General features: G+C 39.3%; 1 protein-coding gene across 2 annotated transcripts; it reads left to right on the top strand.

Moving 5' to 3' along the window:
- Positions 1–16,798: 16,798 nt before the first annotated feature.
- On the top strand, positions 16,799–59,346 carry MARCO (macrophage receptor with collagenous structure). 2 transcript variants are annotated; one of them, XM_087920350.1, is made up of 18 exons: positions 16,799–16,816; positions 33,520–33,650; positions 38,247–38,348; positions 40,238–40,453; positions 42,106–42,144; positions 43,659–43,703; positions 44,392–44,454; positions 44,574–44,606; positions 46,005–46,067; positions 46,166–46,210; positions 48,288–48,395; positions 50,547–50,654; positions 53,292–53,336; positions 55,463–55,546; positions 56,267–56,320; positions 57,072–57,116; positions 58,200–58,373; positions 58,819–59,346. In XM_087920350.1, exons 2-18 carry the CDS (start codon positions 33,548–33,550, stop codon positions 58,947–58,949), a joined length of 1,458 nt encoding a protein of 485 aa, XP_087776476.1. In that variant the 5' UTR covers positions 16,799–16,816; positions 33,520–33,547; the 3' UTR covers positions 58,950–59,346. The 2 variants fall into 2 exon arrangements, with proteins under 2 accessions (XP_087776476.1, XP_087776477.1); XM_087920351.1 differs by lacking the exons at positions 16,799–16,816; positions 44,392–44,454; positions 44,574–44,606; ... (1 more) ...; positions 46,166–46,210; positions 57,072–57,116 and having other exon boundaries at positions 33,244–33,650.
- The last annotated feature ends 12,743 nt before the right edge of the window (positions 59,347–72,089 follow it).

Raw genomic sequence — 72,089 nt, forward strand, 5'->3', positions numbered from 1 at the left:
GTATCCTTCCCCTGCCATGGCCACCAAGCCACGCCCACAGAACCAGTAGTAAAAATTTTTGAATCCCACCAGTGCCTCAGAGGTCAAAAGCCAGCACTGGATTCTTGTTTTTATTCCCTGAACCACCTACCAAGAAATGCCAGTACACCAGACCATTCCAAGACATGGCATACGGTTTCCCTATTACCCAATACAATACACCAAGATATTAAATAAGAGAGGCGATTCCCGGTCTCTGCCCAAAATGAAACAATCCAGAAAAAAAATTGCCTTCAAAAAAACCCCCACCCGTTATGGGCTGAATAAACCAGGCAATGGGCTCGCTTCAACATGAGTCTCTGATGTAATAAGCACAGAGCACTTTCACACACACAAAAAATCATAATACACACATTATACAGACAAGTTAAACAGATTTAAGGTCTTTTGATTTCAATTGCAGGAAGTTTAAGGAAGATATCAGGATTTAAAATGCTTAACTCTCTCCCCGCCCCCGCTTTCAAATTATATCTTGCCACCACATTTTAACGAATGTTCCTCGTGTCATTAAGGCGTTTCTTTAAGCCATCTTTAAATCGTGCACTTATTTTTTTAATCCACTCTATTGGGTGGGTGGGGGAAATAAATGGAAATAGTATTAGTGCTCACGGTTGTTGTTGTATTTTTCATTTTTTTTTTTTAAATGCTACATTTCTTCTTAGCCCTCCAGCCAAGTTTGAATTCCCCCATCAGGCTAAAGAGATGACATTCTTGAGCAAGACAGATGATGAAAAGTCTCCACCACCATCTAATGAAAGGACTCCTACTCTTTCCCCCTGGAGCGCTGAGATCCACGTATAATTAGCTCTTGACACTTTATGAATATGGCCTTCACTAATTCTCTACTGCTCCAGAGAATTTCCCACCCAGCATTATATCATCATCGTAAATTTGCGGAGAGGCACGGCTAAAGTGGAACTTATTATCGTTTCAGCCAGTTTCTTCTTTCTGATTTTCTGTCTTCTTTGAAGACCTTTCTTCTTTGTTCATTCAACTGCCCCTTCACTTAGTTTATGATCGAGTGAAAACTACTCAAGGATCTGGGTGGATAAGAATTACAATCAGGAGAGCACTTTACTGGATTCTCTGTGAAGCCCGAAGCGAGCAGATGCTTATTTTTGTACAAGAATATGAACTGAGCATCAACAGTGGCAGTGGCTACATTAAGAATCTGTCAGTTGATCGAGCACTTTCTTCATGATCATTGGAATTGTAACTAGACAAGAAAATGTGGAGTAGCTAAAACCATGGACCAACCGTCTCAGCTTCAATGAATCGGTTATTTGATTTGGGGAACTTTATCTCATAAGTGTTCAAAATATGTAGATCCATGTCCCAAAGATCTATACACTATGCTGAATAAAATTAGTTGAACTCACACAGAACATTGGCAGAAGACTACTGATAGTTTGTAAATGTAGAGTTGTAATTTTTGTCCTACGGAGCAGTGGTGGGATTCAAAAAATTTTATTACTGGTTCTGTGGGTGTGGCTTGGTGGGCGTGGCTTGGTGGGCATGGCAGGGGAAGGATATTGTAAAATCTCCATTCCCTCCCCACTCCAGGGGGAAGGTTACTGCAAAATCCCATTCCCTCCACACCCCATTAACCTACTTTCCAGCTCCATTCTCCTGTGCAGAGCAACAAAAGAAGTCCCAGACAATCAGCTGGGACTCGGGAGGCAGAGAATAGATGGTGGCGGGGCCAGTCAGAGGTGGTATTTGCTGGTTCTCCGAACTACTCAAAATTTCCGCTACTGGTTCTCCAGAACTGGTCAGTACCTGCTGAATACCCACCTCTGCTATGGAGAAAGATGCTCCCACCTGCATCTTCACCTAACATAAGATGGCTTCTTTATCTACATCCTATTTTTTCAGCTTCAAAGGACTTCCCTATTACCATGCCAAAGACTATTCCTGCCACAATCTATACAGAGGGCACTGTTATACTATGATATTTTTATGGCTAAAGAATTCAGGCCTGTAGGCAAGAGTGTATGGCTCTTTTGGATTATCTCACCTAGAAATAGCAGGGCCGAAAACAATTTTATTTCAAGCAGGAGAAGTATCATCTTTGGCACACAGGATGGGTACAAAACACTCTGCATGTTGTTGTTGTTGACAGGTTTTGTGTTCCTGATGTTCATCTGCAAGTTACAAGAGACATCTTGTGGTTTCCTCTCGGTATTACAATGAGTTTAATTGATTTATCTATCTATACAAATACACACATACATGCTCACACATATATTGATACATACCAAATCTGAGCTGTAAAGGTAGATTTGTGGGGGCGAATATATATATATATATATATATATATATATATATATATATATATATATATATATATATATATATATATATATACATATATATATATATATATATATGGATCTTTGGTTGTGGAGGTTTCTCTCCGCGTAAGATTCAAAGTGTCTAGGCAACGTTTCGATGAAGTCTCATTCATCATCATCAGGCCTCTGTCTTTGGCTCTGTGCTTCTCAGAGTAATGTGAGATTGCAGCTGCTTCCTCCTTTTAACTGCCAGTGGGGGTGGGACTTGATTGGGTGGGGCTTGGCTGTGTTCTGATTGGGTGGGGGTGTGTTCTCATTGTATATACACACACACACACACACATATATATACACACACATACATACATACATATACATACACACACACACACACACACACACACACACACACACACATATAGATCCACATACAAATACCCGCGAGAACCTCAGAAAACATATATATATATATATAATTCAGCTTTGTCAAGAGTCAAGAATCATAAAGTACGACACTTAATGATAGTCATGGGGTTCAATAAGCAATCAAATCATACTAGGAAACAGTCAATATAAAGCGAAAAAATTACAGTCACACAGTCACAAGTGGGAGGGGATGGGTGATAAGGAGTGATGAGAAGATTAACAGTCATAGTAGTGCAGACTTTGTAAACAGTTGGACAGTGTTGAGGGGATTATTTGTTTAGCAGAGTGATGGCTTTCGGGGAAAAAATGTTGTGTCTAGTTGTTCTGGTGTGCAGTGCTCTATAGCATCGTTTTGAGGGGAGGAGCTGAAACAGTTTATGTCCGGGATGTGAGGGGTCTGTAAATATTTTCATAGCCCTCTTTTTGACTCGTGCAGTGTACAGATCCTTGACTGAAGGCAGGTTGCAGTCCTAATTACTCTCTGAAAGACAAGAATTATGGCTGTCCAACTAATTTTTGCAGGCAATCCATAGCTATTATGTTCATTTCAGAATGTCAGGATTTAAGAATCCTGACCCAAACCAAGCACAATCAGATGTACAAAAATAATCATGTGAAAAAGGAAATGTTCACATTTGTTGGCTGGAACAAACAGATTCAACAGATGATGTCAAAATATTTCCACGCGCCCACAAAAAAATCCTTTCTTGCATTTAAATGTATGACTAACATGGAACGCACAATAGTGCAACAGCATTTAAGAATTTTTAACCATTCATTCATCATCCTGTGGAGATACAGTAAGTGAAGATGTGTAGATGTTCCTTAAAATCCTTGCAGCAGGCATAACACCTGAGTTAACTTAATGGAATGTGTAGACCATGTGCAGCTGTTAGACCAGAAGGTTTTTTTGAAATATTAATTCAGTTGCACTCCAGTTGAACTTTCTTTGTTATTTTACTTTTACTGGTTTTGAAAATAGGAGCGGAATGTAATGAGTGGTATTAAAACCAGCCACGTAAATTTTGCATTATGGACAAGAGACTCAAACAAAATTCAGTGAAAAATTTCACCCCCTTTATCCATAATAAAAACAAATTTTAGAATTTCCAGAGCCAAGAAGAAAGGAGAGGCATGCTGGATAAAAGGAACTTTCCAGATGTTCTCCTCACAAACATTGACTCCTGACCTGATGGCTTTAGACAAGAATTCAAGTGCCATTCTTGCGATATTTTTTGTATAGCTTCCAATTTCCAACTACAGTACTTGTTTTAGTAATTTGTTTACCTGTCATGTAACTTGCTTTTCATTAAGGCAATGCACACCACAAAAATGATTTGGGGAAAAAAGACTTCAAACTCTCTTGCTGCAAATCAACCTGATTTTTTTTCACGTGAGATTCCAACAAGGAAGTAGTTCTTTTCAATAGTAAAAGTTGGGGCACTCTAATAAAAATCAGACAAAGGAATTACAACGGCAGGTGCAGTTTTGAAACTTTTTCAAGGTGTACTTATAGAAAACATGAGATGATAGTGAAGTCTTGGCATTTCTTCTCCTTCTCTTGCTGCCATCTAATGGTCACCTAGAATTTTGCAGCCCTTCATAAAGCTTGAGGTGTCCAATTTTATCAGTCAAGGCCAGATTTAGTCTTTAACATTCAGTTCAAGGGCTGTTCCCTATGCAGTTATTAACTTTTCCTTTCCACTCCATAAAACAATAATATTGCAGCAATGTTTTTGGAGGGGATTCTTCAAAGATTTTGAAGTTAAACATGGCCTTGAACCCTGCTGTTCTAAATCACCGTTGCTTGGTCAGTTATGGAAAAGAACCACCTTTGTTTTGAAGTGTTGGTCCTATTCATAGATTCTACAAAGCGTTCATTTATCTCATCTATATATCCCATTTTCATTTGTACAATTCAAGGTAGCATATATAATGCTATTCATCCACAACAATAGGCGTAGGATAGAGGTGGTATTCAGCGGGTTCTGACCAGTTATGGAGAACTGGTAGCGGAAATTTTGAGTAGTTCAGAGAACTGGCAAACACTACTCCTGACTGGAGATTTTACAGAATCCTTCCCCTGCCACGCCCACCAAACCACACCCACAGAACCGGTAGTAAATAATTGAATCCCACCAGTGGCGTAAGAGGTGGGTTGGGCTGAGAAAGAAGGACTGGCCCAAAGTCTCTCAGCTGTCCCCATGCCTCAGAAGGCCTCACAAGTTCTTGACCTTAACCACTACACCAAACTGGCTACAGATTTATTGATGCCTGAACAAGCATTTACGAGATACATTGTTTATGGAGTATAGGTGTTGAATTTAGGCATGCGAAGAAATCATGTTTGCATTTTCTTCCTTTTAAAATTCTATATGCAGGTAGCCCTCAACTTACATTTAATGACCAATCAAAGTTACAAGGGCACCATGACCATTTTTCACACTGATGACCATTTCAGCGTCCTCATGGTCACATGATCAAAATTGGCAACTGACTCATATTTATGACGGTGGCAGGGTCCAGGGCTAATGTGATCACCTTTTGTGACTTTCTGACAAGCAAAGTCAGTGGGGAAAGCCAGATTCATTTAACAACCATATGACTAACTTAACAACTGCAGTGATTCACTTAACAGTGGTGGCAGGAAAGGTTGTAAAATGGGGCAAAAACTCACTTAACTGTCTTGCTTAGCCACATAAATTTTGGGCTCAATTGTAATCATAAATTGAGGATCATCTTTATAGGATTCAAAGTCACTGGATGTTTTTCTCAAAAATTTGTTTAGCATTCTTAGTACAATTTATAGATGCTTAATATCTTTATTTAAAGGGAGGGAAGGTTTCTTTTCTTCAGGCACAGAAGTTCTGGCCAAGAATGTGTAATTAACCGAGTAATCCTGCAAACGTCTGTTCTTAAGACTCACCAAGTTCAGTTGTAATTACTCTCAGCTTAATTTGTACAGGATTGCAAATTAAAAGTACTATGTCAATGTCAGTGAGTCCTTAAAATCATTAATATATTACTTTTTAATTCATTAATCACTTGATAATTTTTAAAATTGGATTTAATGATATCATCTGGGGTGAACTTATGTCAGTGTTAATAACATGTACTTAAGTTTCTAGCTAAGGCAATTTTTAAAATATTTTTACAGCAGCATATAATTATAACTTAGCTTATATGATTTAGTTGAAAGCTGTTATTATCTTACTTAAACAGTTATAAAATATGAGTTACACTAGAGTGCTCTCTTAGTATAAAGTGAAAAAAAAAAGTTGGAGTCGCAGTAACAAACTGAAGAATCTTCTTGGATGAGAAATGAAACATTTTGGAGGGGAAAATGACCCTAAGAACATCCAGTTGCCTTCTGGAAAAGCAATTTTGGGATATCTGTGATCTGGATGATCGAAAACCTGCATAGACTCTGAGCATCAAAATGCATAAGAGCTAGAACAGGGGTGCCAAACTCACATCATCCCGACAGCATCACATGATGTAGCGGGACTTTTTTATCCTTTCACTAAACCGGGTGTGGGCATGGCCAGCGCATGACGCATCCAGCCCAGGGGCTGGGAGTTTGACAGCCCTGATCTAGAATAGAATAGAATTCTTTCTTGGCCAAGTGTGATTGGACACACAAGGAATTTGTCTTGGTGCAAATGCTCTCAGTGTACCTAAAAGAAAAGATACATTTGTCAAGAGTCAAGAATCATAAGGTATGACACTTAATAATAGTCATAGGGTACAGTAAGCAATCAAATCATACTGGGAAACAGTCAATATAAAGCAAAAAAATTACAGTCATACAGTCACAAGTGGGAGGGGATGGCTGATAAGGAGTGATGAGAAGATGAATAGTAATAGTAATGCAGACTTTGTAAATAGTTGGACAGCGTTGAATAGTTGGACAGTGTGGGGTGTAGAATATTTCTACTACAAAGGTCTGCTCACCTGCTCTTCAAATGACAAAATGTTGAGATAGCACCAGTATGTATATATATATGGATCATATATGAAAGAATACAAATTTATAATGATTCGATTTGAAGGCACGTCAATCCTTTGTTCCAAACAGAGCTTTTTAAATTAAATCTTTCAGTTGATTTAATACAGTACCTTTTGGGTACCAGGGACTGGGATTTCATGGAGAAATGTTTTTCTGCAGACCAGAAGGGGGTGTGGTTTTGTGTGCTGCCTGCATCCCATGTGGGCCTGGATGGGGCTTTGTTTATTTGCGTGGCCCAGTTTCTGGTGTGTCATGGACCAGTGCCAGCCTGCACCAAGAGTTGGGGATCCCTGATTTAATAGATATAGGAGGAAAGTTGTAGTAGTCTATGCTGGCCAAAAAAACCCGGAAGGAGCCTGTCTAGTAGCACCTTTTCCAACTAACAAATTTAATGAAAAAAAGAATGAGCTTTCATGAGCTCTTGTAAGTGCCATACAGATAGCCCTCAACTTACAACTATAACGGAGTCTGCCCATCATAAATCATGGTAGTTTTATGACCTTGTTTATAGGAGTAAAATTTTATGACCTTGTTGACAGAAGTCATTAAAGAAATGTCAAAATGTTATTGTGATGAAATCTTTGAAGCAGTCTGACTGAACTGTGGCAGAATTGGTACTCTCAAGTACCAATTGGTACTCTCAAGTACCTCTCAAGGGGTGTCATGTTGTGGTTCGCTGGCAGCCTGTTCAGATGGCAGTGGAATCAGACAGTGGGGAAGAATAGGGACCAGTCTGGGAGTCTGGAGAGGACTTGGACGGGAGTCCTGTGTCCGATGCAGAGATGGAGCCAGGACCATCTGGGAGTTTGGTGTTGACTCCGGAGCTTCCGGAGTCTGGCAGCAGCGAGGCTGAGGAACCAGGGGAGCCTGTTTCTAGTGTGCATGTGTGCAGAGCTGCTAGAAGGCAAAAGCAGCTAGCAGCTGACACAAAAGGGACAAGCTGGGAGTAAGGCTTGGAGGTGATTGCCCCTCCCATAAGGTATAAAGGACAGGCAAAGGTGACAAAACCTTTGTAGGAAGCAAAGCCGTTTGTTCTGTTCGGATTAATCCTTGAAGCTCTGTGTAGATTTTGTACTTCAGTTGATTTTTTTATAGTTCATTTGCCACTCTAGTTGTTAGCAGCAATTCAAAGGAAAGAAAGGTGGGTGCTTATCTCGAAGGGACTGTTTGGGACTCATTACAGGCTGGGAATGAAAATAATTCCTAGCATTGAAATACAACAAAAGTTGTTTTAACTAAGTGTGTGCTTAATTGCAGTCTTGGCAAGCCTTGGTCGGAACATGTCAAACTCACATCATCATGGCAGCGTCACATGATGGTATCAGGAGGGCGTGGGCTTGGCCGGCGCGTGATACATCTGGCCTGTGGGTCAGGAGTTTGACAGCCCAGCTCTAAACAATGTATCAATTCTACTATTTTCCATCCAAGTCTGCAAAATATGAGCAGATCCAGATAGCTCTGGTTGACTCAACCTTCCGTCCTTCCAAGGTTGGGGAAATGAGGACCCAGATTGTTGGGGGGCAAAAAAATGACTCTGTAAACTGCTTAGAGAGGTCTGTAAAGCACTGTGAAGTGGTATATAAGTCCAAGCGCTATTGCTGTATGTTGACAATTCTCCATTACAAATAGTCTTTGACTTATTCCTGGTTGCTCAGTGACAGGTTGAAATTACTACAGATCCCTCCCCCCTATGCCTTAAAGGTACTTATGACCCATTCTGAAATTCTGAAAATTCTCCCCCCATGGTCACATGACTGCATTTTAGGTGCCTAGCAGCTAACCTACATTTATGGTTGATTAAAGTGTCCCATGGTCACATGAACGCAATGTATGATGTTTTCACCAAAACTCAGTGTTTAACTCAGTGTTTATCGGTCACATGATAACTTGCTTTAAAATTGTTGAGTATTATAACCGCAATGGGCAGGGTCTATTATGATTGTAAATCAAGAACTGTATTACCTATGGTCATTTTTTTAAAAAAACCAATTGAATCTGGAATGAGTTTGAATCTTTTGCCTTACAATGTTAAATCTCACTTCATTTGAACTGAATCTTGTTCTGTTTGAATCTCAGATTTAAATAATACAGTGATTTGCAATCACTGATAGGCAATAACCACCTGTTTTTGTTGTTGCTATTGTTAAACAGGACATTCTTCTATATGTTTACATGGAAGTAGATTCCACTAAGTCTAAATCAAATTCAGAGGTGCTATTCAGCAGGTTCTGACCAGTTCTGGAGAACCGGTAGCGGAAATTTTGAGTAGTTCAGAGAACCAGCAAATACCACCTCTGACTGGCCCCGCCCCCATCTATTCTCTGCCTCCTGAATCCCAGCTGATCGGCTGAGTCTTCTTTGTTGGCCTGCACAGGAGAACAGAGCTAGAAAGCAGGTTAGTGGGGTGGGGAGGGAATGGGGATTTTGCAGTAACCTTCCCCTGCCAGGCCCACTAAGCCACACCCATAGAACCAGTAGTAAAAAAAATTGGAACCCACCACTAATCAAATTGCTTATGGATTGCACGGAATACAATGAGGTTTTTGAACAACATGTTTAGGATTGAAGCAGGAGGTTCAATTTTATACAAAAGCTGTTTGAGTCAATCTGCAACTTCTAAACAGCTGGTAAAATACCAACAGAATACTGTATGAATGGCATATCCAGAGGGTGCTTTCTTTTACATAATGGTGAGATAAATGTTGGGAAAATGTCAAGAGGGTAGCTTTTCCTAAAAGTATAAGATTAAGGGAAAACAAGCAAAATCTGAACTATAAGAAATGCAACACTTTCTTTACTGACAGGATCACAAGCAAAAATGAGCACTTGAAACCTTAACACTGGGATCTGTTAGATCTGTTAGTTTTGTATCATTGATATTGATTATATAAACAGTTACTTTGGTGTTGCTGTGATTTTGACCCTACAACAAAAGAGGTCATTGTTTTATTAAAAGTCCTGATTTGTTTAAAATAAATAATTGATCAGCGCAGGTCTATTTTATCAGATTTAAGCTACAAGTCTATACCTCCATAAACCGGGTAATAAGCCTCTGGATTCCACAGAAAACACAATAGTTTATTAAGAGCTCACACCACAATATTCTGCCTGCGATAAGATAATTCCTGTTCTCTGTAAATTCCCCATACTGCTAGGGAAGGCCCTCAAATCCTCTATCAGAATAATGTAGCTGACCAATTTAAGAAGTCTTGTATCTTTTTTTCTGGGAAGAAAACATTTAATTTCATGGGCCTTACTTTTTGGTTAATGTGCATTGGGCTGAATTGCAAAGGTACAATCCCATACCCATTTACCTGGAAAAAATGCTCCATTTCATACCTGAGATAGGCTCAAGATCCAGATGGATCTTGACAAACTAGAACACGGGGCCATGTCTAACAAAATGAAATTCAATGTAGAGAAAAGTAAAGTCCTACACTTAGGCAAGAAAAACCAAAAGTACACATATAGACTGGGTGAAACCAGGCTCAATAGCAGTAACTGTGAGAGGGATCTTGGAGTCTTAGTAGACAACCAGCTAAATATGAGCCAGCAGTGTGCAGCAGCAGCCAAAAAAGCTAATGCAATCCTAAATTGTATTAACAGTGGGATACAATCAAGATCAAGGGAAGTACTAATACCACTCTATAAAGCCTTAGTAAGACCACACTTACATACAGTTTTGTTCACCACATTATAAAAAAGATGTTGAGACTCTAGAAAAAGTACAGGGAAGAGCAACCAGGATGATTTAGGGGACTGGAGGCTAAAACATACAATGAACGGTTGCAGGAACTGGGCTTGGCTAGTCTAGTAAAGAGAAGGACCAGGGGAGACATGATAGCGGTATTTCAATATTTGAGGGGCTGCCACAGGGAGGAAGGGATCATGCTATTTTCTAAAGCTCCTATAGGCCAGACAAGGAATAATGGATGGAAACTGAACAAGGAGAGATTTAACCTGGAAATAAGGAGAAACTTTCTGACAGTGAGAACAATCAACCAATGGAACAGCTTGTCCTCGTCATCACTTTAGATTTTCAAGAAGAGATTGGACTGCCATCTGTCAGAAATGGTGTAGGGTCTCCCGCTTGGGCGGGGGGGTTGGACTAGATGACCTACAAGGTCCCTTCCAACTCTGATTATCTGTTAAATCTGATTGGCTTCTGGATAATAAAAAACAAGAACATATTAAAGTTGTATGCTACCTGACACTCCTCATTCAATTAGGTAGCTGCTGTTCCTGAAGATGGGCCGAACAACTTGGGATTTCAGGCTGTTCTCCCCGCCTTTGCTAGTAGGCTTATTATGAGGGCAAATTGAAACACATAAGTTTCTGTTTCTGTTTCTTGAAATCCGGCCAAGAGCTGTCAACTCTTTAAAGATGCTAGTTACCTAGTGATAGAGTTTCTTCTTGTGTCTGAAAGAAGCACATATGGACTCCACATACCAGCTACAGAGTTAAAACGGCAAAAGATGTCAGCGCTCTCATTGCAAATGGCCATCTGGGATAAAATGGCGGGGGAGAACACACAAAAAACAAAGCTACCGTTCCCATCTGATTCAGGTTTTATGGATGAAGTTACTTGTCAACAATCTGAATCCATCCATGACTGTAGAAGAGTTATAAACATGAAACTAGAGACGAGGGATGCTCTCTACTCTCCAAAGGAAACTTGGATTCCATGGAGATCATTTGGGAACAAAAATCTACGTTTACATCCAAATTAGGAGAAATGGTTAGGGAATGGGGCCAAGAAGAACTATGAGCTAGCTAGATTTCCTTGTATTCTATTGATTTTACATGCAGGTAGTCCTCAAAATTTCTGTTGTTAAGGGAGACATTTGTTGCAGGAGTTTTGCTCCATTCTACAGCCTTTCGTGCCACAGTTAAGTGCATCACTTCAGTTGTTAATTTAGTAACAAGGGTTGTTAAAAGTGAACCTGGTTTCCCTAATGACTTTGTCAGAAGGTCCCAAAACATGACCCCTGCGACACAGCAATGGTCATAAATACGAACCAGTTGCCAGGCCTCTGGATTTTGATCACATGGCTATGGGAATGCTGCAACGGTCCTAACTGTGAAAAATGGTCATCAGTCATGTTTTTCAATGCCATTGTAACTTTGAACAGCCACTAAATAAACTGTTGTAAGTCGAGGACCACCTGTGTTAACAGGAACAGATATACAGTGAGGGAGAAAAAAAACCCAAGCTGATAGGATTCGTTTTCTCCATTCAATCTGCACTGATCCAAAGCTCAAGAAATCACCACTGTTGCCAATTTATTGCCACAATAATGCTGTTAAATAAGTAGTGTTATGAAGTCATTCTGAAAAAGGAGCACAACACTAAACAGGAGAAACATGTGTTAGGAATGTAAGTCACCTAACAGTTGGGTTGGAAAATATATAAACCAGGATAGACATTTTAATACTGTCTCTTTAAGGGAATGCTGAAAGTGTAATTGGGTGTGGTTCCTCAAACAGCCATAAGATGGAGCCAGAAACCTGGGTTGTTTAGTTCATGTTCTGTTCTGGAGAGTGTTGCACTGTTCCGATTGATTGTTATTCTTGGATTTGATGTAAGTCTGTTACTGAACTGTTTTTGATACTGGACTTTGATATTTGGATTATCCCTGGACTGAAAACTGACTGCTTTACCTGTGAATGACTTGGACTGCTTGTTTGGACTTTGCTTAAACGTTCATTGGAAGTAAAAACCTACATTTTACTATACAGTGTATCTGTGTGCTGTTTGTGTGTTATTCTTCACCACTTTCACTATGTCTCCCTGTGTGCGCTCATTCTCCTAACGGGGAATTACCTCAACAACATGTTTATTGCAATGATGTATTGGGTGCCTGCTTTACAAAATAGGACGGTTCCCAAACAATAAAAAGTAAATATTTTTTTACAAAAGTTGAGGGCTACGAGAGAAGGAAATCATAGCAATTTGGGGGAGTTTGAGGAGGCTAGGGGTGTTCTTGTCAGCGTACCTAAAATTATTTATTTTGTTAGACAAAATGGGCCTTTCAGAAAGGCCACAGAGCTTAGGAAGTTCACTGGTATGGAAATGAAATGTTGAGGTCATCAACTGACACAGGATGGAAGGCTAAGGTTTCTTTAGGTTGAATTCCCTTGACAGGTATCCAGTCTTTGTCTTGATGGGGTTGCAGGGAGCTTTAACTGGGCAGGGAGGATCAGAATAGACTGCAAAGTAATAGAGTTGTATCTTGGAAATCTTCTAGTCCGACCACCTGCTCAAGTTCAGACAAGTAACTCATTTCGGTCAAGTGGCTGTCCAGTCTCTTCTTTAAAACCTCCAGTGATGAAGCACCCACAACTTCTGAAGGCAGCCTGTTCCATTGATTAATTGTTCTATTAGGAAATTTCTCCTTAGTTCTAGGTTGTTTCTCTCCTTGATTATTTTCCATCTATTGTCTTGCCTTCTGGTGTTTTGGAAAATAAGTTGACCTCCTTTTCTTTGTGGTAGCCTCTCAGATATTAGAACACTGCTATCATGTCACCCCTAGTCCTTCTTTTCTCTAGACTAGCCATACAATCAATTTGGATATGATGGGGTTGGCCAAAGGGATGGATTGAGTTTGACCCAATGGTGGGATGCTAAAATGGAGCATTTAGAAGCTTAACTGCTTACCTTCCAAGTCAGCAATGGTAAGGAGAACAGTGAGTGGGGGAGAAATCTGCTGTGCCGCACGATTGAGATGAGCTACAAAACAGAAAATAAAGGACAGGATAGGGCAGGTGTGTGTGGACAGAGCCAGCTGGTTGTTAGAACTACTGGTTCGCCCGAACCAGTCCGAACCAGAAGCATCCCACCACTGGTTTGACCCTGGTTACATCCAAAAACAAAGAGGAAAAGGATGCACTGTATTTTGTTGCTAAATTTTTCTCTGCTACAGTAATGATTTTGCTCTTCTGTTGTTTACTTCACATGAATAGATATAACTTAACTTCTGCAAACAACAGCTTTTTAAAATCTTGTACTCAGATAGAGCCCCATATATCCAAGCAGGATTTTTGTCCAGGAAAGAATGCACTGGATTGTACCTTTGCTTCCCCCCCCGCCCCCCATTTTCTAGTTTGGTCTGGCACTGATTCTTCAGCAGATGGAGACAATCTATGACTTCTGATTTACCGCAGGAGATGAATTATTACACGTTTATTGAGACTGCTTATCTAAAATCATATAAAGCATTCTGGCAAATGTTCCACTGAAACCTCATTGTCTTCTAAGCCATGGTGGACACAACTGTAAGTGACGGGGGGAGGGTTTTCCCAGTATGGCCATAGAGTCTAGGGACCCAGATGGATATGTAGAACCTCTGTCAATCACTTGCCCTTATCTCTACTCCAGAGAATGTTCCATCCTTTGTAAGTTTCAAAATGATAAATTATCTCAGCCTCAATCAGAAATAGCTTTTGGACCTAAGATACATGCCTTTATCTGAAACAGTTGTCTCAAATACTTTCACACTTCACAAAAGGTAGCAGAGTTTGAGAAGGAAACGTGGTGCAAAAGTTCGTGACTCCAAACTTCAACCTGATCGTGAATCATTTTTACACATTTACTTAGCTGCTGACGGATTCTTGGGGTGGGTCCAGTTGAACAGCTGAAGGGGGTGCTTGATTATCTCCCAAAGAATCCTTTGAAATTCAAGGTTAACTGGAAAGTAGAGAGCTCACAACATTGGCCTACCGATTCTGAGTAACTGTGATGAAAACAAATAAGCTCCCATGTCACTAGGCCGGAGGGGCAGCTTTTGTTTGCACTTTGATATCCATTTATCAGCCTTTGCAAAATGTTATCTGTGCTTCTTAGGTTCCTGCGCTACAATTCTATAAAGGGATAACCAAATGCATTAAATGTGTATTTAAGGAAAACATATACACAAGCCTCTAAAATGCACCGTAGGGAATGTAGGTTTGCCATAAAGAATCCCTGTAGTAAACAGAATGCAGCTGAATTTTGGTAATGTTTTTTTTCCAAAGGAAAAGATACAAGGTGTTGCAGAGAAAAGGATCAAATGCACCATAAAGAGATTTGTTAAAGTAGATAAGTTAAATATTATTGTTATTATAATATCAATATTATTGTGACAATTATTGTAAACATTTTGATTATGGTTGTCTTAAAAACCATGGTACCCAGACCACACACTGTTTGATTGAAATTGAATTTTTATGTTATATAAATAAAACAAACCATGGAAAAAAGTGCGCCATAAAGCAAAGGAAAGATGAAAAATGCAGAGAAACCAAGATGGATCCAAACATCCATTGCTATTCCTTCCACCCACTTGAAACCTTGCAGCTGAACCTTAGGTTATCATTTCAGGGGGAATCTTTCATTTGTTTTCCTTTATAACGAGCCCAATTCACCAAGCCGCATGGTCTCTGTCTGTTGTCTGGTTTCCCACTGTGAAGAAGTTTCTGATTTCTATTAAATAAGCAGCAAGTTGAGATTAAAGGTTGATTCCCATGGGAAGCAATTTTTTTTTAAAGTGCACACCTGCAGGCTCTCCCCTCATTAGCAAACTTACCCTCCTGACTTAATAAGAAAGTGGCTCCCTTGTTTTCCTCCACCTCTTTCTCCTGAGCTCTGGGGTGGAAGTGTTATGGATGGCTTTTATTGCATGATTATCTTCACAGATATCTTTACAGAAGCAAAGGGGGGAGAACCCACAGAAGGTGCACAGCTGTAGGTCAGGTGTCTGCCATTTTAAAATCCCAACCAGCTTGTTTTGATATCTGTAATTGTGAAAAATTTATCTTGCTCATACATCTGTTGGCGTTATAAACCAAACCAAACCAGATGGAATTTGCCTTGATTGTCCGATAGCATCCCTTTGCAGAGCCCTGTAATGTGAATGTTGCTGAGTGATAGTGATAAATCAGCGAAGAGTTCAGATTTTTATGCTAGGGTTGGCCTAACCAAAATGCATATATTGCAATTCCTGATAGAAATCAGACACGGTTGTTGTTGTTCTCTCTCTCTCTCTCTCTCTCTCTCTCTCTCTCTCCTGTGCTGCTGAAATTGCCAACCACTGAGTGGCACTAATTAATTGGTGAAAATTTCAAAGTTTATTCCTGGCCTTATTGAATATGGCTTTGTAACGCACACTGCTGATTTGTGGCTGGTGTGTGTTATTCTAAATGACTTTTCTAAGCTTTATCCTCAGCCTTTTGAGTTTGTATTCTGGTTTGCCAATACAGCTTAGCTCTAATGAAGATTTCTTTGGTTTATCAAGTGTGAACTAGGCAATGCCAGGGTATTAAACCATCTTTAAATTGCCAGCTTAGTGTTAAGGGCAAATGCAGCCAATAGTTACTCTAGCCATGCTTATAAAGAGTCAGCCCTTGTGTTTTTTCTTTTAACTAAACGGGGTACAAAAAAATCAGCTAAAATAAAGAAGGGGCAGTCTAAGCTTGGCATTTCTGCATCAAGGTAAATAAACTGTTGACAAAGATGAAGGCTAACAAGCCAGATTAAACAATTAGTTCACTCAGGAACTACCTATAAAAATAGGCAGAGGGCAAAGAAGAGATTTGTCACATGGTATTAGGTAAAATCTCTTGGGTTAGTTGTCAAGACAGCAGAACTTAACTGACCTCAAACTGATAAGCAGGAATAGTATTTATATGGAGCACCAACAAGAAGCAGTTTGATCGACTGGATGTAGTCACATTCCCACAAATGACTCACATGGATGCCTTCTGAAACCTTCATGAATGATGTGAAAATCTTTTTAGAACAAAGACAAAGAACCTGTTAGTTTTGGGGAGAGGAGAGGAGAATCCCTAATCAGATAACACTAGGGTCCCCAACTTGGCAACTTTAAGCCAGCATAGCTGGCTGGAGAATTCTGGGAGTTGAAGTCCACAAGGCTTAAAGTTGCCAAGTTTGGAGACCTGTGAGATATCACAGTTGGAAGGAATCTTGGAGTCCTAACCCTGTATCATTTCAAATGATTATCTAATCTCTTCTTAAAAACCTCTACTGTTGGAGTACCCACAATCTCTGAAGGTAAGTCACTCCATTGATTAACTGTTCTGATCATCATGAGACAAAGCTGTAGTGATAAAAAATTGGCCACGTTTGAGTAAATCTGGGGAGGGGGAGGGTTCTGGGTTTTTTGTGGGTTTTTTTGCCCACCAGTGAGTTTCACACATCAGTTACATTCATTTATTCTGGCTGTCTCATACTCTCCTCCCCCACTCAAGCAGATGAGTTAAGGTTAGGGTTCTTGATCAATGGCTGATTGCATGTTTTGCATGTTTGTTTTGATTTGATTATAGGCCTTCAAGTCCTTTTCCGCTCCTAGCAGCCACAGAGATTTCCCCCCCTGACAGTCTATGTCAGGGGTGTCTCGGATGCATCTCATCCTGGCCCCACCCCCCGCCTGGTTTAGCCAAGGAGGTAAAAATCCTGATACTTTTAGCATTTAGTATTTATTTGATCTGTCAATCGCTTACAAGATACAGTATAAGAATACATATAGTTTTGAATACATGAGATAGATACTTATAAGAAAAATAAAAAAACCAATAGGACAGGGATGGTAGGCACGATTGGTGCATGCCCCCTACAGGCCTCTTAGGAAGCGGGTGAGGTCAATAGTAGACAGTCTAAGGTTAAAGTTTTGGGGGTTTGGGGAAGAAACCACAGAATCAGGTAGAGTATTCCAGACATTGACCACTCTGTTGCTGAAGTCGTATTTTCTTCAATCAAGTTTGGTGCGGTTAACCTTGAGTTTGTATTTATTGTGTGCTCTTGTATTATTATGGTTGAAGCTGAAGTATTCATTGACAGGTAGGACATTGCAATGTATGATTTTATATACTATATTTAGATCGGACCGGAGGCAGCATAGTTCTAGGTTTTCTAGGTCTAGAGTTTCAAGTCTGGTGGCATAAGGCATTCTGCAGTGAGTAGAGGAGCAGAGAACTCTTGTGAAATATTTCTGGACTTTTTCAATTGTGTTAATATCAGATACGTGATATGGTTTCCTAACCGATGAGCTGTGTTCAAGTATAGGTCTAGCAAATGTTTTGTATGCTCTAGTTAATAGTGTGATATTACCAGAGAAGAAGCTACATAGCATACATCACGTGACACTGCCGTGATTACACAAATTTGACACCCCTGGTCTATGTCTATTCTGTTCTTTCAGGTCTCCCAATTGTGTGCTCATTTCCACTGTAACTGAGTCCATCCAACCTTGAGAAATGATCCCAGGATTTCTTCTCCTTGAATGAATTGAGAGAAATCATTTCTCTCAACTTTTAATAAATTTGGTGGAGAATTTAAAAAAAAACACATTCAGCAGCCAAGTTCTTTTGTGTGTGGGGGGGGAGGTTGTTTACTTGTCTCTGATTGTTTTGCCTGAGTCTTTTGCTGATATTATAAACATTAATAGACTTTGGCTGCATGAGCAGGAGCCTGTCATGCCCCTGGTGGAGGCTGACTCTGAGGGAGAGGAGGAACAGCCAACGGAGTGGAAGTGTGACTCCAGAGGCGGTGGGGGAAGGGCAGAGGCTGGCTGAGCAGTCAGAGGAGGACCCAGACCCATCCCCTATCCATCCTAGGGCACGCAGGGAGGAGAGGATAAGGGAGAGGGGTGGTCTACTCAGGAGGAGCAGGCCTTGATCCTCTTCATGGGCTGCAGCTGTGACAACTGAATAAGAGGACTGACTTGTGTACGGGCAAACGCTGGAAACAAGGCGTGGAAATATCTTTCGCTTATGGTTCCTCTCTGAGTTTGGCATCCTTCCCAGTGTGTGTTATCTGTGGACGTCCTCCAGCCCTTATCTTGCCTGGTTTGTGTTGCTTTTTCCCTTCTTCTTGTAACTGTGAGGGAATTTTTGGGCTTCCATCAAGAATATTAGGAGCTTGGAAGCAAAGTGAAGGAATAAAAGGGGCTTCACCTGTTTTCTATGACTGTGTTTGTTTTGTATCCCACCCTGGGTCATCACAGAACCTTGACAACAGACAATAAATCACTTGGGCTGAGATCTCTTGCCTCCACCAGTGTAAATCTACCAGGAATAAGAACCTGGTTTGGTTGCTTGTTTGTTTGTTTTTCCTTATAGAAAGCATACAAAACCAGAGAAGAGCTAGCATCGGATTTTCAGAAATAAGACTGCCCGAGGTCCTTAAAATGCATCCTTTACAGCCGGTTACATGCAGTTCCCATTTGTGTCACAAGATGGGGCAGGATGCCTTTTGCTAGACACCCTGCTGTTGTATATGTTTGGGTTTCTCCTTTCCTAACACTGGCGAAACACAGAAGCACAAAGTATGGCCTAACCAGGGCAAAAAGGCAACTGTTCCAAAGACAGTAATACTTTCACGTCGGCTCTCTAAACATCTTCACGGTGTTCTCCCTTCCCTCCACGTGCCCTCCTCGACTTGCCATCACAATTGAGCCCAAAATTTAAGTTGCTAAGTAAGACGTTTGTTTAAGTGAGTTCTGGCCCATTTTACAATCTTTCTTGCCAGTTATTAAATGAATCCCTGCGGTAGTTAAGTTAGTAACACAGTTGTTAAGTGAATCTGGCTTCCCCGTTGACTTTGCTTGTCAGAAAGCCACAAAGGATGAGCACACGTCCCCGGGACATTGCAACCGTCGTAAATATGAACCAGTCACCACACATCTGAATTCTGATTATGTGACCCTGGGGTTGCTGAAAAGCGTTTGAAAAACAGCCATAAGTCCCTTTTTTTTAACGCCGTTGTAACTTTGAACGGTCACTAAATGAACTGTTGTATGTTGAGGGCTACTTGTAGTCAGTGGGTTTGTAAACTGGCCTGTTTATTGCTATCCAGGGTAAGTAAACTATCCCAGTCAGTGACTGATTAACAGAAATGATAATCACTTCCTGGAATTTTATTTGCTGGAAAAAATGAAAAATTTCTTTTGGCCATTTCCGTCAAGAGCCAAAAAAGAAAAAAAAAAGAAAGAGTGAATCATGATCACATTTCACTTCTCTTTTGACCAAAGGGCAATTGAAAAAGTAACACAACCAGAGAAAGGGAATTCCTAGAGAATCCCTTTTGCTCTAAATTGTCTATGGAAGCAGCAGAAACAGACAACCAAACTTATTCCCTTATTACCAAGTAAATTTCCTTCCTTCCTTCCTTCCTTCCTTCCTTCCTTCCTTCCTTCCTTCCTTCCTTCCTTCCTTCCTTCCTTCCTTCCTTCCTCGCTCCCTTCCTTCCTTCCTTCCTTCCTTCCTCTTCCATTATAATCTTTCTTTACAAACCTCCAAGCCTCATACCATTCTTACAAAATGGTCATTGCTTTGCCTGGGAGTAGGAAGGTTACCTGCCTGGGAAAAAGACAAAAAATAGCAATAGGACTTAGCAAAAGCATTTAGAATTCTATACCGCTTCACGATGCTTTTACAGCCCTCTCAACGTAGTTTACAGAGTCGGCATATTGCCTCCAACAACTTGGGTCCTCATTTTACCCACCTTGGAAAAATGGAAGCCTGAGTCAACCTAGAGCCTGGTGAGATTCGAACTGCCAGACTGCTTTCTGCAGTCGGCAGAAGTAGCCTGCAGTACTGCATTCTAACCACTGTGCCACCATGGCTCTAAGTAAATTAAAGTGATAAAAATATTCTCAGTGGTTGAAGGGGAAATAAAGCAACTTAATCAATTTTGGTCTGTAAATGGACCTTCTCACCACACCAATCCTTTTATGAATCTGCAGACTTCCTCTTCTGCCTCAGCCATTTAGCAGCTACATGTTCTCAAAAATTAAAGTGTGCCTCTGCTAAAAATGCTGCTCCAGCAATGTTTCCTTTCTAACACAGAGGAAGAAGGTACTTTTCTGATTTTAACTACCATGAGGGAAGCAAATGAGAAAGAGTCTTTGCAATGGTCACGCCCATCCGATGGCACAGCCTCTCCCACGAGAGTGCTTCTCTCCACTCTTGATGATTTTGCTACTTACTGGAGGGAGGTCCAGAAGAGTTAAAGAACTGCTTTCAAAGGGCTTAAAAATATGTGTCTTGCTAAGTCAAACATAACTTATTAGCCACATGCTAGACCTAATAGAAGTTTGATTGCACATAGGATTTTGATGCTTAGCAATCATGGGCAGAGAAGACAAATGTTTGTGGTTTGGGTCAGGTTGGTGAAACAACTTACTTTTAACTATTGGTCATATTTCTTTTGTTGACTTTTCTTTTAGGCTCATCCTCAAGTCCCTCTGATCATAATATGAACTTATCCCAGTAACTGGAACAATCATAATCATATCCTCATGATGTTGGTTTCATCTCATCTCCAACACACAGCCAAGATAGCTTAAAATTATTTTTAACTATTCTTGTTTGTTGTTTTTTAAAGGGAAGGGAAGGGAAGGGAAGGGAGGAGGGAGGGAGGGAGGGAGGAAGGAAGGAAGGAAGGAAGGAAGGAAGGAAGGAAGGAAGGAAAAGAAGAGAGAAAGAAGAGAGAAAGAAAGACCTATCTTCTCCCGATATAGTTTCTGCCATGGAAATTACATCGGTAGCACCTGCTAATCTTCTAGAATCAAATAGTTATAGAGCTAGAAAGGAATGCAATGATTATGCAGTCCAATTTTCTGCAATGTGCAGAAAATCCAACTCAAATATTATTAGTCAGTTTAGTTTGCTTCCCATCCCTCCAGCAGCCAGACATGGCCCTCCAGGCCTTGGACAACTGGACAACTGATTTGTACTGAGGGCATCTGCCTACCTAATGCCTCATCGGCACCTTCCAAAGTGCTTCCCAAGTCTAACCTGAATGTAAGAATAGATTCTCAGATTGATAAAAGTTCTGGAGATAATCATGAAGTGAGCTGTAAGCTTTCCTATTATCAGTAAACAAAGGAACTGCCTCTTTAGTGAATTACAGGAAGGCCTTTAGAAAGAAAACCAGAATGTCTTTGCTCTGATTACAAAGAAATATACTGGCGCTGAGGTCAATAGTTGGAGTTGTGCTCCATCTTTCGACATTTCATTGTCAAAGAGAATTTTGTAAGTTCAGAAGATGGTTAAAACTATAAATATCTCACTGACAGATCATACTCTATGTATACAGCTTGTTGCTCTGATAACTTGGCACCTGACTGATACTGTTTAAAGTCCCCATCTCCATTCCCCCAGGCCCATCCTACCTCATATTGAAGAGACTGCTGTGTTTCAGTTTCCACTGTTAATAGGTGCTCAATGGGAGTTGAAATGAAGCCCAGGGAAGCCACAAGCTGCTTTACTCAACTTGTCCTGTATTAAAATTACAGGGTAGGAGTAGCATCATTGCTGGCCTCTTAGCTGAGGAAGGATATTATTGGGAAACACTACCAGCTCCTGGACTGGTTGGTTAACAGAAACATCTAACTTTGGGCAGAGTCTTGATGCAAATGTAATTGCTTTTGCTTTAAGCTAAATGTAGTGGTAATGTGATGACCCGGGGCATGGCACAAAAATAACAAAATCATACAAGTAGATAAATTCCCTTTAATGCCTCCAACTTGGCCCCCAATGTCCAGTTATCCTCGGCTGGAGATCAAACTCTTCCAAAAACAGTCTACAAAGGGAAGAAATGCAATCCGAACCCAAAGTACAAATAAATTAGACATTAAAAAAACAACACAAGTAATTAACATGACAGGCCAGGATAATAAATTGCAGACTTCCAAAAGATAACAAAGCACACCCAGTTGGGAGGATGCCAAATAAGCCTCAAGAAAGATAATGCACACTTTGATTCCAGCAAGGCGCTGTGTGCAATCGCCCTTCTTATATCCTGTTTTCCCAACTGTAACTAATGAAAGGGATCAGGGCCCTTTTCTCTCCCATAAGCCATGTTACTCCTTTCTCCCTTCCTCCCTGCATTTCCTAGGATGAAAAGGGGGTGGTCCTGGGTCTTCCTCTGAATGCCCAGCCAGTCTGTGCCTTTCCCCCGTTTCTTCCACAGCCACCAGAGCCACATTCCCACTCCAATCTCCCCCTCAGAATCAGACTCCAACAAGGGCATGGCAGGTTATTTGTACCAGAAAGGAGGCATTTACATATAAAAATTATGATTAGGAATGATGATGATGATGATGATGATGATGATGATGATGATGATGATGATGATGATGATGGATTATCATCATCATCAACATTTGGTATCCAACTTTCAATTGGGTACTAAGTGTTTAATTTAGCATCCAATTAATCAGTGGAACAACTTGCTTTCTGATGTTGTGGTGCTCTAACACTAGAGGTTTTTGAGAAGAGATTGGATAGCTATTTGTCCCCAATGGCATTGGGGTTTCCTGCTTGGGGGATTGGACTAGAAAACCTCCAAGGTGCCTTCCAACCCTGTTATTCTGTATTCTGTATATATACTACCATAACATAATTGAAATTATTGATGTGTTTGCATCAGATTTCATAATATCATTACCTAACGATACGTGATAATACCTTGATGCTCATGTCATTATCGTGATATCATTGTGACTTTTAACTAATGTTGCTGCATGTAACTTTACTTTTGCTTCTTAATTATAGAACCCTAAAACTGTTTATGGAAAGTTGGCAATGTTCATCCTATTGAATCCCTCTGCCTATTCGGTCCTTTAAAAAGTTCCAGGTTTCTAGAGTTTCATAAGTTTCACCCAGAGGCTATGAAGACTGAGATGGTCCAGCTACAGAATGATATCATCCAGGGCAGTCTGCAAAGACTTTTCCTTACTCCATGACTAATCTTGAAAATTAATTCTTAAGCTAAGACTGGCCAACTCTATATTCCTCAGCCTATTGCTATTCTGTTTGTTGTTATCAGTTTTCTTAATGCCTTCATCTTTCTGAAGTAAGTCAAGAAAATGCACGTCTCTGTACATAGACAGGCCATAACTATTTCTGTTTTCTTTTGTTGAAGAGGAAAGACATTGCCAAGGAGTTCCCCATAGATAAGAATCCATCACATCAGAAAATACAAGTCAAATCCATAGCCTTCCTGTGATCCCTGGGACCTTCCATAATGGCTTTGAAATAATACACTTCTATGGAAACCAACAAACAACTTGACAGGGGAAGCAAAGTTGATCAACAGGAACTTGTGCAAATGAGTCTTGGGGTTACTTTCTTGTACTGACCTACCCTACCCTCTCATAGCAGATGGACAACTTGGTTTGGTTAATGACCTAGAATATGGAAGAATCCAGGGTGCTCACCACATCCTTCCCTCAATGGATAATGGAGACTCTCATGGTCATGAACTTCTTGGGAAGAGAAGTTACTAAGATGAACAAACTGACCACAGAACACTTAGAAGATAAACGTGAAGAAGGACACACAAGCCCTTTTCTGTTTGTCACTTCTGCAAAACATTCTTGCCTAGGTTTTACTTGATGCAAAATGCTGAGTCTTTGCAAGAAAGGCAATTTTGTTTGGAAAATGAAAGTTGGGGGATTTCAACATCTTGTACAACTTCTTCCTGTGAAAACCAAACCATCTAAACAGTTGGGATTGAGGGGGAGAAAAAAAATCTAAGTGCAATTTAATGAATATGCTTTCAATCTTGAGTTGTTTGCCATTTTTGTTTGGGATGAAGAGGTTATAGTTAATAAAACATACTCAAAATACTCAAAGCTCATCCAAGCACGATGGCAAAACACTCAGGTTTGTGTATTGTCACAAGGCATGAAATAAACAAGGTGACTGCCGATAGAATTGCTATGTATGAATATGTGTAGATGACTGAAATATAGTAAAGATGGAAATGAGTTGTGCCGGTTTATGGTAACAAATACATGAAATCTGGTAGCACCCTCACCGCTAACCAACTTTCTCAGGGCATAAGCTTTTATGAGTAGCAGCTCACCTCATCAATACCTGTGCCCAAACAGCTCACAAAAATGCAAGTGAAAGATGACTTGATTGATGATGTACAGAATTCAGGTGTCACTCCTTGATATCACCCCGTGCTGAATCAGTAATAAAAACTGATCACATGCCACAGAACAAATACTTTCTATTGCAAAATTACATGAGGAAGTATTATACTCATTTCCTTCCCCATGTGATTTCCCCTCGTTCCAAACTTAAAATTATAATAAAGTTGAATGAGTATAGTTACCCGAATGGTGCTCTAAGCAATAAACTCATAACTGGCAGAAGGTATTCACAAAGTTCTTTCCACCATCACCTATAGCATTAATCCAACCTTATGTAGCTTACAAAGCTTTGTTTCCAGTTACCCTCCAGCGTGCCGTGGTTTTTGTTTTTTTTAAATTGAATTCCTCATGTTGTTTTGTTCCATGGAATAGGATACAAATGGATTGTAACACTGGGAATCTGTGACCCTCCAGATTATATAACTCCTAGTAGACCCAAGCAGTGTGTCCAATGATGGAGATGTTCATTCAACATAATTGATGGTGTGTGTATGTGTGTAGGTATCCCAATTTTACCACACATGCCCTCAAATAAATACAGTATATCAATTAACATAAAGGCTCTCCCCCTCTCCCTCTTCCTCTCTCTCTCCCTCTTCCTCTCCCTCTCTATTTTGATTTCTACACAAAAACATTGAACACATATTTGATAGAAAAATAAATTTTAATAGGCCTAATTAAGATATAATGAGAAGTAAAGTGCATTTCAGATGATAAGTCTACTTCTTAGTAATTACATATTGAAGCTCAAATCAATTGTACTAGATGGTCATTGTTTAATTTCATTAATCAGCACCTCATATTTGTATTTCAGTCTCATAATCTTAGAAGAAGAAGAAAAAAGCTCATGCATAGCTGTGAATAGATTCACACCAGATGCATACAGCATTCCTGGCCAGCCCTGTATTTCAAAACCAAACTTGAGCACACATTATCAAGGAGCTTTTGAAATCAGTGTGATCTATTTCCTGAATGGCAAACAATCCCTCAAGCTATTTTCTCTAGGAATACAGCAAGTATAACACTTGTAAAAAAAATAAATCACTCTTGGAGTAACAGATTTCAGAAGTGAAAGAGCTATACATAAGCAATATATTCATTCAATGCTATTCTTTATAGGACATGTGTATAATTGGATATGTTTATTATTAAGGAACAAGAGTGAAGACTTGTGGGCCATGTTGGGTCTTACTATTTGTGTTTTGCAACTCTTATTCATATTCATTCCTCCCAATCTTATTTTTCACTCTGTTCTATTCCCCTTCTCTGAGTCCTAAAGGGAGTTTATTTTTAATCCTACCAGTAGTAATAGATAACCTTCATTCTCCATGAATCGCTTTCATTTTTTCCCAACCAAGTTGGTTCTATCATTTAATCATGCAGTGAAGAATTTCAGTATGGATGTTCTGGGTGAAGAAATTATTCATTTAACCTCCCCTCGAATTTCCCACTATTCAATTGAATGGATGACTCCAGGTCCCTTATTATGGAGGGGGAAAGTCTTCCAGAGTTTCTCTTGAGTTGAAGATGATCCGTCATCTTAGCGGATACATCCATGTAAGTTTCTTAGCAACAACAACAAGGAGATTTGTCATTGGCTTCTTCTCAGATGTTGTCTCAATTTCTCCCTTCAGTTTGCAGCCTGGATGCTGGTCTTCCATTTTTAAACATCAGTCAAGATCACCTCTATTACTATTAACCATCCCAGTTATTATGCCTGGTTGTCTCTCTTAACAGATAATCTCAGTTAAACTTTTCTTGCTATATTATACTTCTTAAAAAATGCTATGCCATAAATCAGGGGTCCCCAACCCCCAGTCCCTAGACTTGCATCTGGCTGTGGCATGCCAGAAATCAGGCCATGCAAATGAGCAAAGCCCCATCCTTGGGATGCGGGCAGCTTATGAAACCACGCCCCACTCTGGTCCATGGAAAAAACCTCTCTCCACAGAACTGGTTCCTCAAGCCCAAAAGGTTGGGAGCCACTACCATAGAGTGTACACATAACTTAATCAGTTTGATATGCAGTATAAAAATAACCTATATGGATAGTTTTCTTGTTTAATTCCTTTCATAATAATCTCCGATCCTGAATTTGCCTTTTTCACTGCAGCTATACAGGAGTCAGTAAAGGTGTGGAATTTTTCTGAGCGCTCTCTCTCTCTCTCTCTCTCTCTCTCTCTCTCCACCTGCCAATGCCAACTCAGACTCCTTCAGCATGTAGTCTTGTGACTGACCTGCATTTTTTTCAATTAACCCCAGAAGAGAGGCTGCTTACACACGCTCGCTCATCCTCTTTACTCTCTCATGTTGTAAGATAATAAACTTTCTGCTCTAACCTCAATTAGATAATGATTTCTCATTTTGGCCTTAGTGGGTGTCTGCTACCTACCAGGCCCTTAGCACTGTAACTCATTCTCATTGCTATGCAGCCCTCTAAACTAAGGAACTGAAGGTGGGTGGGAGGGAGAGAAAGGTTGAAGAACCTACAAACTTAGCAAAAGTAACACCTTTCTGAGTCATACCCATGAACTACTTACCTCATGGTAATTCAGACACATCATGGTGCAGAGAAGGATGAATCACTGTAAGCATACAGACCTTTTCTGATCTCTGACCCACATGTGCTAGCCAGTAACAACACATACACATCAGAGGTGGTATTCAGCAGGTTCTGAGCAGTTCTGGAGAACCAGTAGCGGAAATTTTGAGTAGTCCAGAAAATTGGCAAATACCACCTCTGACTGGCCCTGCCCCCATCTATTCCCTGCCTCCCGAGTCCCAGATGATTGGCTGGGTCTTCTTTTGTTGCCCTACACAGGAAAACGGAGCTGGAAAGCAGGTTAGTGGGGTAGGGAGGGAATGGAGATTTTACAATATCCTTCCCCTGCCTACCATGCCCACTAAGCCATGCCCACAGAACTGGTAGTAAAAAAAATTTGAATCCCACCACTGATACACACTTATGCAATTAAGAATTGTTTTAGATAAATATGTTTTATTGAATGGTACCATGTGCTCAGAAAAGAAGGTAAGGCCTGGTTTAAAAAAATCCAATCAGATTTAATTCAATTGGAATATAATTAGAATTAAATTAATGAACTATAATTGTTACTAATGCTACGTACTATTTATTAATATTAGCATTATTAGTATTATTAATACTAATGCTAACTATTAATGTCTTACCCTATCATGTTAAAATGGAGTTGGCAACATCCTGGGGGCAGGTTGAGTGATAGAGGGCACATCCAAGATTTTGGAGGATTGCATGAATCTTTGGAGACTTAGGTTGTATACCTCTGCTGTACACACAACAGTCTTCAACCATACAGTTATCAAATAAGAGCTGTCCAAAATGGTTAGGGGTCAAGCCTATTTAGATCATGGTTGTCCAACTCACCATGTCACGTGACTGTCACATGATATTTCATGGTGTTGAATTGGGCATGGCCTGCACGTGATTGCATCTGGCCTGTGGGCTGCCAGTTGGACATCCCTGATAGATCCTTTCAAATCTTGATTCTATCTTCTGAGGTATTAGCTAGTTCTGTGTCATCACCAAATTGGATGAGCATCCCTTCTACACCCACACCTAGAACTTTTGTGAAAATGGGAAGAGTACAGGACCAAGGACCGAATCCTGAGCTGACTGACCACATCTCTCTCTCCTCATAGACATAGACAACCCGGTAAGTTTGAGGATCAAATAGAGACATAAGCCAGGCAATTCTCAGTCCCCGAAGTCTTATCAGTACTACGTTTGGCATCAAATCAAGTGCCCAAAGACTCCTTTTTATTTCTGCATAGGGGTGAAAAACAACTCCAAAGTATTTGCCTATGTTGACTCTCGTGACTTTTGGCCCCAGTGGCTATTAGATATGACCTCAGCCAAAGTTCAGATACTCTTGTCCTGACCGATAAAACAAGAGAGGTAGCTGTTTCTGCAAAAACTAGAAAAAAAAATCCAAATTGCTAATGCTGAAAGTGATATTGTCCCAATTTACACAATACTATGACTCCTGCCAGCCACAGAAGAAAGAGAACGCTAAAAATTAGGATGACAAGTATGACAGCTAATCAACACTGTCATTCTGCCAACCTTTTCACAGAACTCAAATCGAACTCCAAATAAAAGGAAAAGTGAATGACAAAGAACTTTCCTTAGATGTTTGCTGGTTTGTCTTTCAGTAAGAAACAAGTGCTTAGTCCAGGGTATGGCCAGACAATCCCCAGTTGGTAATTCCTTTCCTTCCTGCCTTCAAGATTCTGCCTTTTACTTTTAAGGATTATTCCTTCCTTCACTACTCTCTGCAACTTCCCTCTACCTTCCCAGATTTTTGCACCCTCCAATTCTTTCCCAGAAAGAGTCCCAGCTCTTTCCTTCTACTTTCCCAGATGTTTTCATCCTCCCTTCCCAAATTTTCTCCTTTGAGTCATTGTTTCCCTTTGTTGTACCACTGTTACTCTGATGACACAATAATCAAAGCAAGAAATGGGTGATTCCTTCATTCCAAACATGAATGCAAGAAAAAAAAACATGGTTCAGAAGAAAGAAGTAGCAGTCGATGAAATTCCATAGCCTTGTGGCAACGTGCCTTTCTAAGACGGTGAAGAGAGATTTAACAAGAGGGAGGAGACATGGGAACCATTGGACAGGATTGGAAAGAAGTTTGTCTATGGAGATCCCTAATCATTTGGGTCATGATTTCCCCACAAGTGCTTTTCTAAAAAGGCAGTTGGGTTTTCTTGGTGTTTTTTTCCTTTAAAAAGTTTCGCTTCTCATCCAAGAAGCACCTTTTTGGAACAAAGGAGTATTTGCTTTAGCCAACCTTTACTCAGTGTGCCCAACTGTAAAGATGTAAGATTTGAACACAGTTGTGAGAGCAGGAGAGCTGGGGAAAATAGGACAGCCAAGAGATTTTAGCCCCATTTTCATGGGCCATTGTTAGACCAATCTGAGGGGTGGGGAGGAAACTGCCCACCAGTTAAGGAGTCTGGGAGCTCAGGATAAATTATTTGTATGGGCCAATGACCAGCTGCGGGAGAGGATGGCATTTGAGATGCTGTAGCTATTCAGAGCTGAGGATGCTACTGGACCGGAATGAAGCATGCTAGATCAATTCAACACTTTCGGAAATGAACAAACAGCAGCACTACTTGGAAGCGCACTCTTTGTATAAACCTCTCTTCTGTATGGGTGCTTTGGGGAGCCTTTTTTTTTCTGTAGAAACCATAGCATGTATAAAGAGGGTAGATAACTTTGGCAAATAATCAGCTTTTGCTGAAACATAATCATTTTTTTTTAATTTAAAGATATGTCAAATATCAGCAGACTCGTTATCCATAGATGAATTATGTACTCAAATATTTTTTTAAAAAATATTATGACTTCCACATAAACTGTTCATTGTATATAAGTACATTTCAGAGGCTGCCTCATAGACTTGCTGTGAATGAGGCAACTATAGAGGTGTTGTTGTTGTTTTAAATTGAAATACAATTATGGCTGGAGAAAAAGATCCTTTGACTCTTGACTTAACCCTCTGTATGTCAAAGAAGTATTGGTGAGTTGCAGTCCCTTATTGGAAGCATACCAGGGTGAGAAGAACTGTTTTTAGTTACTAAGTTACTGCTGTACTAGCATTTTACATAACCCCACAAAATGATGATGAGACAATTGCAAGACTTCCTTCAGAAACTGTAGGATTAAATTTACAGATTCTCCAAAAAACGGGGGGATTTTTGGAGCATCCTCTTTAGAAACAGTCAGTAAATTCTTTCCTTTAAGAATCTTGAAGTGTAAAGAATATGTATTGTGCTCTGTGCACAAACAGCTCCTTTGATAAAGTTGTGCATTGATTTTTTTGTTTTGTTTTTCTAAGCATAAATATGTATTAATATATCAGTCTGGTTCATCTTTAATATTTGAGTTATCCTACAAAACTCCCTAAAACTGTAGTTTTTCTACACAAAAAAGAGTAGAGAAGGCAGTACTTTGTGGTTTCTTTCTTTCTTTCTTTCTTTCTTTCTTTCTTTCTTTCTTTCTTTCTTTCTTTCTTTCTTTCTTTCTTTCTTTCTTCTTTTCTCTTTCTTTTTATTTTTACCTGAAAAACACATATGCATACAAAGCACACACAATTCGAGCTTATTGTAGCTAACTGCCAAGTAGGCATGGAATCAGTCAGGATGAATAAGAAGGGAGTCTGTATACCAAGATATATTTTATTAGATGTTGTGTGTATTCTGAGAAATCACTGTGGTCCAGATTTAAACCTCAAGACTGGCATGGATATACTTCATACATGCTTGATCTTGATCTTCTTGGGTAGCAGTGATGGCTCTGTTTCTGCTGTAGCATTGGCAATTGGAATCAGGATATATTACGCATGTACATTGAGAAGTGTAGCTAACAAGACACTTAGCTGTTCTTTAGTTAGCATTCCACAGAAGAATTAGCATGTTCAAGTCAGAAAATAGCAAAATAACAGAGCAATTTATCATATCAACACTAGGACCAATTGCCCTTACATGTGGTTGACAATGGTAAATAATTTGATAATTAGGATTCTGTACCCAATTCTGATTTTTAACAAGTCACAAGTTCACCTGTGAAGTAGGTTGAAATGAAACAAAAATAAATGAGGAATACAGCCAATGAAAATAACGTTGTTTCAAAGTTACAGAATCATAAGGCGGGAAGAGACTACATTATTACCTTCCTTTCCTCTTGTCCTGATACATTGGAGTACAAAATAATGTTAATCAATTACTTAAAAATCTCAAACTTCTTTACAACCACATTTCCCTCTAAATTTGAAATGGCTGTCCACTGAGGTAGACCAAGTGATTGCCTTTTGCTTGTTGGCCAAGTGCCTTGAAAAAATCATACTGGTAGGTTTTTCCCCCAAAATAGTTTAACTGACTTTCTCCTTCAAAGGTCCAGAATGCTCTCTTCATCAAGTAAGCTATTCTGTGATGATACTGCAATTGTTTATATCAAGATAATGGTCATTCCTCATAAACTTTGAGTAGTGGAACTAGATAAAAATCTAGTAGTATGCACTAATATGCAACTTGATATGTGTGGGGTTTGCATAATGTATTTAACATGCTTACTGAATTAAGGCCATTTTCTGGAGTTGTTTTTCTCTGATAAATGGGCTTGTTCCTAATACGTTAACACATACAACAGTATGTAGTGGAAGGAAATTTCATTTTATTCCTATTGTTATGATGGGAAAATGCAAAACTGCTCAGGGTACAACTGAAGAATACTTTGCAAATATACCAGGAATACTGTATAGAATATGATATGGCAGAGGATGGAGGTACCTATCAAAACTAAAATAAGAGAATACAATCACTGAAAGGAAGGCTTTTGTGACTCTATTCACAGTAGATTAAGATTAATATTATCCAGCTCAGCAATCCCCAACCTTTCCAGATTTGCGAACTGGTGGTGGCGGGCAGTGGCGATGGCAGGGAGGGGAGGGGATGGTTTTGCAATGTGTAGCGGCATGCACAGGTGGAGCTTTGCATGCTCACCCACCACTTGAGCATCCCAGTTCCTAACAGGCCACAGACCGGTACCAGACTGAACCAGGGGTTGGAGACCTCTGATCTATCTGGACTAATGAGGGCATAGCGTCTGTTTGATAAGGAACTTAGTTAATTAGTTAGTTGTGCTTAGCCAGGGGTGTCAAACTTGCAACTCCAAGGCCAAACTCGCAACTTGCATGCGCTGGCCACGCCCACCCCTGATGTAGCGAAGGGGGGGGAAAGTCCCAATATGTCACGTGATGACAACGTGATGCCATGAGTTTGACACCCCTGTGCTAAGCAGAGGAGGCCGAAAAAGTGAAATACCTCCCTGATGTTCTAATGTTGCATTTGCTACAAAACACAATTTGAACAGCCCTGCTTCTGAAGAATTTTCAGCCCCATAAAAAAATTGGGATTCCTGGCATGCTCTCATAGAAACAAAACCATCAGCCAAAGAAACTTCAATATTATTCGAGAGTGGGCGGGGGAATGTATATAGCCTCTGCGTATTCAATATTGGCTAATTCTTTTTAGCCAATAGTAAAGTATATTCTCTCCTAACCGCAGGTCTATATTAGTCATGATGCAAACTCACTGCTACATTCCTATTCTTGGTCTTTCCTTATCGCTTTCCTCAACATTTTGTTACAGTAATTTGCATCATGATATGGTTTGGAGTGTCATTGTTTCTATTGGTGGCTTAGCTATTTTTTTTTAATTTCCTCTATTTTGATTTGTCCCGCCTCTCTCTCAAGGTGCTCATGGGACCAGGGAGAAGTTCTAGACTGAGCTATTAATACCTTTTCTTCTTGTGCAAGCCCTCCACCCCAATTTCCCACCGCTTCAGCATTTCTCTTCCCGCAGTTCTCTCATTGCACAATGACAGTTACAGTCCATTCGTTGCTGCAATCACTCCTATTCATAAAACAATGCTGAGTTAAACGTATAGACATGCCTTTACGTAAGCATGAGGGGACAAAGAGATTTCAAGATTTCAAAATCATTGTGCAGATGACAAGAGTCACATTTCAGAAGAAGGATTTTAGTTTTTAAGCTCTACCTTTTAATCTTTAATACCAAAGGGTATATTCACCAGCCCATGCTCGGACATTTTTTGGAGGAAGTGCAAAAGGCACTGTGCCAGGGATTTTTTTTTTCTTTTCTTTTTTGCAAGTCTAGTAAAAAATAAAATCCAGCCAATGGCAAGAGTTCTTGTAATAAGATGTATTTCCAGGAGATAAAACTAGTAAATTAATCCTGATAGGATTGCAGTTTACAGTAAAACTTTGATCATGGAGAACTTCAATAACTTTTCTGAGGATGACAACAAAATATTCTCACTGTCAGATAAGATGACTTTTGCATCTTCTGGAATCACATCATTTCAAATTAGTGGTAAAGTATTTTTTTACTATTTGATGATCATGTATGCTTAGATCAAAATATCTAAGAATTTGTGCGAATTCTAAGTGAGAATTTGTGCGATTAGTACAAATTTGTCTTTTATAAATGGAATTCATTTGTTATTGCATTAAAGGGCATTATTTTATGGCAGTGACATAAAAATATGGAAGGGTGGGATGGAATTTCATGACCAAGATTATATTCCTAAATTTGGATTGAAGTCTTGTTCATGGCATATATGTGATGGGTTTGTGTCTATGCAAATACCTGTATACATGCATAATAGAGATTCTCAATCATCCAGGTCATGATTGTCCCCAGGTGCTTTTCCAAAAGGAAACTGGATTTTCTTATTCTATTTTCCTTGAAAACATTTTGCTTTCTAAAGAATCTAAAGTTTAGTTTACTTTACTTTACTTTGGTTTATTGTCATTGCACCTTGTACAATGAAATCAAACACCATCTTCAGTGCACATCATGACCATGAAAATAAACATAAACACACATCCTTCATCCCTCCACACATTGAACCGAAAACCCCTGAAACCGCACCAACACTGCACTATACAGCAGAATTCAAAAGAGCTACTGCCCTGGGATAGAAGCTGTTTTTCATCCTATTTGTCCTTGTTTTTATTATTCTGTACCAACTGCCAGATGGTAATAGTTCCAAAAAAAAGGTTCCCAGGATGAGATGGATCTTTGAGAATGTTTTGAACTTTCGTAAGGCAGCAGGAGCTATAAAGCTCTTCCAAAGAGGGGAGAGGGCAACCAATGATCTTCTGGACAATGACATTAACCCTCTGAAGTGCTTTCCTATCTGCCACTGTGCAATTGGCAAACCACACAGAGGTGCATTAAGTTAAAATACTCTCTATGGTGCAGCGGTAGAAGGTCAGCAGCAGTTTTTCATTTGGTTGTTGATTTCTGAGAAGTCTCAGGTAATATAATCTCTGCTGGGCCCGTTTGACCAGGTCTGCAATGTGAGCACCCCAGGTCAGGTCCTCTTTTAGGGTAACACCCGGAAACTTAAAACTGGCCACTTGCTCCACTCGGTCTCCATTGATAAGCAAGGACTGGATGTCTGATCTGTTGCTTCTATAATCCACTATAAGCTCCTTGGTCTTATTGGTGTTGAGGACCAAGTTGTTGTCTCCACACCACAAAAGCAACCGGTCCACCTTTATAGAATTTTAGAATTTGAAAGTTTTTAGAATCTAAAGTTCTAAAGAATCAGAACTGAAGAAGCTTCTTGCAGGAGAAGCAAAACCTCTTGAAAGGGGCGGGGGGAGACCCCAAGGAAGTCCAGTAGCCATTTTGAAAAGCACCTTTGGGATATGCATAAGTGGTTTCTAAGGAAGACTATTCATTCAGTAGCATGGAAGAGCACACACACGGATGAATACTTTTTCTCCAGAATTTAGTTGAGGAACCAGAAATCAGAAACCCAGCAGGATAGGTCCTGGTTATGACTTAGATTGAGACCACTGAGATGTCCAAAGCTAATGACTAGAATAGGCATTAAAAATATGTCCTGGAAGATAGCAATGACAAACCACTTTTGCACATTACCATACAAAAAAGTCAAAATGGGGATTATGTCTGCTAATTGAAGTTGCCATCCTTTTGTATGTGCCTGGACTACTATGCATATGCATAACAGTGGGGCTTCAGGTGCATAGTTGCAACCATCAACCTGACTTTTTTTTTTTTTTGGACATACATATGTACTTTGAACACCATGTCGATAAGAATATTGGTCATCTTTTCAGTTCTGCGAATTTCACAGAGAAAAGAGATAAATGAAATGTGCTGTTGAACCATCTCATTTGCTAAAAGATATTCTCAGAGGAATCAGCAGAAATCTCATTAAATATTAATCAAGGATGAATTTAAAATTGCCTTTCATAAAGTGCTATGGCACACTAAGTGCTGTTTTTCACACAGGCAAGGTTTTCATTATAACTATTTGTAGTGACAAGGAAAGAGTTTTGTGAGAAAATACACACAAATTTTACTGATGGGGGTTGTTGTCCCTTCAAAGTGAGATTCTGTCATTAGGACTTTTCAAATGGACATGGGTGCAAGAACTGATTTCCTCAGAATTGTTCAGCGTGCTGTGCCCCTATATCAAATTTGTCAGATTTTTCAACATTTATTCAGCTGGTTGTTGTCACAGGTCATGTCAAAATATCCTAAGAAGCAAAATTATATTGCTTAGTTTGGTTCACTTTTCTATTGATTGACTTGTATGTCGCTAAGTTACAAAACTTTTATAGTAAAAGACAGTGAAAATTAGTAGTAAGACGTGAGTTCTTGGGAGATTGTCATTTGTTGATTGTAGGTCTCAGAAGATGTCTTTAGAAATTTGAATAATCAAATATACTTCCAAATAAGCTTAAATAGTTTATACCTACACCATAGTTGCTTAAAAGTCTGTGCTGACCAATTGCCCCCTTTCTTCACCCGAATCTTCAATAAATCTTAAGAGATGTGCTATGTTCCTTCTTGCTTCAAATGCTCTATCATCATCCCAGTGCCAAAAACCCCCTCCATCACGGAACTGAATGACTACAGACCAGTTGCTGTAACATCTGTAGTTATGAAAACCTTTGAAAGGCTAGTGCTGTCCCACCTGAAAAATATCACAGATCTGCTGTTAGATCCCATGCAGTTTGCATACCGAGCAAATAGATCGACAGATGATGCTGTTAATATGATTCTGCACTATATCCTTCAACACCTTGATTCTCCAAATACCTACGCAAGGGTCCTCTTTGTAGACTTCAGTTCAGCATTCAATACCATCATTCCAGACATTCTTCTAAGTAAATTAAACCAACTAGTGGTACCTGAATACCAACAACATCCGACAGCGTTAATTACCAGTTCGGTCATTTATGAGGTTTGGTGATTTATGATGTGCTTCCCTGCACACGGCTGGTGCGCACCTGTAAATCGTCATCAGCATGCTGTGTGCAGAGAAGCAGCCTTTCAAAAAGCCCTTTTTTCCTATTTTTTAACTGTGCACCTCGCACAGCAGCTGAATTTGAAAAAAATCAGGAAATAAAGGTCAGGTAAGAGCCCGGGTGGACGGGTGGGCAAAAACATCAGCAGACATAGAATTGGTTCTATCTCTGCTGCTCTTCAGAGCTACCGGTTCTACAGAGGTCGACAGAACTGGTAGAAACCCACCCCTACTGAACACACTTGTAAGTGGATCATAAGCTTCCTAACAGACAGGAAGCAGCAGGTGAAGCTAGGCAGAATCACATCTGATACCTGTACAATTAGCACAGAGGCCCCTCAAGGCTGTGTGCTTTCTCCACTTCTTTTCTCCCTGTATACCAATGACTGTACCTCAAATGATCCATCTATTAAAATACTGAAGCTTGCAGATGACACAATAGTGATTGGTCTCATTCGAGACAATGACGAATCCAGACAGGATGTTGTACAACTTGCCTCATGGTGTAAACGGAACAATTTGAACTGAACAGACTCAAAACCATAGAAATGGTGGTAGACTTCAGGAGAAACCCTCCCATACTACCACCTCTTACAATTATCAACAGTAGAGACCTTCAAATTTCTAGGTTCTATCATATCACAAGACCTAAAATGGACACCTAACATCAAAAACATCATCAAAAAAGCACAACAAAGAATGTTCTTTCTGCACCAATTCAGAAAGCTCAAACTGCCCAAGGAGCTGCTGATACAGTTCTACAGAGAAATTATTGAGTCTGTCATCTGCACCTCTATAACTGTCTGATTTGGTTCTGCAACCCAACAAGACAGACACAGACTTCAGAGGATAATTAGGACTGTAGAAAAAACAATTACTACCAACCTGCCTTCAGTTGAGGACCTGTATACTGCACGAGTCAAAAAGAGGGCTGTGAAAATATTTAGACGCCTCACATCCCGGACATAAACTGTTTCAACTCTTACCCTCAAAATGATGCTATAGAGCACTGCACACCAGAACAACTAGAGACAAGGACAGTTTTTTCCTGAACAAGATCACCCTGCTAAACAAATAATTCCCTCAGCACTGTCCAACTATTTACAAAGTCTGCACTACTATTACTATTAATCACTCCTTATCACCCATCCTCTCCCATTTGTGACTGTATGACTGTAACTTTGTCACTTGTATCCTTATGATTATTTCCTAGTATGATTTGATTGCTTATTGTATCCTATGACTATTATTTAGTGTTGTACCTGATGATTCTTGACTCTTGACAAATGTATCTTTTATTTTATGTACACTGAAAGCATTTGCACCAAGACAAATTCCTTGTGTGTCCAATCACACTTGGCCAATAAAGAATTCTATTCTATTCTAGTTTACACTGCCTTTTGTCTAGAAATTAAGCAATTAACTCTCTGTTAAACATACCAATGAAGTTTTAATGTTTTAATCCTGCTATTCAGTAGGATCCATGTTTTATAACATTTTGTGTAGAAGATTATTATGGTCTGAAACTATCATTATTTGACCAATAATGGTAGTTTCAGTCACTTGTAGAGCCAAATGATGGACTTACTCTGTATATTTTGTTTTTCCCCAAATTTTAGAACCACAAAATAAAAAAAAGACTTGCAGATGCTGTGTTTGGTCTGTATTCATAATATATTTGGTTATGCTCACAGGAGGCATGGGATTTTTGGCATATGAAGGTAAGCTATATTAAATGTAATTTAGTTTTTTTCAATCAAAAAATTAAAAACTGTCTGTTCTCACACTACTGATATTGGTATATCTAGCTAGCCAAATCCCTAGTATATTCCCTCAGCAGCATTGAAGTAGCAGTTCAATGTACTCTATGTTGTGTGAAAATCACAGCTGGTATTGAGGAGCATCATGTGATGTCTTTCAAGCATCCAGATGTTTTGTGGTGTCCTCTTTAATTCATTGCTGAATTTCTGATCATGAAGCCCCCTCCCCATCTTAATGATCCGAAAAGAATATAGAGTTAAAAAGGTAAAGAGAACTCGTCCATCATAAAAAGTTCCAAACAAAAGGGAGACCATTTTTAACAGGTACCTGAAAAACAAAAACATTGCCAAAGATTATTTCCCAGCATTCATTACATAACCTTCAGACTTTTAGTTTCCCAACCCGTTTTCCAGATGCTTTCGTCTTCAGCCACATATGAGTCAGATTAATCATCCTGAGTTTTCTCATCACAATTTGGGTATCTCTTTACAATACTTTTTATCTATCTCTATTTATCAGATAATATTGAAGTTAAAAATAGCAGCAACACAGCAATAGGAAACCATTCTGTAATCCAGATTAAACTGCAGAAGTATGCTAGAGACAGAAGAAGCTAAAAGCTAAAAATGCCATGCAAGTATTATCCAAGTATGCCCTGAGCCTTTAGCTGGTGAATTATGACCAACAAGTAAGGACACCTGGACAAAAAAATGATACCACCACTTTTCATTTGATTGATTTGTTTGTTTGTTGATTGATTGATGGACTGATTATGTGCTGTCAATTTGCTTTCTACTTGTGGAAACCACAGATGTTTTTCTCCCTTTTTCTTTCATCCTTACATTGAGAGAAGGAGGGAGGGAGGGAGAGAGAAAGAAAGAGAGAGAGAGAGAGAGAAGGAAGGAAGGAAGAAAAAGGAAGTGGGACATTAAAGTATAGAAAAAAGACAAGGAGAAAGGATTTGGGAAAATCATACAAGTTACCCTCTAATGTTGAAGTGATCACCAGATTGGAAAATCTTTCACTTCCACTCAATTTCTTTGAAAAAATATTTTTGCTGTCGTCATTCAGTTGCTAAGTTGAATCTTACTCTTTGCAATCCCAAGGACCACAGCATGCCAGGCACCTCTGTTTTCCACTGTCTCCCTGAGTCTGCCCAAACTCATGTCCCCTGTGCTGATGACACTGTCTAACTAGGTGAAACATTAGAAAACACATATCCCAATAAATGAAGTCTCTGGTCAGCCCCGTCCCTTTGGAAATGAACGTACCATTCCAAAGAGAATGTCCATAGTTGATGTTTTCTTGCTTTGCCAATACCACAGTTGCCACTTTTAAATATCAGATTAAATTGTATTGCATAAAGCAATATATTACCTTCAAACACTAACTTTGAAGTAGCAAATAGTTACCTATTAATTAAAGTGAAAGAATAAAACATGAATATTGAAAAGGCTTGAATCTGAATTATTCTGTATCTTCCATGTCATAGAAATGTGAAAGAGTCAATAGGATCCTGCTACAATAATTGGTTTGGTGTGTTTTATGTAACATTAACAATAGCAATAGACCAGTGATTTGGCCAGATATGGCATGGAAGGACACATCCTGATGAGAGTTTTCACAAAATATTATTATTTCTACAACTTCAAGATAACATTTAAAACATGAGAACAAGGCTCCCTGACAAGATAGTAGGATCTAGTTAAACCAGGAAAGTTCTTCACCTAATTTTACATTCTCCCCGGGCTATGTAGAAAAATGAACATTTAACTTAGAAAATTAGCACGTTTGGGTAATGGTGAATAAACTTTAGCCATTTCATTACTTTCTGTTCAATTTTTCTTAGTTTATACAATGCACAAATTTATAAATAACATGAAAGAAGCCAGAGAAGCAATGATAATGAATCATCTTGTCAATAATGTCACCATGGAGAATGAGATCTTTTTTGGAATCAATGCTCAGAGTGGTCAAGAAAACTGGATCCACAATTTAAAACATGAAATTCATGTAATGAAATTGAGCAACCAACATCTACAGTGGGAAATGGCAAACATTACAGGTACATCCTAGCTTCACGTAATCTGAATGCAGTTTTATTTTGTTTTGTCCATCCTCCTACTGTGCATATTAAGTATTTTGAATGCTGTATACAAAATAGAATGGATTCCTTTATTCAAATGCCACATTTATAATTCAGGGAACATTTCTGTTTATGCTCTTCCCTTTGCTCCTTTGCAAGAGTTCATGGACAAGAACTTGAATATAAAAAAATAAATTTGCTCCATTAAACCATTAAAATCAAATTCTGTATAGACTTTTTTCTGTGAAGCAAATGTACAATTATTATAATCTCAAAGGTTTCCGATCAAGACCTTTCCAACACTCCCAATTTATGCTGAAGATGACCAGAGTATTTACATAAAAGCAGGTATCATTTGCTAGTGATCATGGATGGGTGGGTGGGTGGAAGGAAGGATCCAATTTGGTGCTTTCATCATTTTGGTGTAGAAGCTATGATGTTGTAATGATATGTGGGAAAGACCTTGGGAGATAGAACAAAGTGATGCCATCTAAGGATAGGAGACAGCATAGCCTGCAGCTGGATAGTGGGTGAGGCAAGAGATTCAGAAAGGCTCTTCTATGGTTTTAGTTTTTCAGGCTGTAAAGGAGACAACAGGAGAATTCTACCTTCAGATTGTGTAGATTTACAATAAAGTAGAATTAGATTATCTGGTCATGTTTCCTGTTTGGTCTACCAGGCTGACGGATATAGAGCTGACAGATGTATCATTGATCTGGGGCATTGTGTTGGATTATGATCTGGGTTGGATTAAATAGCATGTAAAGTCAGTCACATAGCTACATAGCAACATTCAGAAAACTGTCTGAAGCATGTCTATTGCTATTGCTGTCACTCACAGCAAGGCCACCAGAATAATCACATTAACATGCACTAGCCCCTCCAGTACTGCTGTTTGGGATTGGGTGTCATCCCTTTCAATCACCTTAGCAAAGACCAAAAAGTACTTTTTACACTGATTATATGCCAACCTGTCTGTATTTCGTTTGTTTCTTCTTCATGTAGACTTGTAGCTTGATGAAAGGTGTTGAACCTATTAGAGTCTGCAGTAATTGGGTGGAAATCTGTTGATCTTGCTATAAATACCCAGAAGGCCCTTCTGAACATCTTGGAAATGTCATGGCCAATAAAGTGATGGAATGGTTTGGAATGAAACTGAAATAAGGAAATTAGAAAGGAATTGTTAATTGTTTTGCATGGGAATGATACTGATATTTCAAAGAGTGGAATTCAAACAAATGCTACAAATGTTCATATTGTACTGTAATCCATGAAAACAAAATGAGGAAAAGGTCATAAACACCACATGAATGTTGAAAACAGTAATGCTGCACATAACTGGAGAAATATTAAAATAGGGTTTACGTCTGGAGTAGCTATGTAGCTTGATAATAAGCGTGTGAATATGCTTTTTTAGTATTTAGTATTTATCTGATTTGTCAATCGCTTACAAGATACAGGTATAAGAATAAACATAGTTTTGAATACATGGGTTAGATACTTATAAGAAAAATAAAAAGAAACAATAGGACAGGGATTGTAGGCACGATTGGTGAGCTTATGCACACCCCCTATTTTGCTTTTAGTTACAGACTTATGCTATTTCCAACAGATGTTAATATCTTTTTCAGACCAAATTAAAAGCAACATGACTCAAGGAGGACCTCCTGGTAGGTAACTAATCACTTTCTATTCTTTCATTTATTGCTCCAACTTAATTGAGGGATCCTTGGTGCTCTGTCAGCTTGCTTGTTTACTTGCAGATGTTTCATTATCCCAACTAAGTAAATTAAAGCAACCTTAGAGAGCACCCAGGACCCCTCATTTCAACCCTGAGTTACAAATATTTTCCTTTATTGGGTCCAGCTTAATTCCTATAAAATATCTGAAAGCAACTAAAATCACATGATATTCTATAAACAACAAATGCACATCTGAGTTCTAGCAAGCAAAGTAGGCAAGACCAGCTGCTCTACAGCATTCATTTGAAGTATGGCTACTAAATTGTTCATTTCTGTATTTCCAAATTCATCAGGGATTGTGAGAATGAGCCTGCTGAACACCATTGATGGATGGATCCACAGAAATCAGCAGTAATCTGTATTTGTGCATTATTTGTAAAAGGAAAAGGAGAACTAATCCTATTATCCAATTTGCAGTGCAGGAATACACATGCAAGTTTTTTTTAAAAAAAATGTATTTGAAAATGGATAGGCTAATGGAAATAATATAAAAAGAAAAGGCCAACTAAGAAAATTAAAGAAATCATATTAAGGAAATTCATTTTCCAAAAATACGTCTCTTGCATGAAATAGATATTCTGGGAGAAATGTGCAAGCAAATGCACATGAATTTTCATGTGGATTAAAGAAAAGCAGTTAGATGCAGAAATTGTCGGGAACAAATACAAGGAATGAAAGGAGCAAGATTAGACGCAGAAAGTAATCAGAACTGACAGATTCACCTATCCCTGATGCAAATAGGCTGGTTTGGATAGCTGGACACTTGAGTAGATGGCAGGGCTGTCTTAATTCATGGGCCTGATGGGCATTTGCCCGTGGGTCCCACGAGCATAGGGGCCCCATTATTAATCTGTGTATGTTAACCCTTCATTGCACCTTGTATCATATAAATACAGACATGCATTTATTACTTTTTACTGCATTTTAAAATTAATACTAACATGCAAATATATGTTTAATTTTATCGACCATTTACATTTTTATTCCTGTGAGTAAGTATCATAGGGGCCCCAGTACACTGCTTTGCCCATGGGCCAGGGGCCATAATGCTGTTAAGATGGGCCTGGTAGATGTATCCCATTATTACATATATGAAGTCTGAGAGCAGACAATTTCTGTACATGTAGGCACTTCAGATCTCCTGCCAGATGAATACATGGTGGAAGATTAGGGGCAATGACTATACATTCCCTTCACCCCAAAACAGATACTATCTGAATTTTACCCATAACTCACCTCCAGCGATGAAAATGCGCCAGTTGTAGTAACATATAAATTTAGTGGCCCTTTAGACTGGTTTCTGATGCTGATTTGTGAGTGAGTGAGTGAGTCTGTGTGTGTGAGAGAGAGCTGGGGGGAGGGAGGGAGGGAGAGAAAGAGAGAAGGAGAGGAAACTTTGAAGACCATCATAAAAATAAGAATCTGCTTTTCTTCATATTCAGGTCCCAAAGGAGAAAGAGGAGTTCCAGGAATAAAAGGTGACCAAGGTAATAAAGGTCTCATTTTCAAATACTCAGTTCTGAATTTAGAGCATCGACCCAGTTTGAATATAACAACTCTGATCCATTTATAAGCTACATGCCTATATACTTCTTGTCCCTCTTATTAACTATCTTCCTGAGTGGATATGAAGTCAGGAACAGTCATGTGTCTTAATCCTAACAAAATGGCTTCCTAAGCTGAATTAATCATAGCCTGAGCTCCACCCTGAATTATCATTTCAAATGTAGTTAGAAAGTCAGATCTACCTTTTATAAATTCATTAATAGCAATAGCACTTAGATTTATACACCTCTCCATAGTGCTTTACAACATTCTCTGGCCAATTTATAATGTCAGCCTATTGCCCCCAACAATCTGGGTCCTCATTAAACCGACCTTAGAAGGATGGAAGGTTGAGTTAATCTTGAGCTGGTCAGGATCATATTCCTGGCAGTGGGCAGAGTCAGCCCGCAATATTGCATTCTAACCACTGCGCCACCGGGGCTCCTTAGAATAATGAATACCTGTTTCATTGCTGAAAAACAGTCAGTGTGAAATGAAATGGCCACTAAAATAGGCAGCCAATGTGTGATTTTTTGAAACTGGCAGATTCAAGGGCTGAATTTGAATAATTTATGGCGAGAGTATATCATATAAAATTTGCTATAAACCCACAACTGGGGTATCTTTCAGGAGCTAAAGGTGAAAAAGGAGACATTGGTTTAACAGGAGTCAAAGGAAATCCAGGAACAAATGGTAAGCAAATAAAACCATCACCCCCATCTTTGAGCAGGGGGCTGAGGGTGAGGTGGTGGTATTACTCCATTTTGGATTTTTTTTAAGCTGAGTGAGTCCTTCCTTTTTTTTTCTTTCAGGGATAGGACTTTCTGGACCCAAAGGAGAACCTGGTAATTCCTCAGCTGCAGTCTGAGCCCCTGTGCTGTGAAGACAAGAGGGGTGTTATCCAATCTATATGAACGATTTAATTTCTTTTTGGCTATTCCTGGGCTTCATCCTGAAGGACGACATGCTAGATCTCGGTGCTCAGGCCACCTCCAGCACTCAAGCATCTTTGCTACTTTTTGCAGGAAGATGTCTCAAGGGAGACTCAGAAAGAATATACTTTTATTAATCTACAAATTAGGCATTGGGGAGGAGGGGAAAATACTGTATGGGTCTTCTGGCATGATGGAAAGATATTGACTTTCATCCGAACCAGTTGTTGCCTAATAGAATAGAATAGAATTATTTATTGGCAAAGTGTGATTGGACACACATGGAATTTGTCTTTGGTGCATACGCTCTCAGTGTACATAAAGGGAAAAAAAATACATTCATCCAGAATCATCAGATGCAACACTTAGTGATAGTCATAGGTTACTAATAAGCAATCAAATCATACTAGGAAACAAATAAAACAATATAAATGGTAAAGATACAAGCAACACGGTTCTAGTCATAAGTGGGAAGAGATAGGTACTAAGAAGGATGAAAGGAATAATAGTAATACAGGTCTTAGTAAATATGTTGACAGTGTTGTGGGAATTAGTTGTTTAGCAGAGTGATGGCATTTGGGGAAAAACTGTCTTTGTGTCTAGTTGTTCTGCTGTGGACTGCCTTATATCATTGTTTTGAGGGTAGAAGTTGAAACAATTGATGTCCAGGATGTGAGGGGGTCTGTAGATATTTTCACAACCCTGAATGTAGACTCATGCATGCCAATGTACAAGGTAGTGTACATTATAGCTACTTCTCTATGTGTATGAAATATTTATAACTTTGTGTGTGTGTGAGGGTCCACCCATTGTGAAAGAATGGTAGTATGCCATGAATTTATTCTAAGATCAAAGGAAGATAGAAGAACCCACTCCTTGGCCCCTGAAAACAGAAAGGAAAGGCACTTTGTCTCTTTTCTCAGGCAGTGGTCAAATTTTTTGATGTTCTCCATTGATGAATTTGAAGAGGAGACCTCTGTTAAGCATCATACATAATTTCTAAATCAGAATTCAAAATCTCTCTTAAACCTGGCCCATCTATGCTTTATCTCAAATCACGAAGCTGAGATGGTTTTAAGTTGAGGACTACCTAAATGGATATATGTCTCTGCTCAACTGTAAATCCTACAGAGCTCGGTGATACTTAATCCCTAGTATATACAGAGAATAAATCACTATTCTATAGATCTATCACTATTGTTGTATGTACAGTGAGAGTTTACACACCAGAAACAAATTCCTTGTGTGTCTGGCCAATAAAGAATTCTATTCTATAAGGTTGCATTTTAATGCATGCTGTATATGTTTCAGGAAATCCAGGAATTCCAGGAATACAAGGATCTCCTGGTTCCCCAGGAGAAAAAGGCGATACAGGTAATAAAGGAATCAGACGCTGAAATTCAAGTACAGTTTAATTTCGTTGACACTTCTTGTTTCACATTTATTTTTCTTCCTCTATATTTTGATTATAGGAGCCATGGGACCAAATGGGACAAAAGGAGAGCAAGGTTTACGAGGTAGTCTATGTCATGCTGGTGACTGAATTTTTCCCTTTAAACTCTTTTTCTTAAAGTGATTCTCCTGGGAGATCCTTCAATATCACTTATTTTGCACTTGTCAGACCAGGGAAGTCTAGTCTAACATGATTCAGTTGTGGACTGAAGTTCAGAGAAGTTCCAGAGCAAGACAGGGATCAGATGATGGTGACTGAAGAGTCTAGTTTAAAAAAGGAACATATAGTTAATTATTTATTATATTATCAGTGTATTTTTACAGCAGGAATTAGGATAGGGCCTTTCAAGATCTTCTTAATTGGGGGACATGGGGGAAAACACTGGTAAGTCTTGGGTACAATGCATAGGTACCATGTTCTACCCCAATTCATAGAATGAAATGTCTTGGGCTGCCCTTGGTTCCCAGACCTATTTGTAGTCAGAGATAATCATGTATCGAAACTTGGAACTCCTTTTATCCTCCAAAGTTATGACTCCCATCCTCCAAATGTCTAACTCGGTCCTTTTAAGCCTTGAACCCCTACATATTTTCCAGCAATTCTGTTTGTAGACCATATCAAGGTTTCGAAAGGTTGATCTAAATACATATAACTTGAGCAACTGCATTTTCCAATGTCAAGACTGAAATAAAACCAGCAAGGCCATTTTGCTGAAATGAAGCCACATTATTACTAATGTGCAGTCAATGAGACATTTAGAGATGTTTTAGTATATAGTAGATGAGAAAAACAGAGATACTGATAGATCAGTTGATGATAGATAGATAGATAGATAGATAGATAGATAGATAGAGAGAGAGAGAAAGAGAAAGAGAGAGAGATAGTGACAAAGAGACAGACAGACAGAAAGACAGACTGACTGATAGATCGACATACACATACATACTATAGAGATATGTGATTTTGTAATGGCTACAAATACTGAACAAATATCTCTATCTTTCTTTTAGTATATGCGTAACATTCATTTCAAACTTGTGCTAATTCATAGTTGCACAACCATCAATGCAAAGATATACCATTCAAATTTGGAGAGTGGAGTGATGACATAAAGATTATTAAAGATAATGTGAAGTTTCTCATGAAATTATGTGCCCAGATGCCATATAATTCAGCGGTGGCTAACCTTTTGCCAAAGGTTAAACTCACATGCCAGTACCCAGAAGGCAATGCACACGGCCCCCATTCCCCTGCACAGGTGCACATGATCCCCCCACCATGCACCACATACCTTTGCACATGCACATGCATTTCCCGTGCTTCCCCGCCCCCGTGCATGCACACCAGATACAAACCCGGCCATTCTTGTTGCATATATCATGCTAGGGAATAGATTTGCCTTTGGTGTGAACAGAGCCATCATGGTTTGTTAAGCTATGATTTATGATTTATCATTTGGGGGAAAGCCAGGAACTATGACAGGGGTGTCAAACTCAATTTCACTGACAGCCACATCAGGGTTGTGTTTGACTTTGAGGGGCTGGGCTGGACATGGCCAGGGTGGGCATGGCCAGCTCAACATCACTCATTGAGGCTCCGTTTTTGGCTGTGATGGCCTCTTGTAGCCCTCTGCCTGCAAAAATGGAGGCCAGAAAGGCTGCCTCCATTTTTGCTGACAGAGGCACTGCAGGCCAGTCTTTTGCTGTTTCCAAGGCAGCCCCATGGACCAGATCTAAGCACCCTGAAGGCTGAATGCGGCCTGCAGCAGTGGTGTGATTCAAAAATGTTTACTACCGGTTCTGTGGGCGTGGCTTGGTGGGCGTTGCAGGGGAAGGACACTGTAAAATCTCCAGTCAGTGGTATTTGCTGGTTCTCTGAACTACTCAAAATTTCTGCTACCAGTTCTCCAGAACTGGTCAGAACCTGCCGAATATCACCTCTGGCCTGCAGGCCTTGAGTTTGACACCCCTGCACTATGACAACACAGCAAAGCAAGTCAAAGTTTATTGTAAGACCGCTGCATCCCTGCGACTAGCTACTGTAGCATGAATCCCAATAAGATGAAATCAGTTCAGTATTGGACACAGCACGGTGGCTCAATTAAAAATAATTATTAAATGCACACATCTCTTTTATATCAGGTTTTTCTGGACTAGATGGTGAAAAGGGATCAAAAGGGGATCTTGGGCCTGCTGGACTAAAAGGAGAACCAGGAATGAAAGGAGAAATGGGGGAGATGGGACCTCGTGGTAAGACGAATTATTATCATTTTGAAGTGAGAAATATTTTCTACCTACCTGTTCTTAATGGAATGCAATTCTGCTGGTGCTATGACAAAAGAAAGAGGCGAATGATAAACTAGCCTGATTCTGTGGGTTCTTGGTGCTCTGGAACTTGGTTTAGAGCCGTGGCGGTGTAGTAGTTAAAATGCAGTGCTGCAGGTTACTTCTGCTGACTGCCGGCTGCCAGAAGTTGGACAGTTCAAGTCTCACCAGGCTCAAGGTTGATTCAGCCTTCCATTCGCAGTAAAATGAGGACCCAGTTTGTCAGAAAAATGAGGACCCGGATTGTTGGGGGCAATCTGCTGATACTGTAAAACTGCTTAGAGAGGGCTGTAAAGCACTATGAAGTGGTATATAAGTCTAAGTGCTATTGCTATTGGTTGTTTGCCTGCAGGTGTTTCATTACCCAACTGCTTGCCATTGATGATGTTACCTAATTGGGATATGAAATGTCTGCAAGAAACCAATCAAAATCAGAGAGCACCAAGGACCCCACAGTTCAACCCTGAGTTACAAATATTCTCGTCTATTATCCTGATTCTCTGGGCTATATCAGATATTTTGCAGGGTTAGGACTGTGTAAATTACAGTCTGGGGATGAAACAGAATGAATCCATCAGTGTAGCATGGCTTCCCACCAGAAACCTTATGATATTGCTTTTGCTACCTGAGTCAGGAAATAGATTGTCAAGCTTAAGGCTACCAAATTTGGTTTGTAAACCTAGGCTATCACTAGATGGCAGAGTTTCTTGTATTTCTTTGCTGCCATCTATCATTTTGGGGGGCTTACTGATATCTGCATCTGATATCAGTAAGGCCTAATTTCTTTTAGGTTCATTTTTAAAGGAAGCGTAGCTTATTTATTTTTCTTATTACAATATGGATAGCTATTACATTAACATAAAGATACAGTGTTGAAAAAAAATCTACCATGTAAATTAAATCGAGTACTATACATGTGAAAAGTTATCATATATAAGAAGTACTCCGAATATAATTATTGTTATTAAGGTAAATCATAAAATCCAACCAATTTGATGAAAGTATGATTCCTGCTTCTGACTTTTAGGAAATGTCATGACTATTAGAAAGAAAATCATAGACAAATTAAGTTTGCCTATGATTGTTTTTCTCCTAATAGTTTTTCCAAATTACATTATAACCTCCCCTCCAGCACATTTTATGTATGTTATGTAATTTACTTATATGTCTCTCCGCTTGACAAGCACTTTGTTCCCTGTTCCACACTGTGTTCAATCATTTATCCAAATCCAACCAAGCTAAACCCAAAACTCAACTCCCCCAGCTCACAGCTGTGATTTTTTTAAAAAAGTTGCAAGTTAGATGTGTTGTAATTGTTTCAGCCTAAAGTAAAAACACTTCTGTGACCAAAATTAGCACATTTTTTAATTGAGTTTTTTTAAAAAAAAAACGGCTCAGGGCCGTCAAACTCAAGGTTCAGGAGCCAGATCTGGCCGTCAGAGTGCTTAGATCTGGCCCGCTGGGTTGCCCTGGAAACAGCAAAGGACTGGCCCATGGCGCCTCTGCCAGTGAAAACAGAGCCCTCCTGAGCTCCGTTTTTGCTGCCAGAGGGTTGCAGGAGACCATCATAGCTGGAAACAGAGCTCGGGATCCCATTTTCACTGGCAGAGCACTTGGGCCACCCCAGGTGCCCCCAATGTGAGTGACATCGAGTTGGCCCCACCTACCCTGGCCACGCCACTCTGCCACCACCCGCTCCCTGAAGTCAAACACAATCCTAATGCGGCCTTCAATGAAATCGAGTTTGACACCCCTGCTCTAGCTAATTTGGCATTCTCATTGTGAGTTATGGAGGCTACCTTCTAAATCATGTAGAAACTCCAGATTGAGAAAAATCTGTCTTAATTCATCACTCACATGACAAATGATCTCAAGTGCCTGTTGACCCAGAAACAAGATATACAGCTTCATCATTAATAGAAAGAGCTAATTGATTAGACTGTGATTGTCCTTGGTGAAGCAGATAGTAAGCAAATTAGTTGTGTTATGATGATGTTACAACTGAAAACTAATCAGAGACTATACACATGAGAAAACTTCTGCCTTTACATTTAGTGTGCTTAACCTGCTAAACAGGCTTACCAGGATCCAAAGGGGAACCTGGTGAAAGAGGAATCACAGGCCCAAGAGGATTAACTGGTCCTCCAGGAGAGAAGGGTGAGAAGGGAAATCAAGGCCAGGAAGGTAAGTGAAAGCAACCAAGTGCTATCTTGAATGTCATATTTAGATCACAAAGGATAGTCAAGTACTCAATTATACTTTCATTGTTTAGGTGACATTTACTATTTTCAGAAGTAAATAGTGGGAAAATGTTATGGGTTAGTATTATAATTCAATTAGCAACTACTCAGACAACGAACAAACCATAGTCAGCCATATTTTAACAGTTCCGTTCTTTCTTTCTTTCTTTCTTTCTTTCTTTCTTTCTTCCTTCCTTTCTTTCTTTCTTTCTTTCTTTCTTAGCAATCTTTAGACTGTTTGACTAGCTGGTCCTTCCTGTTTTCTTTATTAATTGGAGGGGGGAAGTAAGAAAATATGGTGACCTAATAGAGGAAAGAGCTACAACACATGGAGTGGAGGAAAACCCAATCTTCAAATCTTCCACATAGAGTGAAATAGAACTGGGAACAGCAGAGGTCTTCTGGCAGTTTGAGGTCATTCCAACCATCTCCTAATTTGACAAAATGTTTTTATTATGCTTTAGAATCATGACATCCAAATGATCATTTTCGTAGACTTCATTCTGTCAGGTGATGGGCACTGGGTAAATTCCACTATCTCTTGCTGCAGCCCCACACAATCCCTCAAAAGCTAATCCTGAGGCTGAATAGATAGGTAGAAGGATGGAATGAATTATTATTATTATTTAATGTCTTCAAGTCAATGTTGATGCCTAAACAAGTCCCTGTAGTTTAATTCTTCTTGTCTCTGTAAGAAGATAGAGACAGTTTTGGGGGAGTGGTTTGCCCTTTCCTGTTTCCTAGAGTTGAGAGTGATTGACCAAGGTCATCCAGTTGACTGTGTGCCAACATAGAACTAGAACTCATTGTCTTCTGCTTTCTAGCCCTGGTGCCTTAACCACTATACACTATACAATTTACTGGCTCTGTTGGATAGATGGAATACCACTTACACAGTATTCAACTTTACCTGTTTCTACTCCTTAACTCAGCCTTGGTGTCCTTCAGATTTATATATTTCTTCAGTCCATTCTCAGCCACTACTGAGGATTAAAGCAACATAGCACACCTGAGTTGGAGAAATCTCTCTTAAGAGGGGCACTATTTTTCTTTTAAGACATATGTATAGAATATACAGTACTTATCATGGGGATAATTTATTCTAATATCATTTGCTGTCCTTTAGTTTCTGCCTTATGACTTTTCAATAATTGATTTTTCAAATTGTTTTTCTCCCACCAATACCCATGATGATTTAATGTTTTTCATTAGTCTTCCACTCAAGGCATTAGTGCTTCATTTGACATTCTAGAACTATAATCCAGTTGGTAGTTTTACTCATCCCTAAAAACATCCCTACAATCTTTCTACAAGTTTCAAAGTGTATTCTCCTATTCTTGTTTTTAAATTTATATTTTATTTTTTCACATTTTTAAACTGCCCATCTCCTTCAGAGAGGGACTCTGGGTGATGTACAATATAATGTATAACCATAAAAACAGCTTACAACAATTACAAATTTAGAAGAAGGCAGGGATGATTAAATGCTGTTAAGATTACTTTAAATGGAGAAGGGGGGGGCTGTTAGGGCATCAAACAGCCCCACAGTGCTCCTCTGGGCTCTCTACTCAAAACTGAAAGGTAGAGAAGGCTCTCTTCTTAGACCTTGCCAGTCAGAATCCCTTAACTGATTGGGTCTACAACATACCTTCTCTTCCTGACTACATGGTATGGGCCAAAGTATTCAGATGAAGATGGTTCCATAGGTAAGCTGGACCCATGTGGAGCTTTACATAACCAACACATTGAACTGGACTTGGAACCAAACTGGCACCCAATGCAGTTCACAGAGCAAAGATGTTCCATGTTTCAGATAGCCCCGTGTAGAGTGCATTGCAATAGACTATAATGACCAAACAGAGGGCCTCCCTATCCAGGAAAAGATATAACTGGTGGACAAGACAAAGTTGAACAAAGGCCCTTCTATCCATGGCTGCTATCTGCTCTTTGACCAGGAGCCATGAGTCCAGGGAGGAACCCGGATTATGTACCAGGCCTGTCTGAAGTAGTGCAATGCATCTAAGATCAAAGATAATAAACTGTTGGATACAGAGGGGCCCATCCACTCTGACTTACTAGAGTTCAGATGAAGTCAATTGTTCCTCATCCAGGTCCCCAGTTTCTAGGCACTATGAAAAAATATCCACAGCATTACTTACTTTACCTGGAGTGGAGATATATTACTGTATACCATCAGCATATTGGTGATACTTCATCCCGTGGTGGCAGATGATGTTACCCAGCAGTTTCATGTCGATGTCAAAAAGGAGCAGAGAGCACTAAGTCCCATAGCACTCAATAAAGCACAAAACTGTGCCAGTTATCCTCAATTTCCTAAGTTGGCCCAAAAGGTTACCATGATCAATGGTATTGAAAGCCTCTGAGAAGTCAAGAAGACCAAGAATGGGTGCATCACCTCCATCCCTCTCCCACCAGAAATCATCCAGTAATGCTGATTGGACTATATTTTCTATATAAGGCATCATTCCGTATGTCATGTTCATAACACCCAAAGAATCTCCTTTCACTTATAGAAACACACCCCGACATATAGACATGGAAATATTATTTTCTCTTTCAGGTCAGCCGGGTCACAGCGGTCTTCCTGGACCACAAGGAAATAAAGGTAAACAATGTTGTGTAAATGCAATTGAAATGCCCTTCTTATCACCTATGCCCTGACACAAACATTCTCCAACACTATAACCCTATACTTACCAGAAGTCAATTTCCTTACATGTAGTAGCATTTATTCTTACACACTGTAGATATGTTCAGGAGTATGATAGTCTCACCCACCTCCTGGAAGTAAATGTTGCTGATTTTAACAGAGGTTAATTTTGAGTGAAAATCCATGGGATTGCACTGCACAGCAAAGCATGCTGACTAGGCAATAAGACATGCAGAAGTCAAAAGGACTTATACCTATTAGAAAATACTAAAACAAGAGCAACTAATTTTTTCCCCTAGAAATAATTTGACTCCTGAGAACACATAATATAGAGAAGTCTTTGCTGAAATTGCTAGATGTAATTACAATGTTGTTCCTAAAAAAGGGAGTGACTACTGCTTTTCTCATTTGGCATCAGATTGTATACTTTAAAAGTGTATTTGCAGATTTTCTTCCCTTTTTTTCTCCTCTTTCATTGATCAGCTCTTTCTATCTCATGAGCAATTATCAATTTATTAAGGGGTTTGGGCCTTCTTCCACATTAATCAATGGACTGAGTTTCTCCCAAATGGTAAAAATGAACTTTGAGTCTCTGTGGCCTTATCCCTTCTAAAACCATTCCATATGATAGATTTGCAGGCAAAAACTGTTCTTACTGCCATCAGCAAGGAACTATTCATGGTGATTTGAATCAGTAAAAGACAAGGCAGGCTACAGTGGCCGTTTTCTGCATTTCCTTTTGAAACAAAGCTGCTTACAGCAGATTGACAGTAAGAGCAGATTTTGCCTGCAATCTCTAATGTGGAACAAAAGGTACAAATCTACAGAACAAAATCATCTACTGCATCTACTGGCATAACCTAGTACAGGTAATCCTTGATTTATAACCACTTGCTTAGCAACTGTTTGATGTTACAATGGACCCCCCCGCCCACCAGAGCTACTTACAGCCTGGGTTTCAAAGTTCTGATGAATGCCCCCTTTTGGTCATGTGATTCCATTTGGGGCGCTTGGCAAGTGGCCTGCATTTATGGCTATTTCCAGTGTCCTGCAGTCATGTGACTGGAATTTATTACAATTTTTTTTTGCTGGAAACCAGCATTTTCTTATGGTGTCCAGGTACAATAGGTTCACTTAGCAACTGCCACATTCATTTAATAACTGTGGTGTTCATTTAATGACCATGGTATTCACTTAACCACAAAGAAATTGTAAAATTGGGCATAGTCACTTGGTGACCTGTTTGATGACTGCTAGCTTCAATTACAGCCATAAATCAAGGATTACCTATCGTCTATATATCTCCTGATCTATAACTTCCTGAAGCCTCAGTTTACATGACTAATGTTGGCCTGGTTTTTAGACACAGTGGTTGTAAAGTCTAGGAATTGTCGTTCAAAATATTTTGACAGCACATGATCAGGATAGCTGTTCTATTACTTTTTTAAAATATATTTTATTGTATTTCCATCATTACAACTCAAATCATCATAATTTCAACAGCATTTTGACATCTAATTAATACCCTTATCAATAGTTATATTCTTATATACTTTACATATTTACAATTCACTTTCTTAAGGTCTCTTACAGATTACTTTTTACATCTTATTTCTTATTTTTATTCGTTACCCATTCGTACTATTTATGCCAAATTGAAAAATATTCAGAATCTTCTTTCTCTTTCATTTTCAATGTGAGCATATTCATTTCAGCACTTTCCATTATTTTTTTGGTTGGACTAGTTCTTCGCTGAGTATATTGGGAGTTTTCCACATTTGTGCAAAAGCTATCCTGGCAGCTGTTAAGATATGTAATATTAAATATTTTACTTTTTTGGGAAGTTGAACTTTGATGATTCCTAGTAGGTCTGAGTTCAATTTGATAGGCCGTGATATCCTGTAGCCAATTTTTAATTTTGATCCAGAATGTCCTGGTCTCAGGGCATACCTGCTCTATTACTAAGTAATTTTTTCTTACCAAGTAAAAAGGATGGTTCTTAGCACACCTTTCTTTGTACACAATGTGCAACTCTTCCTTCACACTTGGTCTGCTATCACACCCTTTGATTTGCTTAACAGGAGCTGCTGGAAATGTGGGTCCACCAGGAGCTCCTGGCCCAAAGGGTGAAAAAGGGGAGGCAGGAGCAGTAAGTCAAGTTCCAGGTAAGCAAATACTATGGGCTTTTATTGTTGTAATAATATTATCGAAGTCCATATTCCTCTGGTCTCCAGTTCAATTTATAATTTTCTTACATAAAAAATCTTCTTTTCTGAATGTCAATTATATAGTGTTTTTAAACTCTTAGGTCTTAAAAAAAAGTCCTTGTATCAAAGAAAGTAAGTCAAACTCGCCAGATGTCAAATTAAACTTGCCAGTTTGAAAGTCTCTAATACCCATGACATAGTTAAGCGGATCATCTACAAACATGTTTACAATGTGAGCATAGGTAGCTTAATGTTTTTTTTAAAGGTGCTGCTACAACTGAGGCGCTCAATTCAATAGGGCAGGGGTCTTCAAACTTTAAGACTTGTGGACTTCAACTCCCAGAATTCCTCCTCCAGTCATGTTAGCTCAGGAATTCTGGGAGTTGAAGTTCACAAGTCTTAAACTTTTCCAAGTTTGAAGATCTTTGAAATAGAGTATTACAATCCCTTTGGAAGGAGCTGCCATTCAGAGCTTGTAAATAATCTCCTCTTCTGCTCTTCTCCAGAGAGTTTCCAAAGGACTGGTCTACTTGCCAATTCTTCATAGCAGTCCCACTCTCTGCTGTTCGTAGAGACATCTTTAGTCAACAATGACTCACCTGAAAGAGCTGCAAATAGCATGCTGAAACTTTAGCTTCCAAAGACTTTTTAACCTGTAGTTCTTCTTTCTTCTCCCAGGTCCACGAGGACAAAAGGGTGATCAAGGTCAAAAAGGTAGTAAGGGAGATACAGGTAAATTCCAAAAACCAACGTCAATATTTTGCACAAATACACAGTATAATCAAATGCATATGAACTTTGCATTTTGTTTGGGCAGAATATGAATTGATCATGTTTAAATTATTACAGGCAATTATAGCCAAAGAGCACTCATGATCCCTCGCAACCCACTCTAAATTCCTTTTTATTGAAGCTACTGGATTACCCCATATGCCTTGTTTGGTTGATCTTTAATGGAAAGCCACTATGAAGATTCTATATTGCTGCTTCTACAACTTTGTTGTTTCCTACATGTGGAAAAATTAGCCTATTCTGGTAGTAGCAAAGAAAGGAAGTAACAAAAATCAATTCTAGGACAACACACTTTCAAGAGGTCCATGAAGTCAAATAAATATTTTTAAATTACTCTGTTTTAATTTCTAATAAATATTGATAGGCATAACCCACACAAACCAAACTTTTCAGGGTCCTCCATCATTTTATTTTTAAAAATTAAATTAAAAAATAATTTAACAAATGGTCCTAAGACCAAAGTGTTTGGGCACTATGAGTCTATGAGAACTCATGCGATAGTTATGCCTTTGACATTGTGACACACAAGTAGGACAGATAATATCTTTCTGGTGCATGTTGTATTTATTTTATTCATTTATAACTCCATGGTATACTGATTCTGCTTTCATTTATGATTTTTTTTAAAAAAACATACACAAGTTATCTGGATGTTTCATTAACCCTTGTTGTGTTAATTCCCTTAAACTAGGATCACGAGGAGCACAAGGTTCTAAAGGTGAAAGGGGCATCTCAGGTAAATTATTCCCAACAAACAGTTTGTAAAAAAAATTTTGAACACTTGGAGCTCCATATAAGCTGTATTCCTTTATCTAGCATCAGAGCAAGCAATAGCTTAAAAAAATACATACAGCTGTGCCTATTCCAGAAGTAGGCAAAACAGAGATAGTATCCTTTGTATTAGGACTTATAGATAAGTAATACGATGCAATCCTTTTGTTAGAAAAGATATTTGTGCTCATTATCCTTTGTATTCCTACATTTTAATCCAGGAGTTGTTTTCAGGGCCTAACTAATTTTTAGTGTTATGCTATTCTTTGCCAGGAGTGGCTAATCCATATAGGCAAGGGTAGGCTTCAAAAATTTAACAACGGGTTCTCTGCTTGGTTGCTGGGTGGGTGTGGCCATGGTGGGTGGGGTCTAATCGGCCTCCTGCACCACAGGGTGGGGGGCTTTTTTGCCCTCCCAGGGTTTCAGAGGCTTTCCTCGAGCCTCTGCAAGGGTGAGAATGGCCTCCCCGGGCTCCAGAGGCTCTCTGGAAGGCGGAAACAGGCCCATTTCCAGTCTTCCCGAACTTCTGGGAGGCCCATTTTTCGTGTACCCCAAGCCTCCATGTGTACCTGCAGTTACCTACATCCAAAACAGGCTGCATGGGGGACTTCTGGGAGGGGCAGATGTGGGGTAGCTGGAGCCAGCTAGGAGTGGGATATGGGGGTTCTTCAAACTGCACAGAATCTTAACTAGGGGCTCTCTCGAACCCCTGCGAACCATCAGCAGCCCACCTCTGCATACAGGTGAACTAGGTGGTCACCTGCGGGATCAGGTTTAGTAAAGAAGCAAATATTAAGAAACAAAGTCAAAATTTGCAAACACCAAAATAAATTTATGAAGCATCAGTTTCAGGATTTGCTGAGAATGCTCTAGTTAAAGTCCACCATTTCCCTCTAAGAGAGTTTATACTGAACCATCCTTTAGATGTGGAAAATCACAGAGGTATAGCTGGAGTACAAAGGTTCTTTTTTAGGGACACTTGATGTAATCAAACCCTTAATGCGATTTGCCGTTGTCTTTTGAAATTACATATGCAAATAAACTACAGGATTCGGGGCTTTCCTGAGACTCGTAGGACAAGACAACCGTGGCCGTGTGGAGATTCTACATAAAGGACAGTGGGGCACCATCTGTGATGATCATTGGAATGTGAATTCTGGCAATGTGATTTGCCGAATGCTCGGGTTCAGTCGGGCTGTTAATGTCTTCACTGCACCTGAAGGTAATCTTCTTCACAACTTTCATGAAATCAGAAAGCAAGAGATTTTCTTTTTCTTTCTTTCTTTCTTTCTTTCTTTCTTTCTTTCTTTCTTTCTTTCTTTCTTTCTTTCTTTCTTTCTTTCTTTCTTTCTTTCTGAAACATGGCAAGGGAGCATCTTTGCTCTGGACCTTTGTTCTAGAGCAGGAGTCCCCAAACTTGGCAACTTTAAGACTTGTGGATTTCAACTCCCAGTATTCTCCAGCCAGTGCTGGAGACCTCTGTTCTAGAGGGGAATTTTAGACATCTGAGAGAACAGCGAAAGGGAATATGGTTCCTTCAATAATCCCTCATATTTGTACAATCCGATCTCGTAGCAAAATAACGTCAACAGAATCTGTTTTCTCACCTTGGAAACAATGTATATATTCACTCATTATATCTCTGCTTATGTGTTTTGGCTCATCAGGATCTGGACAAATCTGGCTGGATGATGTACAATGTTCAGGAAATGAAATCTCCATTTATTTGTGCAATAAACGTGAATGGGGTGAAAACAACTGCAGCCACAGTGAAGATGCTGGGGTTGAGTGTGCTTAAGACAGTTTTGCAGCACATCCTATAAAATAATATGGAACTAAGTGCCTCAGCCCTGTCGTGTGGTGTGTATCTTACTGATCAGTTACTTAATGCTCACTGTCATCTATTGCATCAATGTATTTTTAGGTTCTTCTTTGATCAAGGCCAATTTTAAAGATGTATTTGATGTATCTAGGCTCATAGGTACACCGAGGAATGTTTTTATGTAAAAATCCCATAAATTGCATCTTTATTCACCTGGATGAAGGAACTATTGATACAATTGGACTTCCTAATAAGAAGCACATATGGAAGATGCATACCACAATGCAATGAATATCTGTCAAGTTAGAGTTCATCTTCAATAAAGTACAATGGCTTTGCTAGGTTCTTCTGTAAATAAAACAACTAAACTTCATGTCATTGTTTTATAAAGTAGTTGGGATTCCAGGAAACATTCATAGCTTTTGTCACCTGAAGTAGAACTTTACAAAAAGGGATGACCATGTTTCTTTAGTCTGTATCTTACTTTCATCCTTTTCCAGGGGTGCCTTTTCCTGAAATTGCACATCAGGGTGACATCATATTGAGTCCTATGCATTGCTCCAAAGAACTCAAATGCACTGGTCTCCTATTGTCTTCCTTCAAGGCATAGCCTACAGAGTCAGCACATTGCCCTCAACAATTGGGTCCTCATTTTACTGACCTCAGAAGGATGGAAGGATGGGTCAACTGTGAGCCGGTCAGGATCAGACTCCTGGAGTGAGCAGTGAGTTAGCCTGTACTACTGAATTCTTACATTTGGGCCATGGCCAACTTGCCACAGGACAACTCACCAGGGCCAACTTGCCACAGGACAACTTACTATGCCCAACTCACCAGGGCCAACTTGCCACAGGACAACTTACTACCCCCAATTCACAGCAGGACAACTGACTGCAAGGACAAGAGTTATACTAATATCAAAGGAATGATTCATTTCTTTAATAATAGAATCATTAAAGAAAGGATGCAAAGGGAAGGACAGAATGAAATGTGAATGAAAACAATTTAAAATAATGTTTTTATTTATTTTAAATGATTAAACTGAATGGTTAGATTGTTGCATGGCAACAGTTGGCCATGGCAAGTTGTCCCTTCTCGCCTGGAGCAATCCCGCAGTCTCAGTGCCCCCACAAGAAGAAACACCTCTCTTTTTCATTTTGTGATGGCATTCTGATAACATGCAACAAGAGAAATTCTCATGTTACATATCTAAATCAAATTTTTGTCACAGAAGAGCAGATCTGTTGTAGAAGATCAGGAATACAAATATAGAGAGTGTGATGCTTTCAGAGAATACCTGTGAAAGAGATTATCTTCTGGGTGAGTTACATATTCATATAAGAGGGCAGAAAACCATGAATGACTTCGATGAGTAATCCTTAGAAGTCTAGAAGGTTTACTGCTACTTGTTTCTTTTTTCTTTTCCCTTGACATTTCCTTAATGGACGATGACAGGCAGACATATCCAAATTGGCATACATCAGTTTCTGAGATCTGCTCACCCAGAAACAAAGAAAGAAGAAGGATAAGGTTGCATTAAAAGAACGAGAGTGATGTATTTTCAAGGAATTGTTTTATGTAGCATTTTATTAGTTCTTCTAAAATATGTTATTTTAGCTAGTCTTGGCAAATGTTGACCTGAAGACATATTGGCGGGATGAAACATTACAAATGTTGTCTGGAGTTTATTATTGGCTCATAAAAGTCAGCATAAGCTGAATGCACACAAACACAGGCGGAATGAAAGAGAGAAATACCGCTGTGCTTCATGTAGCTGACTAGGAAAAGAGGCCAGCACCAAGAAGGGGCTTGTATTGGCAGCAATCCCCTGGACAATGCTCTACGTGGATTAGCCATCTTTTCAGCCATACAAGAGGAGCAAGGCATTATGACCATTTGTCACACTTGCAATCATTTGCAACATCCCCCAAATCACTTGATCAAGGTTTGGATGCTTGGCAACCAGAGTTATGTGATCCCCTTTTGTGACCTTTCTGACAAGCAAACCTCAAAAACTTTAACCTAAGACTGTCTACTATTGACCTCACCCCTTTCCTAAGAGGTCTGTAGGGGGCGTGCATAAGCGCGCCAACGTGCCTATCGTCCCTGTCCTATTGTTTCTTTTTTTGTTCGCATCCATTTCATGTAATCATCACCATGTTTATACTTACACTTGTTATCTAATACTTGCTTGAGAAATAAATAAATAAAATAAAATAAATAAAAAGTCAATAGGAAAGCCAGATTCACCTAACAACCGTGTGACAAACAGCAGTGATTCACTTAACAACTGTGGCAGGAAAGGCCTTGGTGGAGCAGTGGTTAGAGTGCAGTACTGCAGGCTGCTTCTGCTGACTGCTGGCTGTCAGCAGTTTGGCAGTTCGAATCCCACCAGGCTCAAGGTTGACTCAGCCTTCTATCCTTCTGAGGTCCCTAAAATGAGGACCCAAAATTGTTAGGGGCAATAAGCTGACTCTGTAAACTGCTTAGAGAGGGACTGTAAAGCACTGTGAAGCGGTATGTAAAGTCTAAGTGCTATTGCTATTGTAAAATGGGTCCAAACTCACTTCATAACTGTCTTGCTTAGCAGTGGAAATTTTGGGCTCAATTGTGATTGTAAATTGAAGATTAACTGTAACAGCAAATCCAGACCCTTTGCTTTTTACAGGTAGTCCTTGACCTATGACTACAACTGAGCCCAAAATGTCTGTTGCTAAGTGAAACAATTGTTAAGCGAATTTTGACCCACTTTATGGCTTTTCTCGCTACCGTTATTAAGTGAATCACTGCAGTTGTTAAGTCAGTCACACAGGTGTTACGTGAACCTGGCTTCCTCATTGATTTTGCTTGTCAGAAGGTTGCAAAAGTGAATCACATGACTCCAGGATACTGCTGATTACAGTATCTGAATTTTGATCACGTGACCATGGGGATGCTGTAACAGTCATAAGTGTGAAAAAGGATCATAAGTCACTTTTTTTCAGTGTCGTGGTAACTTCAAACAGTCACTAAATGAACTGTTGTAAGTCAAGGATTGCCTCTACAATTTTGTTGCTGCAATGACCTAATTATTGTCTTGAAGACTAGCATTTTAGGATTGCATTAGAAACCTCATACTCCTCCTTACTTTTAATTTTACATTGCCCCAAAGCTGCACAATTAAATGCAGCGGCAGTCTTCATGTTTTGCTGAATTGTAATTTCTCCCAATCTTATCCAGCATGGCCAATTGCGAAAAAAATTCTAGGAAATGGGAGTTCAAACAGCATTTTGATCCCCATAAATTCCCCTCTCTGAGACAGTTCAGTCATCTGAACATATAATTAACCATTAATCCCCTCGTCCGGGGGTGGGATCCGACTGGTGTAACTACTGGTTCGGTGATTTTACATTTTGTTCATGTATATCGTTGTCAGCTAGCTGCCTAGACAGCTGAGCAATGCTGCGCGCAGGTGCGCAGCGGTTGAAAAACCCCTTTTTTCTGCTTTTTCAACCACAGCTGTCTTGCACAAAGCAGCTGTGGTTGAAAACGCAGGAAATAAAGGTCAGGTGAGAGCCCAGGCAAGCAGGCAGGCCAAAACAGCAGCAGACATAGAACCAGTTCTATGCATGCTCTCTGTTTGCTGCTCTTCAGAGCAACCGGTTCTACAGAATTGGACAGAACCGGTAGAATCCCACCCCTGCCCTCATCATTGAGGAACAATAATTTTTTTTTAAAAAAAATAAGCACACCAATACCAAAATAATTACTGTAAATTATCTTTTCTTGTCAATTAATGCTGATTGCATTAATTGCTTAGCAAGGAATCAGGTGGCAATGAGTTCTGGTCCCATCTTAGGCACCAAAAAAAAAAAAAAGTGGCTGGATGACTTTGGGCCAGTCACTCTCTCTCAGGGTTGTTGTTGTGGGGAAAATAGGAGGAAGAAAGAGTATTATATATGCTTGCCACCTTAAGCTATTTATAAATAATAATAAAGGTGGGATAAAAATCAGATAAATAGGAAACATATTCTGAAATCTGTTATTGAAGGAGGCACTTATGACAACATGAACATCCCCTGTAATTTTTGTCTCATGATGTGTTCTGTATTATTTAGCTTCGTAAATTTACCAGATCAAATACTGTACTCTAGGTCTGGGTGTGGGTGGCTATAAAAAAATACCACACAATAACAACACAATAAAAACTGGAAAATTATTTTCTCTTCTACCAGATATTCTAACAAATGATTCCATCTCAGCACTAGGTGGAGCTCTACACCCTCATCTGGATTCGTATAGTCTGGACTCTAGACTCTATGAGGGTCTTCAGTAACTCTAACAGTGGTAATGATAGTGTCCTGATATAAAAACTGGTTCATATTAGCAAATGATTTCTCAGATGCATGTAACTTATACAATCCAGTTATTTTAGATACACTAAGATTTCCATAGACCAAGATCTTTTGTGAGTCCTTCACTTGTTTCCATCCTCAGAATTTTCCAGCCGTTTTTTCCAAGTACATCTATTCCAGAGAGATAGTTCATCACAAGCCTCATACTCATCTCAAAGACTTCAGCAGCTCACTCCAATTTTCCCTTGCTTGCACCTCCATGATGTGCCTGCCTGCTTGCAAGCTTCACCATCTTGAGTTACTTATAAAGAGATAAAAACGGGTTAAAAATCTAATGAATGGATACACAAACTTGAGCCTGCTCAGGAGTAGATGAGGTAAAATATATCTCCCCTCCCAACTGTGGTCCTTTACTGATGTTCTGTAGGGTGTTGGGAGGACACTCCCGTGCAAAATGGTCAGATTCTGCAGAATCGAAGCCTGTGCAATAATACAATGTCTAATAGTACAGTGAGCAGAATTCGGAAGGCTCCCAAGTCCACTGTTCAACTCCTAAGATCTTTGAACTATAGGAGAATGTAGGGAAAGATCCAATATTGTGTCCAGGATGCCCTAGGGATAAATTTCTCTCATATTTCATCCAACTGGCCCTCTTTGAACTGACCAGTTAAGCCAAGCATTCTTGCCTACTACAACCAAAACATCACATTCAACATCAAAAGATTTATGCTGCTGGAGATGCAGAAGTAGGAGAAGATCTTCAAAGTTAGGCATATCATATAGTTACAATAGTTATCCAAATCTACATTGTTCCTGATGTCACCCCATGACATATCAGGAACGCACAGCTTCTTCAGTCATGAGGTTTATATTTTTAAAAAGGGAAGGAAGGAAGGAAGGAAGGAAGGAAGGAAGGAAGGAAGGAAGGAACTGTTTGCTGCTATTGAATTGCTCTGCTGCAGCAGGTGCTATTGTAATGGGGTTTACCAATGTCCTATCAAAGACAGATGAGCAAAAGCCCTATCCCATCATCTGGTCTAACTGGCCCATGTTCTGGACTACCTTATCCATCAGACTGACTACCTCATACTGTTACTGAAGCACTGACTGACCAAGGATCAATACAGTCACTTGAAAGTTAATAGCTATTATTCTGACTCCTGAACAGGTGCGCGATGGCTCTCCTCACCCTGTTGTGAGAGTGATAAGAAGGTAATCAAGCTGTCAGGTGCCCTGGCTCAAACTCAGCAGAAGCTACTCAGACATTTGACCACAGCACAGCCAGACAAGAATCTTTAGTGCCTGCTAGAATGAAGCCACTTAAAGCAGTTGATTGCCGTCTGCCAACAGATCTCCATAGCAATTTTAATCCAGTGCTGCTTTTTCTCACGGATCCTTTGCATTGCAATTCTGAGAGTGGTTGTTGACAGTTGCCAATGTATCTCCAACAGGAAACTTTAAACCCTCCCCCTGCAATGCCACATACCATTTCATAATACAAAGCAAAAACTATTTTCATTTGTTTCTGCCTTATAAATACAGTGGCCTAATTATAATTTAAGGCTATCATAGGGTTGGGCAAATACGGGCCTACGCTCTGGCTTCAGTACTCCCAGAATCCAGTAAGGCACTGAGATAGAAAGATCATTTTATTACTATTATTCAGAATGTTCTGATTAAAAAGGCTTCTTCTCGTTCAAGAAGGACCCACTTCTTCTTCTTCTTCTTCTTCTTCTTCTTCTTCTTCTTCTTCTTCTTCTTCTTCTTCTTCTTCTTCTTCTTCTTCTTCTTCTTCTTCTTCTTCTTCTTCTTCTTCTTCTTCTTCTTCTTCTTCTTCTTCTTCTTCTTCTTCTTCTTCTTCTTCTTCTCCTTCTCCTTCTCCTTCTCCTTCTCCTTCTTCTTCTTCTTCTTCCATATCCATTATCAAACATTGGCGATCATGTTGGCTATCCTCAGCTTACATTCTGTTTTATAGTTAACATATCAAAGAAAAATACGAGAGAAAAGTTGGTTGGGCAAGACAAAACTAACCCTTCCTTTGCATAGAAAATCAGTTATGTGGATTAAACATATTACATGTAAACAACACATGTCTTTTTAAATGTCCATTTAAATGAGATCTGACAAAAGCAGGGGTGTAAAAGTTAAGATATTAATGAGGAAAAAAGTCAAAAGGTTGTTTGGAGTTCACAGAGAGACAACCCAAGTACCAATTAATACTAACAAGCATTCTCTTTCTTATCAGAAATTTAACTACAAACGTCCTATTAAAAGAAACAGAGTCCCATCCTACCCTGACCTGGAGATTTTACCTTTGCTGTTTAAGAATGTTAGAATTTATCAATCCATATGTACAGCAATAAATTTTAAAAATTACCACATTCCAGCCTACAATGGTTTGATAAACCATTAACTTCATTTAAAAGAAAGGCAAATAAGTCAAATTAAAATGCTTCCTATGTTGGTTAGCAAGTATAATAATACTACAAAGTCCATGTTGTGTAGCCCTCAATAGAAACCAAAATATCCTAAGCCAGCCCCATGAAGGCGCTTCAGCATCTTTTTCCTATCATCCCAACCTTTGGGTTTAAAGGTCTGAAAAGAGGGTAACATGCAGGAAAATCCTGGAAAACTTAGCATGAATTGAGGCCCTTGGACTACAAACAAGCTTCTAAGAAAATCCTCATATTCTGCCAAATGTTATTGTGAGAGAAGAAAACAATTTTTAATGTATGAGTGGAAGATCCTTCCCTTCTTCCTTTCTTGGCATTTTAACATAAATAATTCCTACAATACAAATATTGAACAGAAACATGTAAATTAATCACTGTTGGTCTAAGGATTCCTAAAATAATTAAAAAGAATAAACTGTCTGCAATCAGTAATAATTCATGAAACCTTCCACAGGAATGTTACTTATAAAACTGTATTTTCCTCTTCATGTTCAATCCCTGGAGACTGCCAGGATAAGTCCCTACATTTTGGGAGGGGAGTTTTTCAGAAGTGACTAACATCCTTTCATACTTGATCATTCAAAATTAAAACGCCACTGAAAAAATGACTTAGGACTATTTTTCACACTTACAGCCATTGTGGCATCCATATTTATGACACTTGCAGTGTCTTGGGGTGATATGATCACCTTTTGTGAACTTCTGACAAGTAAAGCCAATGGGGATTCACTTAACAATTGTGTTACTTGTTTAACAACTGCAGTGATTCACTTAATAACTCATAAAATGCTGTAAAATTCAGTTGACAACTATCTTACTTCACAGTAGAATGTTGAAGTCAGTTGTGGTGAGGACCACCTGCATACATTTTGGTTTTGACTGAACGCTCAACAGGATTGCCCAAAAATATGGATCAAAATATGCTTGCTTAACATCTTAGAACAATGATATGCTTTGCTAGAACCTTCAAATTCCATGCTGTCTTTCGTTAAAGACTCAGGAACAAATGAGAACCTCTGTGAGAAGGATCAGATATTCAGAGACATGCAGTCCAATCCTATCAATATCTTTTCAGAAGTCAGTGTTAGTGAATTTAATCAGACTTACACATAAGACGCAGAATTGCAGGCTTACAGGTAAAGCTAAAGGGAATATTGAGAAGAATTAGCCTGTTTCCCAAGGCAGTCCACCTTGTGTACAAAACATTGAACACATATTAAAAAATGTAAATATTCCTTAACATTCCCCATGCACCGAGGATTCATGAAGCCATGAATTATGAATTTTGAAGTCATGAATTATGAAGGCAAAAATTGCCAATTAGCTAGGGGAAATTGTGCATTGCAAATTAGCCAGGTGTAATAATGGGAGCTTTTATAGGAACTCAATTGAATGCCTTTGCTTTCTGAAACTCCATGAGGTCAAATATTGTCAAAAGCTGGTTTTGTTTACATATAGCAGCTTTTTTTTTCTCCCTATGACTGTTTATCAGATCTGCCCTTTTCCTGTAGAATAGATACAGTTGCAGAAACCATTGAAATGACCAACTACCCTAAATGTTTTAATGATTTTCTCTCTGTTGAATCAACCAGAATTGTGAAATGGCTGCTGACCCATAGAACTGCCTTGCACAAACATGTATTTATGAGAAAACCCAGGCTCTGAATTTTGAAGGAAGATGGCCTTGTTATTCTTTCCAATCCAATAGAAAGAATTATCATCATCATAACAATCATCTCAAAGGAACCCAGAGGCCATACAGCTGCCTGTCTGTCCATTGGTTAGTTGGCAGAAACTGAACAGAATGGGACAACTTTGGCGATGGAGTGGAGAGATTCTAGCAAAAGAAAGAGCCACGTTAAGAAAAGCAGGCAAGACCTGAAGAGAGAGGGGGAAAAATCTCCCCAATTCTCCCATATATTTCCATGAAAGTATCTGCTTAGCAGAGATTGGGATTATTGCTTATTGCTCCTTTCTGAGCCCTCTTCCCTCCTGATCACATGACCCATTGCTGAACAAATGCAGTCTGTCTACAGTATTGTAAGGCGTATTTATACACCAAACGTGGCAACTTTAAGACCTCTGGATTTTGACTCCCAGCATGGCTGTCTGGGGAATTCTGGGAGATGAAGTCCACAAGTCTTAAAGTTGCCACGTTTGGAGAGGCTTTTTATACACAAACATGCTGCTTCAGTACAGAGAAGCAGATAGACACCTCCTGCAGCCACTGCTGGCCAAGGAGTTGGAAATAGCTCTGTTATTTTTAATGCCCTCGCAACAATCTTTATCCCTCACAAACACCTCTGTTTAAGTGTGGATAGCCTTCAATAGCAGTCAGGGAGATACAGGTAATCCTTCACTTATGACTAGTTATTCAGCAACCGTTCAAAGTTAAAATGTGACTACCTGAAGGGTACTTAGGACCTGGCTTTGACATCAGGTCCCTCCCATGGTTATGCGACTGCATTTGTGTGTGTTTGCAGTGTCCTGGAGCCATGTGAATGCGCTCTGCAGTGTTTTAGCCAAAAACGGGCACTTCCTTCCAGTTTTCAGCAAAATCGTGCCCACAGCAAACCATCAGTTCCCTTCACAATCGCAGCGTTTGCTTAATGACTGCCACATTTGTTTAAATACAGCCACCAAAATGTAATAAAATCTGCTGTAACATGGACAAGCTCTGTTATCAGAGGTGGTATTCAGCAGATTCTGGAGAACCGGAAGCAGAAATTTTGAGTCTTTCGGAAAACCGGCAAATGCCACCTCTGACTGGAGATTTTACAGTATCCTTCCCCTACCACACCCACCAACCCACGCCCACATAACTGGTAGTAAAAAATTTTTGAATCCCACCACTGTTTGTTACAGTTGTATGACAAAGGCTACCTGTAATAACAAGAAATGTATGGTCTTCAAAGTCCTCCATATTAACCATGGAAGAAGTGCTATGCAGGAGTGGATGTCCTTTTTTGACCAGTAGGGAATTTTCCTGCATTTAGATTCCACGTCAGGGCTCCTACTAGGGATGGGCTAGAAGGGAGGTTTCATGTCAACATAGCCATTTATAGGAAGACCCACTGAAGAGGTCAGCCCCCACCAGCCATCGTGGGCTCCTAGAACCTTCTCCACCAGTTTATCTTTGAATGTCTGTGGAGGTTCTCAGTCATCCATCCCAGTCATGGTTGTCCCAAAGATGCTTTTTTCAAGAAGCAACTGGACTTTTGGGTTTTTCTTTAAAGACATTTCACTTCACATCCAAGAAGCTTCTTCAGATATTTCTTGCCCTATTTGTTAAGTGAATCACTGCGGGTGTTAAGTTTATACAGTTCTTAAGTGAATTCTAGCGTTCCCATTGACTTTGCTTGTCAGAAGGTTGGGAAAAGCAATCATGTGAACCTTGGACACTGCAATTGTCATAAACGTGAGTCGACTGCCATGCATCTGAATTTTGGTCACATGACTATGGGGATGCCGCAATTGTCATGTGAAAAATAAGTCACTTTTTTTCAATGCCATTGTAACTTTGAATGGTCGCCAAATGAACTATTGTACAGGACTACCTGTAGGCTATTTGTTGATGTAAGACTTGCTCTGCAAATTCATTTATCATTTTATCTAAAAGCTAGAAGCCACAAGATGAGCAAGGTGATCAGATTGCTGCCAGTTACGGAAGATATGGGGCAGTGTGGAATTCAGAGGTGGTATCCAGCAGGTTCTGACCAGTTCTGGAGAACCGGTAGCAGAAATTTTGAGTAGTTTGGAGAACCAGCAAATATCACCTGGCCCTGGCCCCATCTATTCCCAGCTGATTGGCTGGATCTTCTTTTGTTGCCCTGCAGAGGAGAACGGAGCTAGAAAGTAGGTTAGTGGAGTGAGGTGGGAATGGAGATTTTGCAATATCCTTCCCCTGCCATGCCCACCAAGCCACGCCCACAGAACCATTAGTAAAAAAAATTAGAATCCCACCATTGGTAGAATTGTTCTCTTCTTGCAATCTGATCTTGTCTTTTAAATATTTTTGGATGTCAATGAGTATTAGGCAAAAACAACCTTACTTGGCTACCTGGTTCTACCACCCTAAGTTAGAGCAGAAAAGATGGACTGTTTGTCACTCTTGTTTCGTTCTTATCTTGGCAAAACAAGCTCCTTTTTCTTTCCCTCCCTCTAGTGACTAGTCAGAATGTATCCAGCACCTTCAAAAGTCCAATATACTTTAGATTTCTGACCTTTGACTAATCTCATTTGATACTTGGTAATTAGCACCAGCACTTTCTTCTTACTTTGGGACTTGTAATGCTAACATTCATTTACTAGCTACAAAGCTACAAAGGAGAAGGAAGGTTGGATGTTTGGGGGATTTTGTTGTTCTTGTGGCTTTATCTTAACTAACAATAATCCACAACTTTAAAAAAGAAATAAAAAAAAGAAAGCACTCATTGAATCGCAATGATTATCGGAGGCTCACATCTAAATAATCTCTACACACTTGGATGCATATTTGTCTTTGAGCAGTAGCCAAAAGTTATTCTAACTTGCTTTCAAGAACTCTTTCTTTATCCTACACTGAGTCCCTTAACAAATCCACAAATATCTTTCCAAATCTCAAAGATATTAAGGCATTTAACTCCCTCTCCCCCATTCTTCTAATGTAGATCTTTGATGTTGGGTGTGACTGGAATGATTTTGGAGCTTTAAGTCGTAGCCTGAATAAAAATTAAGGGAAATAGTTTTGGGAGGGAGGGAAGGGGAGAGGTAAGGAATGTAGCTAATAAAAGATCCAATTAATTATAGGTTTGAAATGAAATGTAAATAAAATGTATAATATTTACTGATGAAAAGGTGATTAAAAATTGTATGGATATTTATTAGAAATTAAACTAGAAGAAGAACAAGTTAAAGAAACTATGATTGCTTGGGGGAAGAATTTTGGATATGGGATTGATTTAGAGAAATGGCAAAAATTGTGGTCTCAAAATTATAAAATGACAATGTCAACAGCATATAAAGAAAACTTGTATAAGATGTTTTACAGGTGGCATTTTCCCCCAACAAGAATAGCAAGAATGTTCAAGAATAAATCTGAAAAATGTTGGAAATGTCATCAGACACCTGGCTCATATTACCATATGTGGTGGACTTGTGCAGATGCTAAAAAATACTGGACTAAAATCCACATGTGGTTGGAAAAAATGACAAAAAAACATATAGACTTGAAACCAGAGATATTTTTATTGGGAATTTTACCTGAACTATATAGTAAAGACTTGAAATACCTGATTGTAAATGTATTAACAGCGGCTAGGACTGTATTTGCTAAAAACTGGAAAAATGAGAAAATACCATCACAAGAGGAAATCATTAAGAAAATATTGGAATGTGCTGAAATGAGTAGATTGACATTTGAAATTAGAGAACAAGAGGATAAACAATTTTATAAAATTTGGGATCTTTTCTATCAATGGTTAGACAATAAAGTACAGTAATGAATTATGTAGACTAATCCCATATCCAAAATTTAGAAAATAATAAATATACAAAGATGTACTTCTTTCTTATTATATCTACAAAATGATTTTAGGATAGATTTGGGATGGTAATATGAACTGTTATAAGATCTAAGTAAATTATGGTTATCTTGTAAAACATGAATGAATAAAAGTATAGTCAAATGATTGATTAATAATGATACTAAGGTGTTTAATTTTTGATTGACAATATGAGATTATATGCAATGTAATTGTAATTGAAGACTACGAAATGGAAGCACAAAACAATTTGTAAACCAACCGGCACACTGTATGTACACCTATGGAAGATAGCTTGATGTTTTTATGTTTTGTTTGTTTATGTTTGTTTTTAAAAACCAATAAAATTTGGGGAAAAAATGTATAATATTTTAGAGATTGCTGTGAGGGGCAGATGACATGTATTTTGTAACTGGTTAACTAACATTGTTACTTTGTATTTTAATTTGACTTGTTTTTTTTTCTTTTTTTAAAATGGTGTTAAGGCACATTACAGACTGGAATGTAGGGGAAAAATGATCCTATTGTTGTATAGCAATAGCACTTACAAAGTGCTTCATAGTGCTTTAGAGCCCTCTCTAAGCAGTTTACAGAATCACACGTAATTGTCCCCAAAATCCAGGTCCTCAATTAACTGACTTGGCGAGAAGGCTGAGTCAACCTTGAGCTGGTCAGAATTGAGTTCCTGATAGTGAGCAGTGTAATTGCAGTGTAACCTACAATACTGCCTTCTAACCACTGCGCCATCATGGCTTCTATAGATTGACAGCATCTAACATTCCTAAACTGAAAAGATCAACTATAGAA

This window comes from Pseudonaja textilis, chromosome 1 (genome assembly GCF_049901715.1).
Source record: "Pseudonaja textilis isolate UNSWEBS1 chromosome 1, rPseTex1.2, whole genome shotgun sequence".
Taxonomy (NCBI): Eukaryota; Metazoa; Chordata; class Lepidosauria; order Squamata; family Elapidae; genus Pseudonaja; species Pseudonaja textilis.

Bases quoted from the DNA above. Each gene is read 5' to 3' on its own strand.
- MARCO (XM_087920350.1), top strand. From the start codon at position 33,548: ATGGAGAACTTCAATAACTTTTCTGAGGATGACAACAAAATATTCTCA. The intron at 42,145-43,658 runs GTAGGTAACTAA...CTTCATATTCAG, and splicing joins GACTCAAGGAGGACCTCCTG to GTCCCAAAGGAGAAAGAGGA. The intron at 46,068-46,165 runs GTAATAAAGGAA...TTTTGATTATAG, and splicing joins AGGAGAAAAAGGCGATACAG to GAGCCATGGGACCAAATGGG.